This window comes from Microtus pennsylvanicus, chromosome 1 (genome assembly GCF_037038515.1).
Source record: "Microtus pennsylvanicus isolate mMicPen1 chromosome 1, mMicPen1.hap1, whole genome shotgun sequence".
Taxonomy (NCBI): Eukaryota; Metazoa; Chordata; class Mammalia; order Rodentia; family Cricetidae; genus Microtus; species Microtus pennsylvanicus.
The window spans coordinates 194728908-194791706 of NC_134579.1; the positions used below are offsets into that span (position 1 = coordinate 194728908).

General features: G+C 39.6%; 1 protein-coding gene across 1 annotated transcript; it reads left to right on the forward strand.

The window, feature by feature from the left end:
• Positions 1-476: 476 nt before the first annotated feature.
• On the forward strand, positions 477-44591 carry Heca (hdc homolog, cell cycle regulator). The gene is made up of 4 exons (XM_075948458.1): positions 477-895; positions 28911-29951; positions 37459-37613; positions 40572-44591. The coding sequence occupies exons 1-4, from the start codon at positions 628-630 to the stop codon at positions 40734-40736; spliced, it is 1629 nt and encodes a 542-aa protein (XP_075804573.1). The 5' UTR covers positions 477-627; the 3' UTR covers positions 40737-44591.
• Positions 44592-62799: the final 18208 nt, after the last annotated feature.

Sequence of the window (62799 nt, forward strand, 5' to 3'; positions counted from 1 at the left end):
TCCTTTCCTTTCTGGTCACCTATTTATTTTCCCAGACCGTGTGGTCACCCCGAGTTCCAGGAAGGTCACAAGGTCACCCGACCACTTCACCAGCACTCCACCAGGCACGTCTCAGACACGGCCGTGGGCACACTCGGGGAGCAGGGGAGCTCCCCTCCACGCCCCCTGCGCCAAGGCGCTTGGATGACGTCACCGGGCGGCGGGCAGTGATCGGGTCGTGACGTCACGGGGGCGGACCGACCGGCCGTGAGATCACCCGGTGGGCGGGGCCGGGCCTGAGCCCCAGTGTCGTCACGGGCGGGGGCGGGCCCCGAGCGTGTCAGCGCAGCCGAATCAAAACAAGCCCGAGACCCGCCTTTTCCCTCAGGCTCCCGAGCGTCTCGCTCCGCTCGCGGGCCCGTTGCGCTCGCGCGGCTGCGAGCCTCGGGTGGCCGCGCGTGGCCGCCCGCGCCGGCTCCAGGAAGCCGGGGAGGGCGCGGCGGCCGGGATGGCGCGGCTCGGGCCGCACGGCGGGGCGGGTGCCTGAGGAGAGCGGCCGGCCCCGTGCTCTCCACAGCCGCCCCGGCGCCGCGGGGAGCAGCCTCCGTGGGCGCCGGCCACAGGGACCCCCTCGAGCGGGCCAGGGAGATGCCCAACCCCAAGAACAGCAAAGGCGGCCGCAAAAACAAGCGCGCCAACAGCAGCGGGGACGAGCAGGAAAATGGAGCCGGGGCCTTGGCGGCGGCGGGTGCGACAGGCGCGGCGGCCGGAGGGGCCCTGGCGGCGGCAGCGGCGGGCTGCGGGGCGGTGTCACCGGGCGCGGTGGGCACCGGCGGCGCGGCGGGCCCGGGAGGTGCGGGCGCCGCCAACGCCGCCAGCGCTGCGGGGGCTGCAGGCGCGGGAGACGCCAAGAACGGTAAGACGACAGCGGCGGGGCGAGCGCCAACTTCCTCCCCGACGGGCGGGCGCGGCGGCGGGGCCCTGGGTGGCGCGGGCGGCGCGTGGACAATGCGAGTCAGGAAGTGCTTGCCCCGCCCCTCCGCCCCTCCGTGGCTGTCCCTTCGCTTTTCCCCACGCGAAGCGGCGTGGGGCCGGGCTGGGGACCCCGCCCGGATCGGGGTTCGGAGGGGCGCCCGGGGCTCTGCTGCCGAGTTCCAGTTAGTGGCTGTTCCCCGTGGTGTTTGCGCAGGCTGAGTCCGGGAGTGTCCCCGGCTAGTGCGAGCCGGCGGGCGGGCAAGTTAAGGTGCCCAAGTTAGAGTGATCGGATCGCAAACTTCCCTGCTCACCCCTGACCCAGCTGCCTTTGCTCCCAATGAGGAAAAAGCCTTAATTCCCGATAGATCTAGGCCTGCCGACTTGATTGCCACAGGTGGAGAGGCCAGGGCTTGGCTGCAAGAAGTGTGCTGTGCTCTCTCTCTCTCTCCTCTCTCTCTCTCTCTCTCTCTCTCTCTCTCTCTCTCTCTCTCTCTCTCTCTCTGTCTCTGTCTCTCATCTCTCTATGTCTCTCTGTCTCTCTCTCGGAGGAGAGTGTTCTTTTAATTCTCAGTCTCGCTCGAGGAAGGAAGAGAATCTGAACTTGACTTCCGTTCCCAGCCTGGAGTTTAAAAAAAAAAAGTCCCCTGTATAATTGTTTCACATTTGTTTTTCGAAAGAAGCCTGACAGTCCTCTGAGCACCTGAATGATCCTTGACATGGGAGCATGTAGGTGATAGCTAAGACGCCGCAGGATTTTCTCTTAGGGAGGCACGGTTTTCGTGACTAGGTGCTTGACGTTTATTTGGACGGTTTTTAAACTTTTTCTTGTCGGGCAGTTTTCCAGGGAAGAGAATGGACACCTTAACACGAGTAGATGAGAATCTTTGCGGTAGTTCCGCAGTTGTCAGTCTCGGAAGCCGTCCTGGAGATGGTCTCTCTTTAAACTGGGTCCAGCCCTTAGAACTCCACAGTGCTTCCATATAGGAGGCGACAGGCCGTTTGGAAAGGAGCCCCACTGGCCGTGCCTCTGCAGTCTTGAAATAGGAGGTTTTATTTATTTACCACCAGGCGCAAAGTTCCATGTGAATGTTTGATAATACTCTTGGCTAGCCTGTGCCTGTTCTTGCTTTCCTAGCTCTAGCCTTTTGATACCAATGTACAGAGAGGAAGGTATTTAGACTCTGGATAGTATCGTCTCTGCTTTTAACCATTTAGATCTTTGATATCTGGAGAAAGGGCAGATTTTTTTGAACCTCAGTTTACTTTGATGGTGGGGTAGAGTGTTAAATCTGAGGGAACCATAAAGAGACCCTTGACTATCAAGTTCCGGGTCCTTATTACTTTAAAGACTTACTACGTAAAGGACAGCAAAGCTCATTGCAAATAATAGATGATTGATGAATAATAGCTATTAGTTATTCAGTTAGAACTTTTAATCATTTGTAGTGTTAATAGTACTGCATATTAAATGGGGACGATGAGGGTGATAACAAGTTAGGACATCTTTGATTCTCATGAAGCCTTCATTTCTGTACTTCGTTTCAGAGTTTGCCACACTCTGAAAGATTTGAGTGTTTTAAAGTGCTTGAGGAAGTTTTCCTTTGACAGGTGGTGCCTCCTTGAAAACATTAAGCCAGTTAGGATGCTCGGTATTCATTTGAAGGAGCGCAATGGTAGATTTAGCATTGCTGTGCATAACTGTGTAAAGCTGTGTGTTTCTGACTAGGACGTTATTCTATTAGACGGAAAAAGGACGAAACGGGCTCCCACATTTCCATAACCAGAATCTCAGAAGCTGCGGATGAAGAGCAGTGAGCTGAGTTTTATGGCACACATTGTTGGTTCTGACATGGGTGATGCCTTGGTGAATAGTTCACCTTAACTTGAAGAACCATCTCCATGCTTCTGAAGACAGTGTTAACATAGGGTCTGAAGCCTATACAAAAATGAATAAGGAAATTGTAAATGCTTTTGAAATTATATACATATGTATGTAATTGTATGTATAATTTATATATATATGTACATGACCTGTTAAAACTAATAGTTGTTTCAAATGTATAGAGTGGTTTTATATCCTGTAGGTATAGGGCATACTCCCTATGTATATATATACACTATACATGTATGTATATATATACACACACATATATAAGACTTAACTATTTTAAATTTTGAAATTACATTAGTTAGACCACTTTAGTATTTCTTTTTTTAAAATATTTATTTATTATGTATACAATATTTTGTCTGTGTGTATGTCTGCAGGCCAGAAGAGGGTACCAAACCTCATTACAGATGGTTGTGAGCCACCATGTGGTTGCTGGGAATTGAACTCAGAACCTTTGGAAGAGCAGGCAATGCTCTTAACCACTGAGCCATCTCTCCAGCCCCCCACTTTAGTATTTCTATTTCAAGTTTTTACTTGTATTACTAGGTTTCATCATTATAAAATTTTCAAAGCACTCACAAGCTATTTACAGTCTTTTGATGAGACAAACTCTTAGCTATATACAGCTTTCAGGCTGGCCTTGAACAGGTTTCATATCTTAAAATTTTAGATGGTTTGTTTTGATCAAGTCAGTTTTTAATCTATATTTGCATGTAAACTTAATGACCAGTTAAAACTAGTAGTTGTTTCAAATTTATAGAGTGATTTTATGTCCTGTAGGTGTAGGGCATTGTAGTTACCAGAGCAGGGTAATATTAGCTCTTAACTGTCCATTCTATGTATAAATAACTCATCGTTCTATAGAGAAGATTGCTAGCCAGGGGATGTTTAGGGAAACTCTAGTATGGTTGGAGTGGAGGCATTGAACTGGTTGCTGTTGTGCATTTGAATAAGAATGCAAAGGATATTGCATTCCACTTTTTAGATACTAATTTTGGACCTTTTGCAAGGATTGGAAGAAACAAGCTACTGTGAAGAAATGCCATCATCTTCCTACATAGTAAACATCTGTGTGCACATACTGGAACATTATTATGTTTGTAGGTGGACAAGATTTGTCATCACTATTTTTAGAATCTAGTAATCAAGCAGTAGATTACAACTGGTTTCATTCTGAAATTTCGACTCCATTAGGCCTCAGCCTTTTTTCTTCAGCTCTAAAAATATTTGAAACCTTGATCATGGTATATCCAATTTTCAGTGAGCCTGAATTGTACATACTTTTTATAAATTCCTGTTTCTTGACTGAACAAGGTTCACCAGACAATTCATTTTGAACACAACCTTTGAACTAATTCTACCTTAAGTCTCTTAACAGCTCTGTGTAAATGTAGATAGTGTTTGCTTTGCGTTTTTGGACCCATTTTATATCAGTTCCTCAGATTTCTTTGAGCAAGTTATTTAAATTCTCTTTAATTTCTGCATATGTAAAATGAGATTATAATACCTACTATAAATACGAAGCAAGATAGCTATTATATGTTAAAGAGAGTGTATTAGAACAGTTCCAAGGAGATTATAGTGTTGGTTATTTGTCTTAGACACTGGAAAATAGTCTCTGGAAAGAAATTTATGGGCAAGAGTTTTCTTGTGGAGTGCTCTTCGTGGGAGAGGGAAGGAGGCAGGATTTGTCAGAGGGGAGAGTTGACCTGTGTTTGTAGGTGCACCTGAGATGAAAGGCTTTTCAGTGTGTTTAAACCTTGAGCTGTGAGGACAGGGCCTTGTCTCTGTCTCTCTCTGTCTGTCTGCCTGTCTGTCTCGCCTGCTCACTCACTCATTCACTCACTCAGGTATTGTTGGGTATTTGGACTTAAGTTGCTCCCCTAGAGATGGTAGACCTTGGGGTGGCCTCTCTGCTGGAAAACTTGGAGAGGACCTTGTTTTCCTGGCATTTACCAGGCTCTTCCTTTAGACTACCAGTGTCATTCACAGAGGGTAGAGTGGGATAAATAAACTTGTCTCACTAACTGCTAAATAGGTTTTGTGGGCCAGACTGAGGGATTACCACTGTATAACATTATTTTGATGGGAAGATAGGTTTTGAGTCATGCATCAGTTTATAAGTACACTTATTTTTGAGTACCACCTATTTCCTATGAACAGCATTTTTATTTTGCTTTATTTTTGGATCAATAAATAAACATACCTTATAGCCAGGTTTGTAGTATATTTTAAATTGGTTGTTCCTTTTAGACATTTATTTTATTCATACATTTATTCATACAGTCATACATCATAAATTACTTGTATGAATCAGAAGGAAAATAAGAAATATTTGCTTGTTTTTCTTTTGTTTTCCTCCCACCCACCACTTTTATTTTATTTTTTTCTGAGACAGTTTTGCTTTGTAGCCCAGGCTTTCTTTCCTCAGTTCTGATTTCCTTGTTTCTGCCTCCTGAGTTCCTGATGTCTGAGTAACAGGCACAACCTGAGCACCTGGTTGACATTGTCTTTCCATGTTCGCCTTTTCAGTGGGAATGGGGGATACTGCTTCACACATCCAGTGTTGCTCCTCTCTGTGCTTCTCCCAGGATCAGTGATTAGATTATAGAAATTCAACGTTGTCAGATTTCCTGTAAGTCTAAGAATATAAAATGTTCCTCAGAGAAATGGAGACAGACGACAAGACGTGTATGTGCCACCAGTCCTAGCGCAAAGGAGGCCGGAGAATTCTAGCCAGCTGAGCTACACGAGAATCTGCCTCAAAACCATAAACCAAACCATAACCAGGAGACAAAACGGGCAGTTACCGTGTAGCTTAGTCTTCTTATAAATTTACTTCAAGCTTTTAGCTGTGTGCAGTTAATTGAATTAATTTAAGAACATGAAGGTAACTGAAGGATATCTTAAGAGAGGGGAGAAAATATGTCCTGAGGATTATGGTGACCATTTGCTATACATTCTGAAGAGATTTATTTAAAATAGTAGATCTCAAAAAAAAATAGTAGTTCTCAAACCTTCTTAATGCTATGGCCCTTTAATACAGTTCCTTATGTTTTGGTGACCTCAAACCATATATATATATATATATATATATTTTTTGCTACTTCATAACTGTTATGAATTGTGGGCCAGGCGGTGGTGGCGCACACCTTTAATCTCAGCACTGGGGAGGCTCTCTATGAGTTCAAGACCAGCTTGGCCTACGAGAGCTACAGAGAAACCCTGTCTCGAAAAAACAAACAAACAAACAAACAAAACATAGCTGTTATGAAGTGTAATTATATGTAGAATATTTGATATGCGACCCCTGTGAAAGGGTCGTTTGACCCTTACCCCGCAAAGGGGTTGAGACACACAGGTTGAGAACTGCTGATTTAAAACACTGTGTTAGCTTGGGGATGTAGCTCAGTTTTAGAATGCCTGCGGAAGGGGCAGGGGTGAAAGAAAGAAAAGAGAATTTGGAGAGAAGGCTTAGTGGTTAAGTTGTTCTTGCAAAGGCTTTGTCTTTGATTCTCAGCAGGCATATGGTGGCTCACAACTAATTGTCTGTAACTCTAGTTCCAGAGATCTGACACCCTCTTCTGGTTTCTGTAGACACTGTATAGATGTGGTACACAGATGTACATACCAGCAAAACACCCATATACGAAACCTAAAAATATATAAATATAAAAAACTTTAAGAAAAAAAGAGTTGTAATATTCCAAATTCTTTTCACATTTTTAGACAAACATATAACCCCACCACTGAGCGATCACAAGTGTTAGTATTCTCACATACCTTGCAAGCTTAAGATTTTTTTTTATAAGACTTTTCCCTGGGAAGAGCTATTTAAGTTTTTGCTTAAAGATTTTTAAAAAACACATTTTAATCCTGTATCTGAATTATAAAAATAACATTAGAATTAAAAGAACCAGGAAGATTAAAGCATAAATTAAATATATGGGAAAGAAAAATACAGTAATAAAATATTCAGGTTTATACGTTCATTTTAAAAGTAAGTCTATGTTCAACTGTAATCCTCTCCCCAAGTTTTTATCATAATTCTTTTATTTTTAATTTAAATTTTATTTTACATATATGGACGTTTTGTTTACATTATGTTTGTGTACCACTTGCATGCCTGATGCCTGCAGAAGCCAAAAAAGTCATTGCACTGGAGTTAAGAACAGTTGTGAGCTGCCATGTGGGTGCTGGGAATCAAATCTGGGTCCTCTGGAAGAGCAGCTGGTGCTCTTAACTGCTGAGCCATTTCTCCATCCCCCACATTTTTTTTTTAATTTGTGAATCAAAATACGTTTGTGATGGCATGAAGTGCTTAATTCATGAGAAAATATATTACAGGATTAAGAACTATTAAGGAGTAGTTGGTGACGGTCATTAAGTGCACAGTACTGTTGGTCAGGGCTACTATTCTGCTTTCTTTTTTATTTCACCCAAGGAAAATTATTAAATTTTACAGTGTCTTTATTGATTAACCAATGAAAGCAACATGGAAGCTAGCTGGGCCGACAGGACGGAACAAGGGGCCCTGCTCCCTACAACATTTTACCTTCAGCAGAGTAACCCTTATTTGTTCCTGTAAGCAAAATAAGAGCTTTTGTGTATATAGTTTATTTACTGTTCCTAATTTTATTCTGAAAGCCAGATTTACCCGGACTGTAATTACCGTATTAACTTTGTGCTGCATAGTTGTGTATTCTTCAAAGTAGTAGTACACCATCAGGTTCTAGTCACTTGGAGCTTAGTAAAAATGCTCATTTATTAACAAATATATGATATTGGCCAATGTAATAAAGTCTAAGTTCTAACAATGTAGTATATGAAAACAATACGTAATTAAAATAAACCAGTACTAATAAATAATAATAGGGTATAATATAAATTTATACAGACATGCACATATATCTCTTTTCTTTTTGGTCAGATGGAGCTCTTAACACCTTAACTTTACCTGGCTAAAGCTGAAGACTGAGTAAGTTCATTGCAAGGCCATATTGTCAGTGATTTGTAGTTTGCTCTGAGCAAAGGCTTACTGAGGGTATATTTTATATATCATCAAAGTCAACAAATAGGAGTCAGTGATGACAGTTGTATAGTTGGCCTTTTTGAGTTAGGAGGCACTGATCTTGCCTTGACATTCTTCTTTAATCTCTTATATGGGGATTATACTATAATTACATCATTTCCCTTTTCCTCCATGTTCTAAACCTTTCCAAACATCTTCCTTTGCCTTCTTTCAAATTCATGGATGCTTTTTTCATTAATTGTTGCATTTATATATGTGTATACATATATATTCCTAAATAGAACCTTCTCAGTCACATACACACACCTGCAAAGAGCAGTTACAGAGTAAAAGATAACCCACATGTCATAATTCAGAATTTCTATTTCTTTCACTTCATTGACAATTCACTAGGTGCAGAATGCCTTAAATAAGCCTGTATAAAACTAATCAAGAGGATGCATTCTGGCTCAAGTTAACAGGACATAAGATTACTATTGTAAATTAAGGCAGTTGTACTTTAATGTGTGTTTTTCCCTAGAAGTGAGTGTAGGTTTGGTTATACTTTAGATCATATCCCTTCAAGTTGTAAGAACATATCAGGAGGGCCTTTCTCGTGTTGAGATGGAATCACAAGCTCTGTTTGACATTACTTAGTGAGCATTTCTGAGTGTGAAGATCATTTGGTGTGATATTTCATAGAATTCGATTATAACAAAACTTACTACTTGTTATGACTAACACAGTGTCTGGACAGAAATGGAAACTGGGCAGTTTACAGAATTAAGTTGTAGCTGTTTTGTATTGGCAGCAGCTGTGGCTGTAATCTGAGACACAGCCTGGGAGAGTTGGCGGCCGTTGTTAATGAGCAAATATGGTGCGTCTAGAGCAGTTAACCAGGAGTCACGGAGGGAGCTTGGCGCTGAGAAGCACAAGTGTCCTTCAGTGGTTGAAGTAGAAATGTGCATATCTAACACATGGGCAGCTCAATTCTTCTTCCGTCTATGTGTTCTTACCCTGCAGCGCTTATGGTAAAGTGCCAGTAATGGCCCCTTAAGGAGAAGCTTCTGGTCAAGAGAAGTCTCTTGTCTTTTCTCCTCTTCTCTACTCTCCTTTCTCTCCTCCCCTACTGGGGATTAAACCCAATTCCTCCTCATACTTTCAAGGTAATCATACACCACTGAGCTGTTCTCTAGCCTGTGGAATATTTATTTCTTTGTATTGTCTGGTGTGAATTTTGAAAATATTTTTTAAAAAATTTCAACACTTTTCAGCATTGACATGGAATTCCAGCCCCTTTGAGAAAGAACAGTCATCCAAATTGGGAAGGAAGGGAAAATGATCCCTGAACATTGATAACAGGACCTTGTTTATGAAAAAATCCTAATGACTATACACCAAAAATTAAAATTAGTTAATGAACTCAGCAAAGTTACCGGATATAAGATAAACACATAGAGTACTAGCATTTTTACACACCAGCAATGAACAAACTAAAAAGGAAATTAAGGGAAAAAAATTCATTCGTAATACCATAAGAGGATTTCAGTATTTAGAAATAAGTTTAATCAAGGAGAATAGATAAAGGCACTTGAACTGAAATGGCATGTGTATGTTAATAAAATAAGAGCATGTGCGCAGTTGAATCAAGAATTTATTCATACACTGCATGATCCAGGCAGCCCTACACCTTCTTAAAGCCTGAAAGTCACAAAATATTGCTACAAAAGGGTAAAGAAGATAAGTAAATGGAATGGCATTCCATAGTCATAGATTGGGAAATTTAATAGCAAGATTTGAACACTATTTTTATCTTTGGCAGTCACATAAATGAAAGAAAAACCACATCTCATTTGCATTTGTAGGATTGTAATATATTGTCTGTATATTGGTCATTTCTGTTTTCCTGTTTGTCTTTACAAATTGTTGTGTTTTATTGATTTTCACAGTCTATATATTCAGAATTTTATTTTGCATCTGTTTGTTCCATTTTACTATTTGTCTTTCAGTTTTAAGTTGGTCTGTACTAGCTAAACATGTTTTGTATGATTATGTACTATCTATATAGAGACAAAGCAGGGGAAATTTTAAAAGTTTGTGCATGGCATAAAGTTAATGATACTTGAGACCTCTGGATACTGGTTGCACTAATGCCTTTAAGTTCACCAACTTTTTAAATACTTTGGGTTTGTCAACTCTGCTGATGTGACTGCCATTCCTACTGCTGTCTTCTGTTACTCTCTTCATTCCTGGCCGCTACAGTCTATTGGACTGCCGAGCTCAGTGCTCACATTCTTTACAGTTTTACGCCATCTGAGTAGCATGTTGCAGCTGGTAGATAAGGCTCCTATTCCCTCTTCTCATGAACCAGGTTGCAAACTGAGGCCTCTTAAGGCCAAATTGCGTGCTCTTGGTATGATAACAAACTTAAATTCACAGTCAGAAGAAAGATTTCATTTTTCTCATTCAGGCACTTGAACTGAAATGGCATGTGTATGTTAATAAAATAAGAGCATGTGCTCAGTTTATTCATACACTGTGCATGATCCAGGCAGCCCTACACTTTCTTAAATGTCAGTGATTTGGAAAAGAGTCCCAGAGTCCATGTATTCTAAAGAGTGTGAGATTGACAGTACAGGTTAGAGCTGTACATTGGCCTTACCATTTTGCAAGATTACTGAATCTTTCCAATCTTACTATTTTTTTTAAAGTTGTGAATACTTCTCTCTCTCTCTCTCTCTCTCTCTCTCTCTCTCTCTCTCTCTCTCTCTCTCTCTCTCTCACACACACACACACACACACACACACACACTCTGTATATGTGTGCACACGAATGAGAGAGAGAGAGAGAGAGAGAGAGAGAGAGAGAGAGAGAGAGAGAGAGAGAGAGAGAGAATGTGTCTTTTGATGTGGCGCTGTGTGTTGCACATTGTTCTATAGTAAGCATAGGTCAGGGGACAACTCTGTGGAGTGGGTTCTCTCTTACCTTTGTATGGTAAGGCTTGCATCATTGGGTGGCAATCTCTTGTACCCACAGAGCCATCTTACTGGCCCTAAACCTGAATTTTATGTAGAGAAAGTGAGGGTAACATGATACTGCTTGTGATGAGCCCTCTGCAAACCATAAAGCTGTTTAAAAAAGCAATTTGTCGTGCCATGATCTGGGGGTTTTAGTGCTTCTAGATGGTTTTTTCCTTCTTAGTTTGTGAAGGAGGGTGGCTGCTTTCCAACTCATGATGAATGCATACTCTGATTTGTTGGAAGGATCCAGGATAGACCTTGGCCTTCCTCCAGGGAGTTCATGGTGAATGCTAATCTTCCAAAATTCATGTGTTGCCTTTGTAGGAGGGGACTGTTGTTTCTCTACAGATTTGGGTATGAGAGCTCTCACTGTAGATTTCCCTAGAGAACCTTCCGGTTGGTCTTAGGCAAAACCAGGTTGCTTGAGAGACTGTTCTGCAAAAGCTCTGCAAAAGGCTTGGCTTTATGGTATAATTTAATTTCTAGATTTTTTTGTTAGTTTATAAATGATACTTCATTTTCCCCTTATTTTGAAATGAATAATTTTGAATGTTGGAGAATGATCATAATACCAAACTCTACCTGATCCACAGAAGTTAGAAAATGAATGTTTAGTTATTGTGGCCTCCCTAGGTTAAAAAAATCAATGAGAGTCTGTAAGCTGGCACTTTTAGTTTTCCTTAGAACATTTTATGACTGTCCTTACAGGGTTATATCATAGCAGGCCGTATTGAGTGTATATGTGTGTGGTAAACTGCTAGGCCAAGAAAACATCATGACTGATTCTGGGGTTGTTTTCACACTCACCGAAGTATGTATATGACTTAGACACACCCTCTCCATCTACAAGCCTTTCCTTGTTGTAACAGATTCCTCAGTCCTTTTGGTTGCTGATGGAGCATTCGAGAACTGTTCTATTCAGTTTGGCTCTAGGCAAAGGCTTGTCTTCCCTGTAATAGAATGACTCTTAGGATGATAGCTAGAAAGTGTCTTACCAGATTATTTTGAAGGGAAAATGGAAGAAGAAAGTATATTATTTTGGCGCTTTCAGCTCAGCAAAATAAGTAAATAAATAAAATTGTTTATTTTAGAATATGGGTAAAGTGTAGAGGAAGGAAATTAGCTATTTTGTTCTAAGATTGTATCGGTTTAAATTCAAATCATCTTTACAGTTGTTGTGCTAACTCAACCAGATACACCTTAAAGAGGCTGAACTTAGTCTCTATTGAGGAAAATTGCTTTTTTCTCTATTGAATGACAAGTGAGCCATTGTTTGTGACTTTTTCACTTGTCTTGAGGTTAACAGCTTTATTAACTGAAGTAGATTTACCTTTTTGTCTTTTTTGCTTATATGAATTGAAAGATTAGAGTCAAGGAGCATTTATGCTTTAATTTGGTTTAAGTATTTAATGTTCGTTAGCTTAGAAGTTAAGTGAGTTTGGGTGTTAAGTATGAGGAGTGAACATTTTGAATAGACTATTTTTAGTTACAGAACTTTAAGTACCATAGTCTATCTGGTTACATAATATTATTGGTCACTGTCTCTGTGCTCTTTATTTTAAGTGGTGCTGAAGAGTTCAAACCAGGGCCGAGAGCATGGCAGGAAAGTATTTTACCACTGAGCCACATCCCCAGCCCAGCTCTTTATTAACCTGTGTGCTGATGTGTGCGGTTGGAAGAAGGAAGGCCACCGAGAAGTTGAATGCCCTCGAATATGTGACAAAAGAACCCTGTCTGTGTTCAGGAATTGGTTGTAGACTCTGCACAAAGGGATCTCCTTGTTTCTATTCTTTGGAACTATGTTATTTTTAAAGAAACATTCAGAAAAAAAGCATGGATCATGTTCTCTATTCTGAAGTTAGACTAAAGCAGCCATATTTTGGGTCTCTGTCCATTAGGGTCTTGACATGACTTCTATTAGAAAACGAAAATAGGGATTTCCCACCTTAGGGAGATTATTGATATGTCTTTTTTTTTTTTAACTGATGTCAGCATGTTGGAACCCAAATGGAAATTTCAAAATGGGTAAAATACCTTTCTGTGTTTAGTTTGAATTTGAAACTAGGTTGACTTTTAGGTTTTAATTGAATTTAAGAGAAGAGTAGGCCTGTACCTAGAATAGAATAGAATGAATATAGCGAGATAACATTAAAAGTCTGTGGTGTTAGATACAGTGAAAATGTGCTTGGCCTTGGGTTTCTTGTTTCTGCTTGTTTGGTAGGTGAAGCCTCCATGTTTATTTGTGTAGAGTTGGTTGCTTGAGTACTAACCTTGTATAAATCTAAGCAGAAAACATGGTTATCAGAACATAATTTTATCTATTCATTTTGCTGCCAACTTAGTAGCAGTCCCAATAGCATGAGAGGTTAAACTTAACCAGAAGCTAACACAAATTATTTAAGTAGTCTTATTGTAGCCTCTGAACTAATTGAAACTTAACAAAATATTTTTAAATACTAGTTTTCCTTTATGTGTAAAGTTTAGTATTTTACTTTTAAGTGAAGAAAAATTACTCACTTATTTTGAAAAAAATTAAATATTTTTAAGCTTTCATTTTTAAAAAGCACACCAGTTAATAAAGAAATAGTCCTTAAACACTCAGTAAGTTTGAGGTATGCATGGGTACTAGTGGGCTTCAGTGAGCTCCTGTTTGCAGTGTCTGTGTTTATCTAGTTGCTACTGTCAGTCACAGTGCGCCAAGCCAGAAGCAGAGCTTTGCATATTACCTGGTTGGTGGGAACCTCCTTCAGCCAATGGTCTTTGAGAGGCTGGTGCGTTCCCTTTCACCTGGTAGGTGATCTGACAAATGGAAAACAGAGGTAGATGCCTAGTTGTAGAGTTCTTTGCATATAATCTAAGGACATCTGGTTTTAGTCTGAGCTTCTTGGATTTCCAAATGTGTGTGACATGCTTATAGCCAAATTTGAGAATGCTAATATGAAAACAATAATCAAAGTTTAGTTGTGTATCTCTCTTTTTGTGCATTTTAAGTTGTCATACCTGGTTTTTGAGAGGTTTAAATAGATGACAGTTTATAGTTTAAACATTGTCATTTTCATGTATTTAAGCAGAATCTAAATGACAGTAATTTGATAACTAGCTATTAAAAATAATGAATGGCGATTAATACAGTAACTGAGAACTGGTGGAAGTGCAGAGAATAAGTGATTGTGGGGTGCTCAGCCACAAATGGGGCATCTGTATCATACCTCTTACCCGAGGCTCTGCGACGACCACAGAAGAGGGGGTAGAAAGAGGTCATGGAGGATTGGAACAAAACAGTGTCTCCTGGACATGACAGGGCCCCATGCAGCAGCTGTGGTCGTTTACACAACAAACCCAGACAACAATCAGGCTTGGAGTGGAGACCTTTCATGAAGCCTTTCTCCTGACTGAGTTAATCCCAGCTCTTGGTAGGCTAAGGATTTTATGTTCAAGGACAACCTGTGCTACATGTGAGACACTGTCTCAAACTGCACTTCCCTTCTCCCAAAAAAGCATTTGGAAGTAAAGTTCTGTGGTAGAGACCACATCTAGCTGTGCCACACCCTAAGCTTCCCCAGCACAGAAGTAAATAAAAGGAAGGGAAAAAGGGAAAGGAAAAAAGAAGAAAACAAAAAGGGGGAAAGTGGGAAGCTCTAAGGTCAGTATATTAGCATACACTGTGCTATCAATATTTCCAAATACTCATTTGTGTTTGTTTTTCTGTTTTCCATACAATTTTGCTTCAATACAAAAATATAAAGTAAATTTACTGGACTGGCAGGGTTTGAAGTCATATGTTACTGCGAAGGAAAGTATGCTCACTGAGTTTATATTGAGGTTAACAGGTCGCACCCTTCTCTGGCTGACTTTGAAAAATGAGAGCTAGAATTTTGGTACCTATCAAGGACAGACATTAATTCATTCATATTTGAGTAAACTGAATTGCAAGTTATGAAAGCAAGTGTTGAAGAGACTTTTGTTTTAGTTATATGCTCCTTTTCCATAATTAATTTAAATTGGCCTTCAAAAATAACATAGTGTAAGGTAAATAATTATAGAGAGAACGAGTAATAGGGACATACTTAATAGTAGGTAAGGTAGTGTTTTTCATAAGCCAGTATGATGTGGGATTCCCCTCTATATGCTGTGAATATCATTGGTTAATAAAGGAACTGCTTTGGGCCTATAGCAGAGCTATAGGGGAACAGAGCTAGGCTGGGAAAACTAAACTGAAAGCTGGGAGGAAGAAGGCAGAGTAAGAGACAAACAGTGTAGCCCCACCCGAGACAGAAGCTGCCAGAGTAGGCCACAAACCTCATGGTGAAATATAAAATAATGGAGATGGGTTAATTCTAGTTGTAAGAGCTACCTAGCAATACGCTTAAGCTATTGGCCAATCAGTATTGCAAATAATATAGTTTCTGTGTGATTATTTCAGGACTGAGCATCCGGGAACCAACAAGCGACCCTCCTCCAACAAATTGATGCCAATGTGGCTGTTAAACCGGAGAAAGCCTAAAAAGGAATCCTAGACACAAAAGAATGGTTTGTTATTGGCATTTTCTTTGCTGGTCTCTGTTTACTAGAAGCAAGCAGAGGCATGGCTCCTTTAAGAGAGGTTTTCCTGATTCAGCAGTAGCAGAAAAAAAGTTGCTGTTTTGAAATGCTGGCTTTCTTGGCTGTGCTGCCAGCTCATACTCTGACAGGGTCTGGCTATCGAGCATTTAAATGGTGTTTGTAAGCAGCATGTTACAAACTGCTTAATGGCTCAACATAGACCAGCTGCATACTTGGAACTGGGGCAATGTGCACAGCTCGCAGAGGCAGTTAACTGACTTCCACCATGTTGGACAGCAAGCAGAAGTGTGCTGTATATACCCTAGTAATGCTGCAGCTTAGGTTTTTAAGAAGTGCTTAATATTTTAAGAAGTACTCCTGGACAGTAAAGAATTACAATTATACAATAGGACATATTCAGACACAAAAGACCTCTATGGGTCACAGTGTTAGATAAATGTATGTAGGCTTGGGAGAGAGAAGAAAAATAATATAGAAAGTTATAAAAATAAGTAAATGGTATTTAAAAAGGTAAAGTCTTTAAAGAGACAGTACAGACAGTCATAGATTAAAGGAGTAAAAAAATAATAAGCCACATAAAAATGGAATATTATGCAGGAAGTCTGGGTTATGTATATTACTGTATTTTCTTTGAATGTTTTGACTGTGAAGGAACTAAGTAACCAACATATATACTTTAAAGGTGTTTTATGTTCAAAATTTGAGCCTAAGGATATGTTGCTTTGGAAAAGAGGTTCTTCTAACAGAGAATGAGAACCTGTGGATTCATTACAGGCTAATGTGGTTTGATGGACCAAGAGCCCCTGAAAGGTCACCTTGAACACCCCCCAAAATTACTTTGCTCAATAAACAACAGGAAGCAGTTTGGAGAAGAACTATGCCCATAATCCCTAAGCATTTATAAACAATATTTGGGATATGCCATAGAAATTTGCATTGGTTTATTGATACAAATTTAAGGTCAGTTTTGTTATGTATATATTTCTGCTCTTGATTAAGGTATTGTGTTTGTGCAGCTCATTTAAAAATGTAATGTATAATTAAAAAATACAGGTTAGTCAAGCTTGTAGTCATGTTAGATTTTCTTGATATATAGAGACATAGTTCAGTTAGATAGGTATTCTTCAATCTTTCTTTGAATCTTTCAAAGACTACAGAATATGGCATTTAAGATTTTTTAAGAATTTAGGACTTTTAATGACAATGAGACACATCTGCACCTGGCAGCACCAATCTACTTCAAGAGGAAGATGGGCTCCTTATGGAGTTTGTTAGTCATTTGGGCAAGAAACTGCTCTTGCCTGGACTGCGGTATGAACTGGATATGCAGGACCCACAGAGAAATGTCTGCTGAACTTGTCTAAAGGTGACACTGTCCTTTGGGGTTCATGCTTCATGAAAGAGTCTGCTAGACATTCTGCAGGACACAGAAAAATGTGATTGACGAACTGCCAATATAAGCTGAGCTGTCTTTGAAATTTCCTGCTTCATGGAAAAGTCTGCTGGACGCCATGGGCCCGTAGGCTGAAGATAGATGCCCCAATGATACAGAAGAACTTTGGATGACTGTCCAGGCAGGGAGATGTCTCTGTCAACTCTAGAGTTTTGGAAATTGCTTACAATGAACTTCCTGTTTCCTTAGGTAATATTGTATCCTTCTGGCATCTCTGATGGAATTGAAGAATAGATAGAAAGTAGATATAAATATTGTAACTGTAATTCTTTCTTGATACCTGTTTTGTTATGTGTAATTTTGCTATATTAAAGTTAAAACCTTCCTTTTCATTTAAACAGAAAAGGGGAGGTGATGTGGGATTCCCTCTGTATGCTGTGAATATCATTAGTTAATAAAGGAACTGCTTTGGGCCTATAGCGGAGCTATAGGGGAACAGAGCTAGGCTGGGAAAACTAAACTGAAAGCTGGGAGGAAGAAGGCAGAATAAGAGAGAAACAATGTAGCCCTGCCCAACACAGATGTTGGAACTTTGCTGGTAGTCCACAAACCTTATGGTGAAATATAAAATAATGGAGATGGGTTAATTCTAGATTTAAGAGCTACCTAGCAATACGCTTAAGCTATTGGCCAATCAGTATTGCAAATAATATAGTTTCTGTGTGATTATTTTTGGCCTCCTCCAACACCATTAGAAGAGGTAAATCACAAATTTAGTGTTCATATTTCTAGCGCAAGGGGAGGAGGCAAACAAGTAGTAGTAATAAGTTCTAGTCTTTATTAGATTAAAAAACAAAAACCAGTCACTTAACTATAAGGCCTTTTAAAACAATAAACAATATTAAGGACAATATCTTGTTTTTAAATAAACCACATTTATTTTTTTCTGCTCTCATTATTAAAATCACGTTGTCCAAGGGTGGAACTGTATGGCCCCTAAACCAACTCTTAGCCATTGGCTTGAGAGGTCTATTTTATTTTGCATAGAAGTCCTACACTATGATTTCTCCAGTGTCCACATCCCATAAGAAAAACTCAGGACTGATTTAAGATGACACACTGTAAAGAAGACTGCCTATTGAATAAATCTGAAGGATTTTTATTCATTTGTCTATGACAGACTTGTTAAGAAAGCTTACTTAGAGCTCTCTGAAGTCATTTCCTATGTGAAGTTTACAATTTGAATTTTAAAGCACTATACTTGTTAGTTTTTTTGTCAACTTGGCACAAGCTGTAGTCATCTGGGAAGAGAAACCTCAGATGAAAAAATGCCTCCAACAGATTGGCTTGTAGGCAAGCCTGTAGGGCAGTTTTTTGATTAGTGATTGTTATGGGAGGGCCTAGCTCACTGTGGGTGATGCCAACTCTGGGCAGGTGGGTCTAAGTTGATAACAAATCAGGCTGAGCAAGCCTTGGATGAGTAAGCCAGTAAGCAGTATTTCTCTGTGACCTCAGCTTCAGTTTCTGTCTTCAGGTTCCTGCCTTGAATTCTTGTCTTCAAGAATTCAACATGTGACAGAGTGTTAATTGAGAGCTGTGAGCTGAAATAAACCTTTTGCTCCTGAAGTTGCTTTTGGTCATGGTGTTTTTACATCACAGCAATAGGAACCCTAAGACAAGCATTTGGGGAATATAATATAGTATGCTTTTTTCCATATGTCCTTGTTTTAGTACTGTGATTATCATATCTATGAAATATGACTTAAATTGCTTCTCAGTTAAGCTTTTAGAAAGTATTGAACAGTAGTGAAAATTAGTTGTATTTTCGGATATGAAGCTGGTCTTTACTGCTCACATTGCCAGATAATCAGATAATCATACTCTATCTGTTGAACAGCCTAGAGAAGTGGTAGAAACCTCTGCATCTTCAGCCATAAGAATTCCAGAGGTGGGGTAGGGCAGGAGTCCTAATTTGGGTTTTGTCCTTTAGACACCATGTGGGGACTCATCAAGAGAGAAATACATTTTGAGGTGCTGAACTATAATTTACATGGTAAATGGGAATCTGTAAAGCAAAGGCATTTGATTTTGGCCAAATTTTGACCGTTACTGACTACAGAGAATATTGACAAAGATCATCGAAACCAAGCCTGTTTTTTTAACAACAAAAAAGGTTTTAACAGTGGAGTACAGTGCTAAGAAATGGTATGAAGTCTGTACAAATGAGCTACAACATTTAACAACAGTCTCTGCAGATAATCTACATGTATGCACATGCATATGAACATTTGGTTTCATAATGTAATGCAGTTTAGAGAACTTGTCCCACCTTTCCTTCAGAGGAGTACTAGTAGTGCACTGAGATGCTAGAGTACCACGTAGTTTCTAGTGTCCTTAAGCTCACAATCTGAGCCAAAGAAAAAGTAGACTGAAAATTTATTGTTTACAACACTGTGACCCTGTTATATAAATCTCACTGTACAAATTTTGAATAATGACATAAACAATTTAATAAAAGCTTTTTATTTTGCATAGAGTTTTAGTGAACACATTCCTCCAATTTATACATTAAACCATCTCATATTTCTAAAGCTGATAGGTCATTGAGTTCTAAAATTTGTTACTTGGTGGTCCTGCTTTATCTTAGAACTTTTGGCATTGCTGTTATGTGAATTCTTAACCTAAATAAAATATCTTCAAAGATCTGGGTTATTTTGATGTTCACTGTTATAATTTAAAATTCTGTACCCTTTAAAGTATTAGGGCGAATTGATACTAGTATTTAAATCATTGTGAAAGTTCGTAACTATGAAAGAGAAATGAAATGAGGTGGAAAATACCATGATGTATCACACTGTTAATTTATGAGATAAACTGAGTAGTACAGATAAAGCTTAACTTGGGAGGCAGAGACAGGCGGATCTCTGTGAGTTCGGGACCAGCCTGGTCTACCAAGGGAGTTCCAGGACAGGCTCCAAAGCCACAGAGAAACCCTGTCTCAAAAAACAAAAAAAAAAAATTTAATACACCTATGAATTCAAATACAACACAGTGATTGCATATTTATGTGTTTGAACATGTTTCCCCCATATTGATCCCAGACTTAGATGGTTGTTTTTTGTTGGGACAAGTCTTTAGGACCATTTTCATGAATAAAATTTAGTTTTGTGCTTTATGAATCCCTGCTAACCAAGTTTGGAATAAGAGGGTTTAGGTTGGACAAAATATATAGCAAAGTACTTATTTTTTTCTGATCTCGAGAACATCTTTAAGGTGTTAAAAACAAGTCAGTTAGTGAAATGTTTGGAGTACGCCACCCTGTTTTGTTTATTGTAAGGAAAAATACAACACTACCACTTTATAACTTAAAACACGTGAGAAGTCATGATCAATAAAGAATTACATTGAGAATAGTGCAGGCAAGATAATGGTAGCATTTTGACAGGGAACTTTTAATGTGTGCTTGGAGGCTCACTGTAAAGAGAGATGATGTGGGATGGAGAGAGGAGCTTCTTTGGTCTAGGAGTTTGTGGAAAGAATTTGAGGTGAAGAGAAAGCTGAGCGGACCCAGGTGAGAAAGGAGGTGTGTACTTGTGTGTAGTGAAGGGATAAGTGAGAAGGGCTAATGTACACTGCTTGAAGTGTGTGCTATACTCCCCATGTGTCTAGGCAGGCTGCCTGTGTGGAAGGAAGGTTGGTCACTTGTGTAGCTGTGTTACAAACTCAGTTTATTGAATTTTTTTTTTAGCTTTTTAGCAGTAATTGTTTATAGTTTAATGAATAAATGCTAAGCTCTATCTGAGCTACTTCAGTAACTCTTCTATTACTCCTAATGACCCTTTGAGGTAGGTACTGTTATTTTACCAATTTACAGGTAAGAATACAGTAGCATGGGGCACTTCAGTGTCTTGGTCAAGGCCTGAAAACTAATGAGTTGAGAGCTGAGTGTCGTAGCTACATAGGCTGACCAGAAAATGAAAACAGTTACCAGGAGTTTCATGTTGTGAGAGAAACTACTTTGACATGGAGATGTTCAGAAATCCTGAAAGTCACATTTGGTGTCCTGAGTACATAGTTGTGGTTTGAGGAAGTGAGGTGACAAAAAAGGTCTGGGTGTACATTTACATACCTGTTCTCACCTTTCTGTCTCTGTTCACCAGGGCCTCAACTGCTCCCTCCCAAGTACTGCATCTGCTTGGTCCATTCCTGTCATTAGCAAAACTTTAATTACATAGCAACTACAGTTTCCTAGTCACAGGTATACAAGGTTATGTAAGACCTTGTCTCCACTATAGACTTTAAAGTTCTAGAATGCGTTTATGACTTCAGATGATCTTCCTGACCCAACCCCACCTACCTCTCTGTCTGCTTAGGGTGCTTGAAATTGTTTTCAGAGTGGTGGAGTGAACTCAGTTTTATAGGTATACCCTGAAAGCAGCAGTACCTTATTTGTGGCACAGTTACTGGGAATGGGAGCATTAAGGCTTTGTCAGATGTTGTTTATAAGTGAGCAGTAAATGACTACTACTTACTGCGTTAATTTTAAATTTGTTTTTACTTTGGAAAGTTTCATATATAAATAGTATATCTTTTCTACCCTGGTCTCTCTCCCCTCCAGCCCCTTCTGTGTGCCTCCTACTCTCTCTCAAATTCTTAACCACCTCTTTAATTATTGTTTTATATAGATGAGTGTGTTTATGTGTGTCCATTTAGTGTTACTCCTGTGTATATGTATTTAGGGCTGACCATTTGGGATTTGATAAATCTATCAGGAGGCTTGTGCCTGGAGAAGACTGATTCTCTCTTAACAGCCATTGGTTGCCTGTAGTCCTTCATTTAAGGGTGGGGTCTTATGAAATTTCTCCCACCCATATTGAAATGTCAGCTAGTGTTGCCATTATGCAAGTTTTGTTTAGATGATCATAGTGTTGAGATTTCATGGATGCAGCTTTTCTGTAAAGAGTAGAAGACACTATCTCACATCAGACGTCCTGGTTCATTAGCTCTTCTGCCCCTATTCTTTATAGTACTCCTAACCTTTAGATGTGGGAGTTGTGTTGTAGATGTATTAATTGGGGGTGGGCATTACACAGTCAGTCTTTCTCTGCATTTTGACTAGTTTACCAGACCTTTTTAAAGGTTGCTAGGCCTGGAGTAGGGGCAGTGTTTAGGGAGAGAAGACAGAGTAGCCCTGTTACTATTGTAGAGACTTTGAAACTTCTTGAGGGTTTTGCCCAGAATGACCTGACCTTTGCATGTTTTCTGTTGAGCAGGGAGAAATAGAAACTGGGTCCTGAATACTTGATGATAAACCTGTGAAAACAGACCCTGGAAGGTTATATATGTGTTTTTGGTGTGTGTATGGGGAGAGGTATATGTGGTGTGTGGTTATGTTTGTGATATGTGTGTATACAAGTTTGTCTGTATGTGCCTGTGTGCATGTGGAAATCAGAAATTGACTTTGGGAGCCTTTATCAGATTCCACTTTATTTTTTAAGATAGTGTTCCATTAAGCACGGAGCTCTCTGATTGGTTAGACTGGCTAGCCAGCAAGCTCTAAGGATCTGCCTGTCTACCTCCTTCCTCCAATACTGGGGTTACAAATGAGAACCACAGCACCTGGTTAGTATGATGGTTCTGGGGATTTGAACTCATGCACTCATGAGTGGCGGTAAGCACTTTACTAGCTGTGCTGTTTCCTTAGCTCTATAGATGTACATATTTTTCCTTAACATTACTGATCACGTAAAAGGACATTGTCAGTATCATTTGTTAGGTTATTATGATTTATGTCCCAAGAGATGGTGGTGACACATGCTCTTACTTGGATGTAGGGTCACTCTTCTTTACTAAAGATTTTTTAGCTGTGTCTGGTTAATTCATCCCATTTATATCTTTGTGGGACTGCTATTCTTAAGAATTAGGAATTTTACAGATTGATAACTACATTGTCATCATAGAACTTTCATCTAGCAACTGAAGGAAGCAGATGAAGAGATTCATAACTAAACTCTGGGCTGAGCTCCCAGAGTCCAGTCGAAGAGAGGGAGGAGCAATAATATGAGCAAAGAGGTCAAGATCATGATGGGGAAATCCACAAAACACCTGACCTGAGCTAGCTGGAGCTCACTGACTTTGGACTGACAGCAGGGCAACCTGCATAGGACCAAACTAGGCCCTCTGAATGTGGTGACAGTTGTGTGGCTTGGGCACACTAGTAGCATTGAGACCAGGACTTACCCTAGTGTTTGAACTGGCTTTTCGAAGCCTATTCTCTGTGGAGGGATACCTTGTTCAGCCTAGATACAGTGGAGAGGGCCTTGGTTCTGCCTCAAAGTTTTGTGACAGACTTTGTTGACTCCCCATGGGAAGCCTTATCCACTCTGAGGAGTGAATGGGTGGTGGGGTAGAGGAAGGTGGGGGGAGCAGGAGGAGAGGAGGGAGTGGTAATTGGAGTTGGTATGTAAAATGAGAAAAGAATGTTTTAAAATAAAAAAAAAGAATTAGGGGTTTTAAGTGACACACGTCTTTAATGTCAGCACCTATAGACGCAGGCTTATCTCTTAAGTTTGAGGCCTGCCTTGGTCTATGTATCAGGTTCCTAGATAACTAGGGCTACATAGTGAGCCCCTATCTCAAGACAACAAAAGAGTTAGGGATTTTATAATGTAACTAATTTATTGTAGATATGATTTAGGATGCTATTAGTGCTATTTTCTTAGAGTCACAGAATCTTTTTCCTAGATGTTTTTGTTAGGAAATAGTGTGGCATAACCCACTTACTTAATTTCTAAGAATTTACTCTATAGTAAATCCAAAAAAGAAAAAGTAGGAAATACAGTGTGACAGTTTGCATTTAGTTGGGGAACTAGCCACACATGTATAAAGTTATGGTAGAAATAATAGAAAACAATACACAGTATAATGGAACTTCACAGTTTATAAAGTCTACATACATCTGAGTTGAATAGGCAGATATTTTTATATTCACAGATGAAAAATGGCTTGCTGTAGGCTCAGCAGAATTACCACATGTGTTTATCTTTAATACTTTTTTCTGTTGCCCGTCTGGGGGGAACAGGGGAAGAGGAGACCACATGAGAGGTGAGGGCACAAACGGAAGTCTCTGGGCTGTTCCTGATGTGTTCTTCCTTTTACTATTTCTAGTCATCTTATTGCTTAATCTCCTGCCTTCCTTCTGTCTTCACTCTGAATTTGGAGGTATGTCATAGAGTGAGGTGTCTGCTGAATGTATTACTCAATGTCAAGCAGGCTCTTGACTTTGTTTTTGTGGCCTAGCTACAAGGCCACATTTCAGTGGTGTGCAGACATGCAGGACTGACAAGGGGGAGTGGTGACTATATTAGTCACTTCTCATTGCCCTAGTGAAATACCTAAGGCAGGCTACTTAGGAAGATTTTGCTTATTTAACTTACATATTTGGGGGTTCCAGGCACGGTATCTGCATGGGCCTAGTTCTGTGCAGGGTCCTTATGGCTATATCATGTTATAGTATATGATAGTGGTACAAATAGTACAGGAACAGGTCATCACTCACTTAGGTTACTATAATTAACATTTCAGAATTATTCCTAACTTAAGACAACATCAAGAAAGAGAGCAACCCAGTGACCATACTCTTGCGCCAGAGACCAGAGTTTCTTCCTAGGACATAGTTCCCATTAGGCCCCACCTCTTATTGATACCATATTCTCTCATGTTTCTGTAATGGGAACCAAGCACCCAGCTATGTCCACACTATAGCAGGGACTTTCAGTGTAGAAACTTGAAGGTAGAAAGCAGGTGAGACTAACTGTAATGAGTGATGGTGTCAGAGAGACAGGGATGTGTAGGCAGAGCTATGGACTTCAATCTCTTTGTGTTGAGCTCTTAGTACAAGTTTCTGACTCTTCCGACTTCAAAGATCTGTTATGTAGGAGGTGCTTGATGCTCAGATTTAAGTATATCTATCTGCTGTTTTTGAAAATGATATAAATACAATTGCCCCTTATTAGTCCATCTTAGTCTGTTTTTAAGGGAGCATTCTGAATATTGTGAATGAAGAAATCAATAGCCATCCTTAATTAATTCTGAGTACATATATCTAGGTTAGTACTATTCTGTTTCAGAGATATGAAGAATTAAAGTTTAAACCAACTGAATTTTGTTTAGTTGACTAACATTTTTAAGGACACAGCCCAGGTGACTTAGATTACTCAATAGGAACCATTCTTGTAATTTTTTCAGTGTGCTCTAGTATATTTGGCTCTTTTTCCATGACAGCTCTTCTGCTTTTGTCATGTGTGAGCGTACATGCCATTTTCCTTTAATGAAACTTTATTCAGTCCCTGATTATAAATGAGTAGCAAAATTGCAGTTATGAAGTAGCAATGAAAATGATTTTATGGTTGGGGGGTCACCACAGCTTGAGGAACTGAATTAAAGGGTCATAGTATTAGGAAGGTTGAGAACCACTGTTAGAAATGCTACTGGCATTTAGAGATGCAGGCATTCTGGTGGCAGAATTAACACTATGACTTTCTCTCTTGTACAAAATGAGATTTAGACAAATGAAGATTAAGAGTTAGAGTCCTCGGAGGCAGCTGGAGAAACCACGGTAGTCATTTAGGGCTATTTTTCTGAGGCCCTGCCATCCCACTCTGAAGGAGATAATTGGAATGCAGGAGTCATAGCTAGTATTTGCACAGGCTTTAAGGGTCTATCCACCTGTGTGCTGGATTTTGTGGGATGGTGTATTGGTTACTCAATGGGCAGTGGTGAACTTGCAAAGGTTTCTGAGGAGGTACAAGTTCTCATTGTTCCCTGTGCTATGTTTTCAAGCTGCAGAGCCCTGAGTTCCTGGAAATGCTCTGTCCTCAGCCTTCACTGTCCTCTGTTCCATTCTCATTCTCTTTTCTTCCCCTTGTGTCTACATACAAATTTCTTGGAGAGTTATGTGCATGTAGTTGCTTCACTTTTGTCTTGCCCACCATTTTTCTCTTACACTAGACACTACAAGGGTAGTTATCTCAGGGATGGCAGTGCTTGGTTCCCTACTCCTTCTGTGAGCTTCTGGCTTTACCTTACCTTTTCTCAACCAGCCATTTTTTCCCTCCAGGGACTATCTGTAAATGTTTGAAGACATTCTCAGCCTTAAAACTGAGGGAAGGAATGTTACTGGTAACAATGAGGTGAGAGGCAAGAATGTAGCTAAATACCTTATAGCACAGGGTAGCTCCTACCACAGGAATTACCTAGTTCCCAAATTGTCAATAGTGCAGATGCTCTGAAACTGGTCTTGTTCAAGGATATAACACTAATCTCCATTCTTAAGTATTTCCCATGACTGATTTGGCATAATTTTCTCTTGACTTGTCTTAGAGTAAATTCTCTTTCTGCTTTACTGTTCTCTGTAGCAGACTTGCTAGTCACAATTCTCTTCCCAATCCATTTTTTATGTTTATGTTTCATATTCTCTTTCCATGTTTCTTGGGTCCCAGGAATTTAACCTGCATCTCTGAATGTGTAATTCCATCTGTACTCTATTTTTGAACTCAGTTGAGCTCTGGTCATACCCATCACACAGGTACTTCCTGCTCATCAGGTCCCAAATAGGGAAGTCAGTCAGATCATTGCTCTTCTGTGTCTCCTGCACTGACTGATATGTGACATTGCTCCCTAAGTTCAGGCTCTTACATTCGATCAACACACTTCTTTCTGTCTGTCCCAACTTTCACAGTACCACCACTGAAGGTATGTAATCTAAAACAACTTTTAAGTCTCATAATGCTTCCTTAGCATCACATTTACGCAGATGTGTTTTAAATACCTCTGTGTAGCACTTGGAACTGTTTGGATCAAGCCCAATGATTTCTAGTTGGGTAGACCTGGGGGTGCAGCACACTGGTAGAACACGTTCCTAGCATGGGGCAAGGCCTGGAATCCAGCCCCGGTAGACCACCTCCAGATCATAGGAAGTTGAAGTGGGTGGGGTTATACAGGTCAAATGCTTAGGACACATAATGTACTCTATAAAGAAGTATCCAGATGCCAGTAGTGCTCTTGTTAAGGAATAGTAAATTTTGCTTTTGGTTTTACTTAGGGAGAGAAATGCAGAGTACTAATCCTGGCAGGAGTCTAAAGAGGAACAGCATGGAAATACGGACTGGAACTTAAGGGGAATTAATAAATTATGTTAAAAACTGTAGAAGTGCAAAGAGACCAGTTGGGGCTAGCCTGTTGCTTTGTTGTTTGGTGTGCTAGTCTTTTCTGGGCAGGTAGTCACACTTAGTCTCTGCACACATAACTGGCAGCTGCTAGTGTGGGCCTGTGCCATCATGTCTTCTTCCTTGGCATGGCCAGAACTGTGTCTACTCAGTTCTTGCCCTGCTAGATTCTTAATTTCCCACTTTGGATACACGTTTTGCTAATTTTACTACCTCTTTCTTAGAGCTTCAGCTAACACCTTACAAAGCTTCTTTGACAAATAAAAATGCCATAACTGTATAGTAAGATTTCCATTCATGGTAGTAACAACAGTAGTAAGCTTTATATGCTAGGTACTGTCAACTCTCTAAGCATTAGTGCTCACTAAAAATTATAGCCTTGCTATATAAATTTAAATACACACACATTATACACATTTTTAAAAGTAAAATACCATCCCACTTTCTTGGGGCTAGTATTCCTTGGAATTGGTACTTACCCGTTTGCCTTTTCCCCCACTTTAAAAAGTAAATATTATTTTTTAGGGCAGATTGAAACAAAATTGAAAATACAGTTAATGTGTTTGTACTCTCTATTATCACATGGAGCCTCTCACCCCACTGTCAGCAGGTTCTGCACACAAACTGGGTCCTGAGCCTCTGTTGATACATAGCAGCACTGAATTCTAAAGCTAACTTTTAGGGTTCACTGCTGGCGTTTATGTGCTGTGGATTTTGATAAGGGTACAATGATATGCAGTTTCTGTCGTGGTATATCATAACAGAGTAGCTGCACTGACCTAGAAACACTTTCATTCCTCTCCTCTTCTCTGGTGACAACTGATTTTGTTAGCGTCTCTATCACAGGTGGTCTTGATGGTTTTAAAAGGCATAGTCTAAGTCCAGGTACTAGGTGGTCGTTGAGAATTTGTAAGAATCTGTCAGTCTCTATGCAAACAAATACCTCTTAAGAAATGGACCTGCTTTGTTACTATGTTTTCTTCACTTCTGGGAACCTGCTAGCTGTTTGAACTCTGCATGGGTAACATGTGTAAGACTGCAGAAGTACTTCTTTGTTGCTTTCTGGCTGAATACTTTAAGAGAATGGTTGTTTTCAGCCAGGTGGTGGTGGTGCATGCCTTAATCCTAGGACCCGGGAAGTAGAGGCAGGTGGATCTCTGAGTTCCAGGCCAACCTGATTTACAAGAGCTAGTTCCAGGACAGGTTCCAAAGCTACAGAGAAACCCTGCCTCAAGTATCAAAAAGAGAGGTGGGGGGAGAGGAGGACAGAGAGGAGAGAGAGAAAATATGGTTGTTTTTTTCACATCTGGACAGTGGAGTTCTGTGTAGGCCAATAGTTAGTTTGATCAGACATCCTGGCCATTAGTATCTGATGACTCTAGAAGAAAAGTTGAGATGAGACTGGTCTATTTTCTCAATGCTATTTGCTGTTCAGGACAATCTAAAACCCCTGATAAAACATTCACAGACACCACCAGAACTGGTTGGTTTAGTAGCTTCATATTAATTCCTAGCTGCACTTCAGTGACTCATTTTTAAAGGAACTCTGGAACTGCCTGTTATTATACCCACATCTTGAGAAACCTTTATACTGCACTGTCAGAAGGCCTGGAACACAGTTGATCTATGAAGGATTTGGGTTTCTTGAAACTTGCCAGTATGTTTTTCAGCAGATATTTAATAATAGAAAATAAATTCTTTTGGGACAGCATCATATTGGAAGAAAATGATGAATGTTTCTAAATCCGCCTGGTATTTGTTCCAGTGGTTATAACTGACATGTACTGGCCAACGGTGATAGATTGGAGTCCTCGTGTCCTATGTACTGACTCTCTTTTATTCTTCTTTTAGAAGCTCCTTGTGCCACGCCCCTGATCTGCAGCTTTGGGAGGCCAGTGGACCTGGAAAAGGATGACTACCAGAAGGTGGTGTGCAACAACGAGCACTGCCCGTGCAGCACCTGGATGCACCTGCAGTGCTTCTATGAGTGGGAGAGCAGCATCCTGGTGCAGTTCAACTGCATTGGCCGGGCCCGCAGCTGGAACGAGAAGCAGTGCCGCCAGAACATGTGGACCAAGAAGGGCTACGACCTGGCTTTCCGCTTCTGCTCCTGCCGCTGTGGGCAGGGCCACTTAAAAAAGGACACAGACTGGTACCAGGTAAAGCGGATGCAAGATGAAAAAAAGAAGAAGTCTGGGTCAGAGAAGAACTCAGCAAGGCCTCCAGGGGAGGCTGGGGAAGAGGCGAAAAAATGCAGGCCCTTGAACAAGTCCCAGAAAGGCCTGAACCATGACCTTCCCCGGCGGCATTCCATGGACAGGCAGAACTCCCAGGAAAAGACAGTTAATGCTGCAGCCTATGGGGCCCGCTCCCCCTGTGGCTCCCCTGGCCAGTCCCCACCCTCTGGTTACTCTATCCTCTCCCCAGCCCACTTTAGTGGTCCCCGCTCCTCCAGATACCTTGGGGAATTTTTAAAGAATGCCATTCATCTTGAGCCTCACAAAAAGGCCATGCCTGGGGGCCATGTGTTCAGAAATGCCCACTTTGATTACAGTTCAGCTGGGCTGTCTGTACACAGGGGAGGACACTTTGACACCCCTGTACAGTTCCTGCGGCGATTGGACCTCTCTGAACTCCTCGCTCACATCCCCAGGCATAAGCTGAACACTTTCCATGTTCGGATGGAAGACGACGCCCAAGTGGGCCAAGGCGAGGATCTACGGAAGTTCATTCTTGCAGCCCTCAGTGCCAGCCACAGAAATGTTGTAAACTGTGCTTTGTGCCACCGGGCACTTCCTGTGTTTGAACAGTTCCCACTAGTGGATGGAACTCTGTTCTTAAGCCCCTCAAGACATGATGAGATTGAATATGATGTTCCTTGTCACCTTCAAGGTATAGGTGTTGATTCACCTTGCCTGCTTTCTGTTTGTTAACACCCAAAAAGCAAACAAGATGGAATTGCATTTTTTAAAATTTTATTACAACTGACATGTTTTTGTTCTAGCCAAGGGCTAGGTAACATGAGTATTTGAGCTTCACCCAGTGGGCTGGTGGTTTTTGTATTCTGATGTCACTGTACTGGGTATAGGTGGTCTGGTGGGTAATTTTATGTCTTTATTCTGTGCTAATTTGAAGAAAGGACCACTGATATTTAGCTTTTCACAACAGAGTAAAAATTTAGAGAAGGAATTACATTATTCTCTTTGCTGTGAAATAGTTTGAATCCTTTAATGTGCCTAGCAGGCTGTGATCCTTGTAAACTGGGAAAGTGGGAAACAAGAAGGCCCCATATGACTTCTTGAATTAATTTAAAAATTGTGAAAGATAAGACTATTGATAGCATCAAAAGGAAAATGGGGGATGATTGAAAGCCCAGGCTTGACCTTGGTTGAGGGAGTGTAGTGGTTAGCTTATATGTTTGACAAAGACTTGGGCACATTTTAGTTATAAATTGAAAGGCAAAGAATTGGTTAGTGTAGGTGTGAGATTAAAACTGTTGTTGTCCAAAAGGAAGAAATGCATGATATATGAGTTTAACAAAAATGCTAGAGAATCAGATAAAAATGACTCCTGTCTTCTTCCCACTAAACCCTGCTGTCTCCGCCCCCAGAGCCAAACACTTAGAAATGCTAACTGATTCTTCAAGGTTTTTGACATCAGGGTTTTAAATAGTTATTTTCATTCTCCAGTTTTAGATACTGTCTTCTGCCTGTACTGGTGTTTAAGGCGGATGACTACTTATCTCCTTCTGGGGATAAATCCCTAGTGTTTCTGCTGTTAGTGCTGTTGAACCAAGATATATATTCCCATTATAGAAACAGTCTTGTCAAGGACACTGTTTTAAATGAGAGCTCTTTTCTTCATGTTTTCATTGCCTTAGATTTTTTATTTTGTTTTGGGAGGCAAAGATCTTGCTGTGTAGCCCAGGATGGCTGCAGAATCACAGTTCCCTGAGAACTGATGCATTAAGAGCTAACTGTTGGTGTAGAATCTGAAGGGTCAAGTGCCTGAGAGTGATGGTTTTATTTTTTGTATTTTAACTTTGGAAGGTTACTCTCCTTCAGCAGCTTTGTAAACCACTTCTACACACTTAACATAGTTTTTGAAGTTTTTCTATTCTGTAAACATCTCTTAAGGCTTTCATCCCCATTATCTCCATTCTGCCTGGAGCACTCAGGACCCTAGTGTTCTAAAATCCCACCATGATGTGCTCCTCAGCCCCTGTCCCCTTCATTTACTGTGGACTATCTTGGATTGTTGAATACATAGACTTAGATCCTCACTCTGGAGATTCCTTACTTTTGGTTTATTTCTTTTTACACTTATATTTATTCTTCTTTTTACACTTACAGTACTGGAACTCCTGTTGATGTGACACCATACCTCCTAGATTGACATTCCCGACTCCCCTTTGATGGGAAAGGAAATCCTTGGGTTTATCTTTACTTGTCTCTAATCTGTTATACTTTCTGGAAACAGAACATTTTCTTGGATTTGTCTTCTACTATTTTTAATTTCCAGAGGCTTATTTGTTTTTGTTTTATTTCTTGAGACACTCATTATGTAGATCAGACTGACCTTACAGAGATCTGCCTGCCTCTGCCTCCCAAATACTGGGTTACAGGTGTGCACCAGCAAGCCTAGTTTCAAGGACTTTTCAATAGTACCACATTCTTGTTTCTCAGGCATACTTTCTTTTATTATCTTTCAGAGGAAGAAAAAGGAGCTAGGAGTAGTTAGGATTAGTCTTGTTTGTGTGTTTTGCATGATTCTCTGGAGTCCTTTAGCCTTTGTTATGAGGTGGGATAGATAGCACAAAGCCTTGTGGCCTGTTGGGATTTAAAGCCCTCCTATAGTTCCATGGCAGGGTTGGTTGGTTGGCTTCTACATATCCAACAGGTAACAGGCTGGTTGGCTTCTGTTGCCCCAGCTGGGATGGGTTCTATGTCTGCTTTCATATTTCACTAGGCTAGTTTGGGATTTTTTGTAAAGTTGTGTTTTTAATTAAGACCGTTGTACATATTTATTGTTTATAGTGTAATGTTTTAATGCCTGTTTATATTGTGTAATGATAAATTAGGGTAATGAAGATACCATTCACCTCATATTTATAATCTCTGGCAAGACATTCAAAACCCTAGTTATTTTGAAAAACACTACATCATTCTGTGACTATAGTTGCACCAGTACAGTGAGACATTAGAACTTTTACTTCTAACTGTAAGTAGTTGTGTGTCCTTTAACCAGCTTCTTCCCACCCATCTCATCCTCCCTCCCTTTCCTAGCCTTAGGTAGCCATTGTTCTTACTTCTGTACTCCTATCAGTACCTTTACATGCCACAACTATGTGAATCATATGATATTAGTCTGACCTTGGCATATTTTTATTACTTAATGTAATGTTCAGATTTATCCATTTTATGGCAGTATGATTTGTTGTGCTACCTTTTATTCTTGTGGTGGGGTTTACCACCCAACTCAAATCACATGGAGTCTTATTCTTAGTTTTGAATTCCTGGCCTTAGCTTGGCTTCTTCTTATTTATTTATTTGTTTGTTTGTTTGTTTTTGCCAGCTTTTCTTAACAATTATCCTGACTACCTTTTGCCTCTGGGCTTTTATCTTTCTTCATTTGGTATATCTTACTTTGCTTCTTTCTCCATGACTTGCTGTGTAGCTAGGTGGTTGGCTCCTGGTGTCCTCCTTTTCTGGTTCTCTCGTTGCTCTTTTTCAGTTCTCCTATTTATACTCTGTGCTTGCTAGCCCTGCCTAGCCTTGCTCCTGCCTCGCTAGTGACCGTTCATCTCTTTATTAGGATGATCAAGTGATTTAGACAGGCACAGTAACACAGCTTCACAGAATTAAACAAATGCAGCATAAACAAAAATCACACACCTGAAAACAATATTCCCGACAATGATTAAATTTCTTTTATGGCTAAATATGTGTGTATATGTATATATACAAAAGTATTTTCTCTGCTCATTTGGTGGACTCTTGGTTTGAGTCCATCGCTGTTAAGAGTATTGCTGCAGTGACTGTGGGAGTACAAGCACTTTTGACATACTGATTTCATTTCCTTTGGCTGCATACCCATGGTGTGATTTCTGGATCATACGGTATTCTAATTAAGTTTCTTTTTTTACATATTCTATTGTTATTCTTAGGTAATTCATATTTTTGTTTGTGTATTTATTTTTGAAAGATGATCTTTGTAGCCTTGGCTGGCTGGAACTGGCTATATAGATCAGGCTCATCTCGACCTCAGAGATATTAACCTAGCTCTGCCTCGAGAATGCTGGAATTAAAGATGTGAGCTACCGTGCCTGGCTCAAATTTTAATTTTTTGGGAGAACTCTGCTGTTTTCTGTCACGATTGTACTACATCCTACTGATAGTGGGTGAGGATTCACCTTGAACTTACTCAAATGGATAAAGCTGGAGAACATAATTAAATGAAATAAGCCAAGCACAGAAAGACAAAACCATATGATCCATATGATCTCATTCAGCTATAAACTCAAAAACAACTGATTTCAAAAGTATAGAATTGAATAGTGCTCGGCTAAGACTGGAAAGGGTAGGGGCCACCATTCCCAGGGTGGGAAAGAGAATGGTCAGTGACAGAAACACAGTTATATGGGAGTTAGATTTCTTCCTGTTTTATAGAAGTGGAATTTGTGTTTTTGTTTTTATTGAGCACAACTGCTAGTAATTTTAGAGAGAAGTGGGTAGAAACACCTTTATTTTATTTTTATACCTTAAAACTCGGACCATACTTTATAAAAATGAATTAGGGTACTTATGATGGACATATTTATTTTTATGTCCACCAAGTATATGTTTGTCAGTCCAACTTAGCAGATGTGCTAGATGAAGTCATCAGTGTATAATCTTGGTATATAAAATGATTTTATAAAATGTAACTGACCGTCCTAAACCCGAGGCTGTGACTAATAGCGTCACACATGGAATTAGTAAATAGCATCACACATTATGTAATCCTGTACATTGAGTATTCTGAGATTTCCAAGGAAGAGAGGGCCACTTGGGTTTGGATCTTCAGGAGGCAGTATGAAGGCAGTATGAGGGATGGTGGCTAAAAGAAAACCAGTGAGGTTATGATGAGGAGATGAAGAGAACTGTTTGGTTGGAAATGTTGCAGAGTGGAAAATGAGTAGGAGATGTGGAGAGCAGGCTGGGGTGAGGCAGGGCGTTCCTTTCAAGCCATTGTAGAAACCCTTTGCCATGTGATTATGACTTGAGAGCTTTTTCAGCATTTAAAAAACAAACCTATAATAATATACCCCCAAAACATTGCTTGGAAGGTTTGGGACCTAGAGTCGGGGTTGAAACGTTGTCATATCTATATGCATGAAGATGAGAAGCTACTGTCTGAGATAGTGAGAATTAGAAAGAAGAGATAGCTGCAGGAGGCTTTTTAAAGAAATTGCCCATTTGGAGTATCTTGACTATACAAAAGGGTCTTCTTTAGTTCACCTTGATTCCAGACCAGATAAATGATGCTTTCACAGGCAAGCGTAGGTAAGGTTGGGAAAAGGCCCATTTTAACGGGAAAGAAGGGGAGAGCATTTGAATATGTTTAGTTCATTTTCTGTGGAGATATCTAGCAAGCACTGTTAGAAACAAGCATTTGGGGTGAACACGTGGGAGCTTATTTTTAACATCGGTGGCTAAATCTTGGCAATAAAAGTCTTCAGTGACAAGAAAAGAGGAAATGACTGTGATAAAGCTCAAGACTAAATTCTGAGGGCGTTGATCAGGGAGGGGACGGAGAAAGGCAAAAATTAGATAGGCCTGCCTGTCAGTATGCACACTGGTATGTAAGCATACACAGAGATAATATAAGGTGGTGGTCAATGCACTCTACAGGGTACTGACAAACTTCTGGTTTTCAAATCTGTAGTCGGAGTTTAATGAATACTAAAGTCCAGTACCACAAAAAAATATATTAGTCATGGGTCAGTGATTCTATTGCTGCACCTCAGAAGTCTGGGTGATCTTATTTATAGCAAGCTCTTATCCCAACCACGCTTTTAAAGCGTTTTCAGTTCCAACAGAATGACCACATTCTTGGGCATGGAATTCCTCCGTTCAGTTAATTATATGTTGCTGAGATGTTTATTGTGTTTTGTTATTCCCTTGCTTTGCCCCTTACTCCTTCTGATCCTCCCAGCTCTGCTTCCAGCCCCTTCTCTGTGATTCAGGAAATGGTTTTGTTTGGTCTTCATGAGTAAGACGGTCTAGTTTTTGTATTATATGTCATTGTCCCAAAAGGACTCTGCTTACATAATCTTTCCTATGGCTCAGAAATTCTCTGGATAGGACTTGGTGGAATGATAATGTAAAATAAATCCAGAAACTAAGTTTTGACTCAGGTTTCCCAAAAGTTGGCTCCTTATTTTCGAGACAGGGTTTCTCTGTAGCTTTGGTGCCTGTCCCGGAACTAGCTCTTATAGACCAGGCTGGCCACAAACTCCCAGAGATCCGCTTGCCTCTGTCTCCTGAGTGCTGGGATTAAAGGCGTGCGCCACCACTGCCCGGCCTCCTTATTTTCATTGTAAGCTTTCACAAGCTACCCAGGCTCTTTAATCTTCTGTCTCTCCTGTTTGAAATGGGAATAACAATCATGAGTCCTTTGTATAGCACTGCAGTGAGAGTTAAATGAAGTAATTGATAGAGGACTCACAGCCCAGAGCAGACCCTTGGTAAGTGCACAGGGAATGTTCTTGTCTTCACCATCACAGCCATTGTTACTAACATCTTCCGTGTCTGGTGTTCACTTCTATTAGCAGCATAGATGCCTCTCAGGTAGGACCAAGGAGGAGACTGGAAACAAAGTGTTCTAGTGGCTCACAGATAATTGAATTGACTTTTGGATATGATCCCAGGTGCTCAGTGGGTTTGGCATGTGAAACCTTGTTTTCACTGTTTAAGAACAGGGGTGGGTGGCATTGTAAGAAGCTCGCTCTTCCTGGTTTTAGCCTAGGCATCCCCCACTTTATAGTGTCATGCCCCATCTATTATTCATTCAGCACACAGAGCTTTTCACATTGCTGACATTATGCTGGACACTCAGGTTGACAAGGATCGATAAGGCATGGGTCCTGCTCTCAAGGAAAAAAGGTCCATGGAAGCAAATGCAATGGAAAGCTTCCCTCTATGAACCACTAGGTGCCCTTGCGGTTAAAAACGAAGAGAGCTGGTCTTTGCAAGTAACTGGTAAAAACCCTTAGTCTGACTTTTGGTAGTGAACAGCACATTCTGAATAAGATCCACTGTGCAGCATTCTGGGGGGCTGTTCCCTGTTCTCAGCCGTGTTCTAGAGTTTTCTCTGTTCTCAGCCGTGTTCTAGAGTGCTCCATGTTCTCAGCCATGTTCTAGAGTGCTCCCTGTTCTCAGCCGTGTTCTAGAGTGCTCCCTGATCTCAGCCACGTTCTAGAGTTCTCTCTGTTACCAGCCGTGTTCTAGAGTGCTCCCTGATCTCAGCCACGTTCTAGAGTTCTCTCTGTTCCCAGCCGGGTTCTAGAGTGCTTCCTGTTCTCAGCAGTGTTCTAGAGTGCTCCCTGATCTCAGCCGGGTTCTAGAGTGCTCTCTGTTCTCAGCAGTGTTGCTGTTACATATTGCCCAAGGAAGATCCTGGACATGCTGACTAATTATTTGAACCTTTACCTTTTTCATATAATTGGCTGGCCTGTTCCCTTTATAAACATTAAGTCCTAGTGAAGGAATGAAGCTGTGACTTTAAAAAACCCAGTAAATAATATTTTGGACTTCAGGTCCTTGATGAACAGTGAAGGAATGAAGTTGTGACTTTAAGAATCCAGTACACAATACTTTGGACTTGTAATGTATCACAAGTAACATGTAATTCTAGTTCCTAAATTAGCTGCGGTGCTAGCCGGGCCGTTTTGGAAATGAGGACAGTTAACATAGTAATTGTGGCTATGGTAAAATTCTGGGCTGACAATACAGAGTCAGATGTTTTTCGATGAATATTTTGTGGCTTGCAACTCATCAGGCCAGTGGTGTTGGTTCCTGTTGGTTCATTGTATGCTGCACTTAGACTCTGGAGAAGCCTGGTGATTCCAGGCTGGTTATAAGCATGTGAATTTATTGTTTGGATTTGGATGGGCACACAATGTAAGCACATTTTAGAAAAGTAAATTAAAGCAAGTGTCTATTTTCAATAAGTTTGAATTTGTGATCTTGATAGCAATAATTCACTGTTATCCTAACAGGACTGCTTAAGGATATATGATGGAATCTGCCTTGCTTTTCATATTTATTCAACTGATAAAATGTTTGCTTTTTGTTGTTTATGAGGGCATTTGTATTGCCACCATAGCCACCCTCAGCCTTGTGCTTTCTGTGCGCAGGGAGACTCATGCACCTGTATGCAGTGTGTGTGGACTGTCTGGAAGGGGTTCACAAGATCATCTGCATCAAGTGCAAGTCCCGGTGGGATGGCAGCTGGCACCAGCTGGGCACCATGTACACCTACGACATCCTGGCTGCCTCTCCCTGCTGTCAGGTTGGTATCCACTGAAGTGAGGGTGCAGTAGGTGACACTGGACTTCTGCCACCAAGGTACCTTAGAGAGTTAAAGGCTGCCTGGTGGTTACCTTGAGGGAGCTGTGAGGGCTTGGAGAAGGTGCTTCTAAGGGTGCAGAATAATTCAAGTGCCTTAGTTGTTATCTTGTAGAAGAATATTATGTAGTCAGAGAGAGATATGTACAGTAATAGACAGAGTATTTTCCATCTGTTATGTCAGAAAAAAATGTTACAAAACTTACCTTGCTTCTAGTTTTTTAATTCTTACTTATTTTTTAAAACAATCTTGTCTCACTTTTCATATTAATCCCACTTCCCTCCCCTCCTGTCCCCATACCCTCCACCCGTGCACTCCTCAGAGAGTGTAAGACTTCCCATGGGGACTCAACAAAGTCTGTCCCATAACTTTGAGGCAGGGCCAAGGCCCTCACCCCTATATCTAGACTGAGTGTGGTATCTCTCCAAAGAGAATGGACTCCAAAAAGCCAGTTCAAGCACTAGGGATAAATTTTGGTCCCACTGCCAGTGGCCCTACAGACTGCCCAAGCCACACAACTGTCACTCATATTCAGAGGGCTTAGTTTGGTCCTATGCAAGTTGCCTCGCTGTCTGTCTGGAGTCAGGGAGCTCTCTCTAGCTCAGGTCAGTGTTTCTGTGAGTATCACCATCATGGTCTTGACCCCTTTGCTTGTATTATTGGTTCTCCATCTCTTTGAGTGAACTCTAGGAGATCAGCCCAGTTCTAGCTGTGGATCTTGCTTCCATTTCTAACTAAGCATTAAAAGTCTCTGCTGAGCTCTGCAGCTGGTCAGGTGGCCTGGGGATTAGATTTCTGTGCATGGTTTCTTTAGTTTTCATTTTGTTTGCTTGTAATTTTCTCATTTTGTATAAGTAATTTGTATTACATTTGTATCAAAAGGTTAAAAAAAAAGGTTATAATTTACACTGAAAAGGAAAGTTTTACTTTCTACAACAGACCAAATTTTCCTCTTGCTTACTTTCTGTGAGAGCTGGCAAAACCCAAACCTCTCACTTTTGAGTTGTGTGAGATTGCCAGAAAAATTCCTAATTCTTTTTTTTTGTTTTTCGAGACAAAATTCCTAATTCTTAAAGTGCTAGAAGAGCAGCATTCTTCTCTGACTCTAGGAGCACCTGAGGAATAACTGCCAGAAGGAAAGGAGGAAGGGGTTGATACAAACCCTATTAGATAAGAAACTAAAAAGACAAAAATCCCCAGGAATACCTGAATTTATTATCCTCATGCTTGAGGAAGAACTTATTACCTAATTCCCTGCTAGGCGTTCCTGGGTAGCAGGAACATTTTCTCCTCCTGTTGCCACTTTTTTCAGTAGATACCAGTTTCTGTTGAGTTCAAAGGCTGGCAGAGATCAGCTGTTTGTTTGTTTGTTTTGGATAAGGCTGACTAGTTTTCTGCTCTTGTGGTATACGGACTGCATTTTCAGACTCAAGGTTATCTTTGAAAATGAGTTACCACAATCTTGTAGTTAATCACTGTCATGTTTTATGGTTACTGCTGTGCCTTAGTGTCCACCCCTAAGATGAGAGAAACTAAAGGAAGTGGCACCGTTCTCTACACATATGTGATGTAGCAGGAGGGACGTGAACAAAACTCATGGCACCTTAGTGTTGCGTGGGACCTTGCAGAGCTCACTCAGCCTTCTGAGTTGTTGCTTAAAATGGATGACTCAAATTTTTGATTGTTTTGCCCAGGTCTACATAAATTGTGTCATAGCTGTGACTAAAACCTGTGATTCCTATTCTGAACTTTTCTACTACATGTTGAAAGGCCGTGGGATTTTCATATCTTCAAATAGAAATATGCAATGGCATCCCGCCCCCCAGTCCTCTAGTATATACTGCATATTCACTCACTAAATATAAACTGATATATGCCCAGACTATATTTTCTGGTCCCCCCAACTGAAATGGAAATGGAAAACCTGTTTGATTACTCTTTATTATTAATCATTTGAAAGTATTCATTGTGAGGATATAGTAGGAGGCACTACAAAGGATTCCAGGTAAGTCTGAGGCAAAAATAAGAATAATTGGTTAAAGAGAACATTAAACTCAAGACTCAGAGAGGGATGACGTAGTTAAAGGGAGTTCATTTTAGGTTGCAGAAAGATAGTCCGTGTATTGCTGAAATGTGCACTCTGGAACACATTTAGTTTAAATCCCAGCTGTTCTGCTTTCTGTTTTCTTGGGCATGGTATTTATCACTGTGTGCCCCTTTTCATCATCTCCCTCACAGGAATGCTTTCAGGACAAATTTGTTAGCACATTTTTAGGAAGGATCTAAATTAAGACTGTTTAATCTGTAATTTCTGCCTATCCACTTCACTCCCAGATCTATTATGAAGGGCTCCAGGATTGTGCTGTTAGAGGCCCAGGCCCAGGTGAAGATGTCACATGCTAGTGAGTTCCAGCAGTCTCAAGATATACATAACACTCCTGCCTAGATTGCCAATTTTGATTGGATATTTTTGAGAAATTTTATTTTTATATAAAAGAAAGCAATGTTATGTGGAATCAAATGAAAGTGTATATGAGCTTTTGAAATAAACCTGAACTCTTCAGGAAAGTTTTTCATTGTAGGTTTGGGTGCAGGGAGCCAGTTTCAGCCATTTGCCTAAAATCCAGGGGATTGGTGGTCGCTGTTAGGTAACTGGTGGAGATGATCAGGTAGTTTCTCGTTGATAGGCACCTCATATTAATAGAGAACCTGGGAGACTGTCATCTTTAGAAGAATGATAATAAACACCAGAATGTGTATCTTAGATGTGCATACCCTGATTCTGTTAATAATGGAGATGCTTCTCTGAATTTTAGTCAGTTCCCAGCACTTTGATCAGATGGCTTTGGATGAGTATTGTGAAGCCAGTGACACTGTGGTTCATGATGTCTGTTTCCCCAGGCCCGTCTGAACTGCAAGCACTGTGGCAAGCCTGTGATCGACGTACGGATCGGAATGCAGTACTTCTCTGAGTACAGCAATGTCCAGCAGTGTCCACACTGTGGGAACCTGGACTACCATTTTGTGAAGCCATTCTCCTCCTTCAAAGTTCTTGAAGCTTATTGATGAAAGCTTTGCTTTAGTAATAGCTATTTTATTGATATTATTACTTTACTACATATCTTTTATAGGGGAGCATTCTGTGACATTAATTTCTTTTCTAATTTAAAACAGAGTTTACTTTGTATATTTGTGCCACTAAAATGAGGGCTGCCCCTTGCCCTTTCTTAATTCCCAAATGTTGGTGTGTGGTTAAGACTGGAGTGCAAATGGGAAATTGGACAGATTTTGGTTGGTAGGGTTTCAGTCTCATGCAGAATCTCTGATGCAGTACTGAGGTAGCAGGAAGGATGGGTGCCATTTAGGTGTGGGATTCTGTGGTGAAGCTAAAGGTGTGGTAGGAGTTGGGAGGAAGCTTTTTCTAATGTTAGCTCTCTTGAGAGACCCACTGTTAGATGTTTGGGCCTTGGGAAAAATAAGTGACAAATGAATGTAAGTCTAAACCTGGAGAGCCAGTACTGCATTAGGCTGCCTGGACTCTGTTCTTCAGTTCAGGGTGAGGTCAGCTTACTCCCACTGATAGATAGGTGATTTGAGAATAGTTCTGAGTGTTTTCTCTGACAGTTTGTATAATTTAACAGTTTTCATACCGGAAATAATAGCCAAATTATCTGACACTTGAAAACTGTTGCTGTTGTAAATGTTTTAGGTGAGCTGAATATAACAGGTCTTGTGAAGTGAAATTGGAAATGATGAATACTGAATCAAGAGGGCAGAAAGCAGAACGTGGTTATTTGGATCGTGTCTCTAGAACCTACAGAAAATTTGCACATGCTGTAGGTTTGGTGGGCATCGTTTACAGATTGCATTGCTGAAGCAGTTGCTTGGTATCCAGATCTTCTGAGGCAAACCTCTAGCCTAACTGCTGTGCTCCAGAACCAGTCATGCTACACTTCTCATTGTCTACTGCCACATTAGCCCATTTAATACTGAGTTCCCCAAATCAGAGTTGGCCTAGGAAGGAAGGGGAAATTGGTTAGAATGATGAAGAACAGTTTTTATTCTTTTAAAAGTATGTTTCATTTTGGTAGCAGTAATGCAAAGAGCATATCTGAAAATAGATCATCCTAAAGATTTCCATGATTCCTCACTGTTTCTTAAAAAAAAAAAGTTGCTTACAGAACACCAGGTATTCCAAAGTTCACTAGGACTTGGATACTTGAATGTGCTGAAGATATCCCTTATAGAATTAGAATTAGAGAATTACTTCTCATGAAGGAATTTGGTAATTTCAAGTATGATACAGAAATATACATTAAAAGACTACTAAAAATAACCGTTTTATGAATAGGCAAATTTGGGGTTCATGTAAATATTTTATATCACTTGGTTTATGCCATCCTAGGGGGCTTTTCTTTTCATAATTGTCTAAACATTATTGCCAATGAGTTTTACGTTCTACAGAAGTCTTGGTGTTTAATTTGAAACAACAGCATTTAAGAACCTATGCTAAACTAAAACTTTTTGTCAGTTGGTTTGTTACTTCTGGTTTTGTGTTTGATGATCTGAAAAGTTTCATAATCTGCAAGAAATGCTGAAGTTGCATAGGACAAACAATAATCATTATTGATCAGATGGTGTTTAATACAACTACGTTAGATCTACAGGATATAATATTTGCAAATTTGTCTTTGATGCACAAAGCTATAATTATGAGTTAGCTGTTTTCCTATGAATCTGTTGTACACTCAAGTTTAAAATTTTGGTAAGTTTCTATTCAGATTCCATATTTGTCTTCATGTTTGTTCCTTATTTTTTAGAATAAGTAAAATACTTGTAATGCTGTTCTTTAACCTATTGACATTTTCTAGTAAAACTATGTTATTGTTCTGAAGTCAACCTATCTTTTGCACCCAGTGAGTTCTTTAGATTGAAAAAACCAAACAAGAACCCAAAACAGTGTGGAACTGTAAGTCACATTTTATTCTTGTTCCTTAGTTTGTTCTCTGACCCCCACATGAAGAAGTTTCACTATAATTGGATATTTGATTTTGATGTTATATGGATGATAAAATGAGGACTATAGATGTGTGTAGTTATATACAAAGAGAAACATGAGCCACATACTCTAATACTTATCATTTGCTATATTGTTGATTTGAATTTTGTCTAAAAAGGAAAATTTGGCTTATTTAAAGAGTAAAATAAAATTGTACAATACTTGCTTTATAGGTAAATATTACTTTGGAAATCTGCTGACCTTAATGTTTTCACCACACTTTGCCAGAACGCATTGGTTAGAATTTAAATGTTTCGAGAAAGATCACCACCGTTTTTGTTGTAGTTGCAATATTAAAGGGCTTCAGTTGTTTGAGGTTTCTGTCCTGCCTGGTTCTGCAGTTATTCATTCCCAAAGAATCACACAGAGGTCTACATCAATTATAAACTTATTGGCCCAGAATCTCAGGCTCTACTTATTAACTAATTCTTTTTTTTTTTTGATTTTTCGAGACATGGTTTCTCCGTAGCTTTTTTGGTTCCTGTCCTGAAACTAGCTCTTGTAGACCAGGCTGGCCTCGAACTCACAGAGATCCTCCTGCCTCTGCCTCCTGAGTGCTGGGATTAAAGGCGTGCGCCACCACCGCCCGGCTTAACTAATTCTTATAACTAATATTAGCCCATAATTCTTGTCTATGTGGGCCACATGCCTTGGTACCTTTTTTGCGAGGCAGTCACATCTTGCTTTCTCTGCAGCTGGGTCATGACTGGAGACTGAGCATCCCTCTTCCCAGAATTCTCCTGTTCTCATTGTCCCACCTCTGTTTCCTGCCTGGTCGTCCTGCCTATACTCCATGCCTGGCTACCGGCCAATCAGCATTTTATTAAAAATAATACAAGTGACAGGATAAATGACCATTGTCCCACAGCATTCATTCATCCAGGAGATCTAACTTCTGTTTTTCTCATGAGTAGTGTCCAGTAATTTGTAGTTTTGAGGTTGACTAATAATCTAAAGTGATTTTTATCTAATTAAACACTTTGAGTCATTTATTTTTAAAGAGTTCCATACTTTGAGCAAGTAAAACTTGTCTGCTTCCGTTTTGAGAGAAGCTAATTTCTGATCATTTTCTCTTCAGGCCTTCTCAACTCTCCTTTTTCATCTGATCACCCAGGCACATGGAAAACACTTGGTAACAGTGGTCTTATACCTTTAAAGGTAGACTTTATTCCATGAAATGGAGGGATGAGTGAATTGTTTTCTAGTGTACAAAGGACTTTTTCCAGCCTTCTTTAATTTCCAATTTTTGTAAAAAGGGGTTCATTTTTCTAAGTAAAGGAAATTTTCATACATTTTTGGGAAAAATTAACTTATGACAGAAGAATATTATGTGTTTAAATGCTAAAACTTAACATTGATTCATAACTTGCTAGACTACCTTCCTGAGTATTTCATATTATCTTACAGTACCAGTGCTAACTGTGCAGTCTGCACTGTGCCTGTTTTCTAACTTGTTTTATTTTCTTTTTAATCTCTTGAAGCACTTATTGAGTAGTTTCAGTTGGAGGATCAGGGAAGAGGTGAGGAGAAAGCACTTTTGTTTAGGGTGTGATTCCCATAGCAGAATGCTGCCTAGCTCAGTTCATCGTCATACTTTGTTGACTTTATTATTTTTCCAGGTAATGGAAAGACAATATAATGAATGGACACCGTGAAAACCAGCTCAAAAATATGTTGTCTATAAAGACTTTTTTGTCAAAATGTTTGGATTGCACTTTTGTTGAGGGAAGCCAGTGTAAATACTTAAAGAATGTTGATAAAATTGAAGCATTTGGGTTATGGAATCGTGTGGTGTTAGAGGGTTTCTGTATGTGAAAGGTATGTATTAAGAATAATAAAATTTTAGAAATGTTGAACTTTAATGTGTTACTAGATTTTGTTGGAATTTTTGAAAAATGATAAGAAAAGATAGTAGAGAAGTAGGGATAGTCTCAAGATTAGAAAAAAAATATATATCCAGAAAGCCATTCCAAAGTTACTACTGCAACTAATAAAAACTATATATTCTGGGCTAGTGAGATGGCTCAGCAGATCAGTGTAGGAGGGGGGCCCGCTTGTTAGTCCCAGCCACCTGGCTAGCTTAACCCCGAAATAACCACAGAAATGTATTCATTAAAACATTGCTTGGCCCATTAGCTCTATCTTCTTACTGGCTAACTCTTATATTTAACCAATTTCTATTAATCTGTATATTGCCTTGTTGTAGTGGCTTACTGGCAAAGATTAGGCAAATCGGACTCTGGCGGCTCCATGGTGTCTCCCTCTTCCTTCTTTCTGCCAGCATTCAGTTCTGTCTTCGCTGCCTACCCAAGTTCTGCCCTATCAACAGGCCAAGGCAGTTTCTTTACTCATTAATGATAATGACAGCACAGAGGGGGCTCCCACATCAAGTAAAGGTACCCACTACCAAATTTAATAACCTGAGTTTTATCCCCAGAACCCACATGGTGGAAGGAGAGATGAACTCCAAAAAGTTGTCCTCTTACCAGAACATGTATGTTGTTGTGCATGCACACATGTGATAGATAAATGTAAAAAAAGGGGGGGGGAGGAACTACAATTACAAATTCTTCACCGCTTACAAGTGTATCTCACATGTAAATTTCCTTTACAACACAATAATAGCAAATCAGCCTTCCCTTTGTTTCATGTGGGTAGTATAAAATTATTGTTATGTTTATAAAGGATTTTGTGGTATAGAGAGTGTTAAAAATTGAAAGAGTGTGGTTTTGATGCACTCTAGACCCATAGATACTGTCTTAGTGTTCTGTTGCTGTGAAGAGGAATCATGACCAAGGCAACTTTTATAAAGGAAAGTATTTAACTGGGGCTGGTTTACAGCTTCAGAGATTTAGTCCATTATCATCATGGGGAGGGGCATAACTGCAGGCAGCAGGCACTAGAGCTGCAGCTGAGAGCTTTACATCCTGATCTGCCTGCAGGCAGGGAGAAAGAAAGAGCTGAGACCGGGCCTGACATGGACTTTTGAAACTTCAGAGTTCACCCCCAGTGACACTGTTTTCCTCCAACAGGGCCACACTTCTAATCCTTCTGTTTCTTCCAAACAGGTCTACTCTCTGATGACTAATCATTTAAATATATGAGCCTGTGGGTACCATTCTTTTTCAAATCACCACAGATATGTAATCAAAACTTAAAGTTCTCTTGGTTTTTCCAGAATGCTAGTTATAACCACAAAACATGCTTTATGGCTTCATCATCATGATTTGGTGAGATAAACTCAACAGTCTCAGAAAGAATGTATAACAGCCAGTAATACAAGAGGGCAAAATCCTTATGCTCTGCAAAAGATGCTGTTGATGGCTTTGAATAGCTTCCCTACACTTCCCCTTTGAGCTGTTATAGGTTTCAGGTGCTGTTTTTCTACTGTGTGTAACTACTGTCAGCAAAGTACCAATGTGGGAAGGTGGCAGTTGAGATTAGTGGTAGAAAACTCTTTCTTGCCCTCAGTGGTTTCCAGTTTAAATCTTGCCTGCTGTTTTGATTTAGATTTGACAAATTCTACAAGTAATTAGATTGCTCGTTATATGGGTGGTTTAATAAATTTTGGAAGGAAAAAGAACTTCCCTTAAACATTCGTTCTTTTCCTGTTCTCTCAGCTTTTCACACTGGGGGTAGGGGATGCTCATGAATGTGAAATGTGCATACAGATAGTAATATATAGATGGAATATTTGAAATTATTTTAATGTATACTTGTGCTAATTTTATAGACTTGACCTGGTTTTGCCAAGCCATGAGTATAACAAAAAAGAAAAAAAAATAAAAGACTTTGATTCATGGAGTTCAGTAGAAAACTGGTCACACTAATGGAATTAGCGTTTATGGCCCCATTTCTTTATGAGTTTCATGTTAAGTGTTGTGATAATACTGGCTTAAAATGTTGACAATACTTTATAATACTGTAAAATAAAGTTTAGAACTATCTAATTATATTTGTAAGCCCAATTACTACTGATGTGGAAAAGTCAATAACTGTAGAAATGATAGAATTTAGCGATGTGTGAGTTTATAACAAGGGCTGTGTTTTTCATTTTACTCATGTGGTTATTGATTATTAAATCATGTTGCCTGTGTTTGATTTTAAAGATGTGTGGAGGCCCAAAGAATTTTAAAGTTGATATAGGCTAGATGGCATATCCAGCTTATAGGGTTTTTTTCTATTTTGCGTCTTGTTTTCTGTAACCACTTATAAGCTACCTTCAGTATAGTATTGACATCTACTGCCTGACAAAAGATTTTGTAGAATGGGAACTTTCTTTGTTTTGGTTCTGATTTGTATTGCCTTTATATCTTTGTGGATTAGGTTATTTTCTGATGACAAGGTTAACAAATCTGGGACCCAGATGAATGACAGTATCCTATTACTGTGAAGATACACCCTGACCATGGCAACTCCTATAAAAGAAAAAAATGAATCAGGGCTTGCATACAGTTTCAGAGGTCCAATGTCATCATGGTGGAGAACCTGGCAGCAAGTAGGAAGACATAGTAATGGAGAAGTTAAGATTTCTATAACTGGATCCACAGGCAGCAGGAAGAGACAGTGAGCCTGGCTTGAGCTTTGGAAACCCCAAAGCCCAAACCCAGTGACACATTTCCTTCAACAAGGCCACATCTCCTAATATCTGTCAAGTAGTTCCACTTCCTCATGATCAAGCATTCAAATAAATATATGAGCCATGAGGTCATTTCTGTTCAAACCACCATAATCCACTCCTTGGTTCCCATAGACTTGTAGCCATACCATAATGCAAAAATGTATTCAGTCTAACTTCAAAAGTTCCCATGATCTATAACAGTCTCAACACTATTTGAAAGTCCAAAGTCTCTTCTGAGACTCATGGCAATCTCTTAACTGTATTTCCCTGGGAGAAAAAGCAGATCACATACTTCCAGCATACAATGGTACAGGATTCCAAAGGGGAGGAAAGGGAACATAGAAAATACTGGACCAAAGCAAGACTGAAAACCAGCTTGGGAAACGCCAAACTGAAGAAAATGAGCCTACTGTGTGGAAAGCAGTGTTAATCCCATAAGTCTTCCCAATAGGGTTGTTTTGGTAAGTCCTACCTTCCAGGAGTGGTGCATGAGATGAAATATTTGACACAGAGATTTGGGTTGATGAAATCACAGAGCAAACATTTGAAAACATTCTATGGTGTAGTTTTAGGGGAAAAATTCTTGAGATGTATCTTTTACCTATTTTTCAATGATTAATTTGTTGGCATCTTTTTTCATCTCAAGATAAATTACTGCTGGAGGAAAACTGGTTAGAAGGTGACATTTTAACAGTCTACTCTTAAAACTATTTTATTCACTTTGGGATCTTTGAGCTATTTTTGGATTCATACATGTCGAGCTGTCAAGTTTGATATACCATTGATAATATCCAGTTTGGTCATGGTTTTGCTTCTTGATTAACTTTTTAGACAGTTTTTATATCTTACAATCCATTTTCAGTTTCTCGTGATCTTTTCTGAATTGCTAGTATCCCAGTTTGAGGGTTACTGTACTTGATCATTGTATTTGAATCTTTTTGAGTCTTATGAGAATAAAAGTACTGTTTTACACATTTTTTTTTAGCTAACATTTCTCATGTCTTGGGAACTATATCAGTTACTTTTCTGTTGCTGTAGTTAAAACATCATGACTGAAAAAAACTTAAGGAAGAAAGTTTATTTCTTGCTTATGATTCCAAAGGCCTAGCATCTATAATGGTACGGAAGACATGGCATGCTGACAGGAGCAGCAAGTAAGTAATGTTTTTGTCCACAGACAGGAAGCAGAGAACAATTAGGAAGTAGGATGAGGTATAAATCCTCAAAGCCTGCCCCTCCTGCGGTGATGCACTGCCCCACCATGTCTGCATCCCCTAAAGGTTCCATAAGCATTCAAATACATGTGCCTATGGTAGACATTTCTCATTCAAACCACTAGAGAATAATTAACGATAGTGTTAGTAACTGCAGAACTATAGGGTTGCAATCAATTTTATACATCTTGTTTAACCACATTAACTAGTCTAACTGTTCTGAAGCTCTGATATAGTAAGTTGATTAGGGAAATAAGGACAGAGGAAGGCCACGGGCAAGCATTTCTTTGATGCCTCAGAACCCCATGGCTTTAAAAAGAGTAATTTGGAAAGGAGTCTGAGATGCGCGAATATTTTAGAGACCTTAGTGGAAATGATAAGGTTATCACAAGCCTGCACAGGATGTCTGAAAGGTCATTTTTCTTTGTGCAAGGATTATAGCAACTATGACTGTCTCCAGTGGTAGAGAAACATTGGCAGAAGTTTGTGCTTTTGATGGATAATATATAAGAACATAAATTATTAATAATTAGTGTTAGTTTTGTAGACCTCTTTTCAAATTATGAGCATGATATATTGAGTGGGAGGATAGTTTTTGGTAATGGTAGAGTTGACAAATGCCATTAATATGTCCCCACTTTTTTCTAATTCTTTTATCAAAATGTTTATCATATGTTTTCCTTATCTACTGTTTTTCTTCTGTCTTTTCTCCTTACTTTCTTGTTGCATCAAGTTTCCTAATCATCAAGCTATGATAAAAAGCTCCCAGATAAGCTGTTTTGTGACAATTCCTGGAGAGACATGATTAAACAACTACTCACCCCAGATGGGGAACTAGTGACTACCAAAGTGCAGATACCACTTCAGTCCATCTTAGCAAATCCATGAGCGATGTGGGAGTCCCCTCTGTGTGTGTTCTTTAAATGTTTTTTACTGTAAAGGAGCTAAACATTGTATGGGATGCTAAGCCAAACCAACTTGTATGTATATTATAAAGGGATCTTGACTTTAGAATTTGGGTCTAAGAACATGTTGTTTGGGAAAAGAGGTTTTTCTTTGGTTTCCACAGAAGATGAGAACTTGTGGAATACTTACAAATATGGCTTGATAGACCATGCCCCACTGAAAGGTCACTGTGAATACCCTAAAAAAATTACTTCACCCAACTGCTGACTGAGATGAACCTAGCACACAAGATACACCATAAAAGACCTGATTAACAGTGCCCCCAAACAGCAGGAAAAAGTATGGACAAATCTACACTCATATTCCCAAATATTGTCTATCATTGTTTACATTTAAAGAGGAATATGATATAGATATGAATAATTTGCATTGGTGTGGATTTTGGTTTATTGATACAAATTTAAGGTAAATTTTGTTATACTGTATATGTATATTTCTGCCCTTGATTAAGGTATTGTGTTTGTGTAGCTCATTTAAAAATGTATAATTAAAAAATAGAGGTTAATAGAGAGTCATCTATAATAGTCAAGTTTGTAGTCATGTCAGATTTTCTAGATGTACAGAGAAGTATTTCAGATGAATTGGGATTCTTCAAATCTTGCAGAGACTTTCAGAATATGGCATTTAAAATGTTTAAGATCTTAAGACTTTTTATAACAATGAGACACATCTCCTGGCAGCACCAAGCTACTTCAAAAAGATGATGGGCATTTGAAGAGGCTCCTTATGGAGCTGGTTAGCCATTTGGGGGAAAAAAATTGCTCTTGCTTGGACTGCTTCACTGGACATGCAGGACCCACAGAAAAATGACTGCTAAACTTGCCCAAAGGTAGATGATCCTTCAGGGTTTTTGCTTCATGAAAAAGTCTGTGAGACCTTCTGCAGGACAGAAAAGATAGTGACTGGCAAACTGCCAATATAGGCAGAACTGTCTTTGAAATTTCCTGCTTTGTGGAAAAGTCTGCTGGATACTATGGGCCTGTAGGCTGAAGCTGGATGCCCCAATGATACAGAAGAACTTTCGGTGACTGTCCAGGCAGTGAGATGTCTCTGTCAATTCTAGAGTTTTGGAAGTTGCTTACAGTGCACTTCCTGTTTACTTAGGTAATACTATATCCTTCTAGAGTCTTTGATGGAGTTAAAAGATATAGTTTTCCTTAGTTATGATAAAATATAAATAGAAATATTGCAGCTAATTCTTGCTTAATACCTGTTATATGTAATTTTACTATGCTAAAGTTAAAACCTTCCTTTTTGTTTAAACAGAAAAGGGGAGGTGATGTGGGAGTCCCCTTCTGTGTGTTGCTTGTATTAGTTAATGAATAAAGAAACTACCTTGGCTGATAGAACAAATCTTAGATAGGTGGAGAAGACAGAACTTAATTCTGGGAGGAAGAAAGCAGAGTAGGATAGAAGCCATGGATCTGCTGCCAGAGTAAGACATGCTGCCAAAACTTAGCCAGTAAACCACTGCCATGTGGTGATACACAGATTAATAGAAATGGATTAAACTAAGATGCAAGAGTTAGCCAATAAGAAGTTAGAGCTAATGGGCCAAGCAGTGACTTAATACAGTTTCTGTGTGATTATTTCAGGACTAAGCTAGCCGGGTGCCGGGACGAACAAGTGGGCCCTCTGACACCATGAGTGTTGTTATAGTTACAGGAGCAAAAGCAGAAAGCTCACCCCAGCATAGGTGAGCCAGCTCACAAAATCTGGGAACCTAGAGCACATGGCACAATAGGCAGTCAGTTCAACATGTTGAAGAGTATCTGCCCCAAGTGGTTGAGTTGATCTGTGTCCCTTTCGGACAGCTCAGCTGGTTTCTGTTCCTTCTAAACAACTTGTCTGAGAGTGTCCTTACTTGTATATGCCTGGGGATGGAAGGGCTTAGGTAACCTGTGTTAGGAGGTTTTTGCTTACTGGTAGAGGTTGCCATCTCCTCATGGCCTGACAGCTTATCTCAATAGTTCTGCAAAGTTGGGCGCCCTCCCTCCTGCAAATCTTCCTGCCTCTACCTGCCCTTATTTGGAGAATGTACCTGGGCCTGGCTGGAGGACTGACCTTATCTGAAAGCCTTCTCTAAGCCAGATGCTTGATTTATCTTTAGCTTGAACCCTGGTATAGATTCCTGTGAGAGGCCTTTTTTTTTCTGCACACACTAAGAACCTAATGGTAGGAGTGTGCTACGTAATGCAAATTAGGGTTTGTCCCCAGGCTCCCCAATCTTATATATTCCTTATACTCTAATAAAGCTGAGCTGCTTTGTGGAAGTCTGTCTCCTGGATGACTATCTCTGCTCATGGACCACAAACAAGCTTTCTGTCATCACTTCTGCCTCTCACCCTCTTGACATGACAGCCAACAAGCCAGGAGAAGAAGAAGACCCTCACAAATCTGGGTCAGTTTCAGGAACTTCCTGAAGCTTTTAAGTTTGCCTTCTGATCTCAAGAAACTTCTCTACAGGATAGAATGTTTCACCTCCCCTTTAATGCTGTGACCCTTTAATACAATTCCTTATGTTGTGGTAACTTCCAGCCATAAAATTACTACATTGCTACTTCATATTCTCTTGTTTACCTCTGTAAATATCACATATCTTACGACACTTCATCCTAAGGATGTTTTACCTCCGTTTTAACATACTATCTTAAAATACCCTATTCATCTCCCCCTTAACATCCTTGTTTTAAGAAGCTTCTTTCCAAAATGGAAGGATTTAATCTCAAAGAAACCTGCTGTACAAAATACAAGGCCAAATGTAAGTTGGACAGAAAAATTTAAGGAATTAGTAAAAACTTAAAAGTAGATAAATATAACCTACTCAAAATAAAACTGATGAATGGAATAAGAGGGTACAAAAATCTACCCACACATGTTCACTTGTCAAGGGGTCTTGAAAACCAAAAGGGTTCTCTTAACACAAGTGGAGGGATTGCAGGTTACCTGGCGCCTCATAAGGCAGCTGCTTCTGTGGGCAGCCTTGTCTGAAATGAGTGGGTAGGTGAATGGAGTTCAAATCTCATTTCCATGGAGAACTCCATAAGTGGGTGAAAAAGGTTGTAGGACTCACAGACTGATAAAATCTAAGTCTGAAAGAAATTCTGTGAAAGTTCTACTTGTTTTGCTCCATTTGGATAATTGTCAGACTAACACTGGGTAGTTCAGTGCTAAAGTCCTTGCCTAGAATATTAAAGGCCCTAGGTTACAGCCCCAGTGTTGTGAAACAAAATCCATGATTTATCACAGAACTAGCTTTTGACTTAGAAAACAATCCATTTCTTTTCCAAGGTGTGAAAGCAAACACTTCCCCTCAGCTGAACTACTAGTGATTTTTTTCATCTGAGTCGTGGCTTAAGGATGTCATTATATTCTGACTTAATATAGTGAAAGTCCTTTGTGAATTTAAAGCCTTGGAATATGATGGAAGCAGATTATGGCCAGGGAGGGATCCATTAGTACTCAGCTTGCCTCTACTTACATATATGGCTTTGGTCCTCAGAGACTCACGTGTTGAACTTCTAACCTCCAAGGTCATGTTATTAAGAAGTAGAGCTCTTTAGGAAGTTACTGGATCATGAAGACAAAACTCTCAGTAGGATTAATGTTTTTATAAAAGAGGTTCAAAGAGAGCCTGATTGTCCCTTTTACCATGTGAAGAAACAGCTAAGCATGCACCATGTGAGAGAAAGTGTCATCGCTAGATATCAAATCTGCTTGCCTTGAATTTTGAAACCTTTAGAACTGTGACCAATAAGTTTCTGTTGCGTATAAGTTATCCATTCTAAGATATTTTTTATATCAGTGTGAATGGCTAAGAACAGTTTCATGATACCTGATAAAATGCCGACTCAAGTTTTTCAACCCTTGATCATTATCTGAATTTTCTTAGTGAGTCAGAACCAATGTGATGCTCTGTAACAGTGCTGGTGTCAGAGCCACGTTACAGCCTTTTGGATCATGTTCTGAAACTACAAATAACCATCTGTCCAATATTCTTACCATATGGATTTAATGAATAAAGGGGCTGTTTTATAGCTATTTCCTCAAAATTGAAGTATCCTTTTTTTAAGGAGGAGGAGGAAGGTTCTTTAAGACTCAAAAAATAAGACAGCAAGGTTCAGGAAGCTCCTGAAACAATAGGTTGACAAGGTCCTTCTCCAAGATTATGAAATACAGTTGCTGAAAAGAGGAAATGTTAAGACCAGCTAAGCTATCTGCAGGTGATACAAGGAGGCCCAAAGATGCAGCTTCAAGGATGCAACTCTCATGGGTTGCCACCCGTGCTATTTCAGTGATGCATCTGCTTTTGAATCACTCATGTCATCTCTAATGAATTCCTCACTAGTACTCCTGAAAGTGTCAATAAAAAAAACTCTCTAGTTCAATAAGCTAGGCTTGGGTAGAATTGTTTCTTTGGTAAGTTGTTGCTACCCTATCTTGAGATGAATAGATATTTGCTTATGTCTTCCTAGGTAGAGTCATAAAACATGGACAAAAATAATTAACTTGTTATGAGAAATAGACCTGTGGATTTATAAAAAACAAATAATTTAGTTGCTCCCCTTATTTCTCTTTTAGTAGCATATGGCTCAGATACCTCTGGTCTTTGCATTTAGATAACTGTGATTTTCTTTCCAATTATTCTTTTCACATGTCACACTCAGCAATCCAAATGGTGTTCAACTTAGCATTTCAATTTATTATATACATACTATTGCAGTTGTAAGACTTAAAATACATCATTATGACTTTTTTCAGAAAGTTTGTCATTTTCAATGTCTTTAAAAACATTTCCTGAATGTTCGTTGGATTTTAGTCTTGACATGGCTGAATTCTTTTAAAAAAAAAGATGTCAAGGTTCCCAGAGGTATTTAGATGGAGTTAACATATTTATTGCTGTCAATTGCTGTGCTCATGTGTGATTTTTCCATGCTGAAAGAAAATTTTCATTAGAACCATTAAAAAAAACTATTTGAAATCTCACCAAAATTTCACTTATAAGATTTGTACTTCTAGGTTAAGAATTTTCTTAGAAGAAAAAAATTCTGAAAAATATTTTGTTTCTGACATGTCTCTAAATTACCTTATGTTAGGTTTGTTGTTGCATGTATAATGCTTTCTGTGCAGCGAAGTAAGAGCTTTGTGAAGAGTGATGCTGGAATCTCAGTTATTTTCCAGATGTCTTTAATCTGGTCTTCTATGTCGGTGGAACATAAGCCATGAAGAATATATAAATACTCTTCTGAAATTGAGGTTTGAACATTAAGCATTCATGTGATATTTCATGTAAGAAATGTTAATGTTTTACTTTAGGTTTCACAGTGAAAATGTTGCAGTGGTGGTGATAGACATATTATGTTGCTAAAACCTATCATCTATTTTAAACCTAATATGTTTAATGTGCATTTGAGTTGCATTGATTAAAAGTTTTAAGTAAATAACACTAACAAGTTATCTTATGCTGTGAGAATGTATATTCAAAATTGCTTAGCATTAAAACTCAAAAGTGACTACTTTTCTCTAAGAAGAATAATGCTTAAGATAGTCAAATTGATTTTTTTTATTAACATTGCTTCTATTTTAAAGTTGGAGCAAGTACTTTAGCAACAAGTTTTGGTTTATATACAATTTTTAAATAAAATAAATTTGAATATTTTGGAACTTTTCTTTTAGACATCAAAGAAAGGAAATCAGAAAAGTCTTGAAGGAAATGTAATTCTCAGCTTGTTTAGAGTTGCCTCTGGAAAGTACAGACTTCTAGATCAAATTTCTTCTTAGCTCAAAGAAGTATATTTCACTGCTGCAAAGACAATACCATTTTTCTTCTGTATCATTGTGAATTGGCTCCAGAACTCCTTGTGAATACCCAAACCCACAGAAGCTCAAGTTCTTATTAAACCACATAGTATGTGCCTGTGATCCACATGCTCCTTCTGCTTGCTTTACATATTTATTATGTAAATTATGTGTTAGTGTATGAGTATGTGTTGTCTGAGATTTTCTGTCCTGCCCAGTTCCCGCAGTCATTAAGTCCCCAAAAAATCACACAGAGTTCTACATTAGTTATAAACTGATTGGCCCATTAGCTCAGGCTTCTTATTAACTCTTTTTTTTTTTGGTTTTTCGAGACAGGGTTTCTCTGTGGTTTTGGAGCCTGTCCTGGAACTAGCTCTTGTAGACCAGGCTGGTCTCGAACTCACAGAGATCCGCCTGCCTCTGCCTCCCAAGTGCTGGGATTAAACTCTTATAACATATATTAGTCCATTATTCTTGTCTATGTTAGCCACATGGCTTGGTACCTTTTTCAGTAAGGCAGTCACATCTTGCTTCCTCTGTGGCTGGGCCAGGACTCCAGGGGAATGGACTTCCTTCTTCTCAGAATTCTCCTGTTCTCATTGACCCACCTCTACTTCTTGTATGGTTGTCCCAACTATACTTCCTGCCTGGATACTGACCAATCAACATTTATTTAAAATATAATTTACAGAATACAGACCATTCTCCCACACCAAGTATGCAGTGTTTAACATGGCTTGGTCATGGAACTGGACTGGAGTGATGAAGAAATGAAGAAAGGATAGATACACAGTCATGTACAGAAAAGCTGGAATTCGGTGGACTTTATGTGCTCTTACATAGACATACCAGCATGCAACCTGGAAACAGCATGTTTATTACTTACATGCAAGAAGGAATTAGCTAGACCCATAGGAAATCTGTGGGAGGAGCAATCTTAGGTTATAGTCATTTTGGAGGAAGGATCTGTAGTTGCTAGCTTTTATATATGCTGTCAATATTCACACACCAATAACAATGCATCTCAGGGATTGGTGTCATTGCAATACACATTTGCTCAGGGCTTTGATTGCCTGTCAAGGCCAGAACAGGGCATAAGATCCTATGTAGCTGGAGTTGAAGGGTTTTGTGAACATCTGGAAACTAACTGGTCCTCTGAAGGAGCAACAAGCACTCAACTGCTGAGCATATTTTAAACTATTTCTTGGTTACTTAGCATGCTCAATACAACTGCTGTGAAAATAGAAGTCATTCTTTATTACTGAGGTAATAATAACAAGGGACAAATATATATGGGTTTAGTACAGAACATTTTTGTCCTGAATATATTCAATATGTGATTGGTCAAATCCATGGATGTAAAATGTATGGATATAGATGGCTAACTGTACTGTCTTTGCAGTTTTGTGGGGGATGAGGCCACTTACATGTAGCATGCAGACTATTTGCTACACTGCTGCATCCAAATTCATGCATTCTTTGTGAATTCTTTCAATCTGGCTTGGATAGGCCTTTATTCACCTTGTCTCATTGAAGTACCTGAGGCTTAAATGGTTATATGCAATTGATTGAAGGGGATCCACCAGGACACTTTCAGCAGCCCCAGTCTTCAACCACAACTATTACTAGAGGCAAGGCCCATTCTACCTTCAGGGGGTGGAGCATCCTTTCTAGGAGTGGTTTGACTCTTCTGGAGTCAAATTGTTCCACTGAGGGCAATTCTTTCCCACAGTCTTTCTCACAGCTGTGGGAAACAGTGCCTTTAGAATCTCCTTTCAAGATCTCTTTTAGAAAACCCAGTGTCATTGGCAAGAGACTTGACTCTAGAGGGGCTCGCAGGTGTCCAGGGAGATGTCCCCAGCTAGTACCTTGGGCAACTGAGGAGAGGGAACCTGAATTGACCCTATCCTATAGCCATACTGAAGAATATCTTGCATATCACCTTAGAACCTTCATCTGGCGAGGGATCGAGGTAGAGACAGAGACCCAAATTGGAGCACCAGACTGAGCTCTGAAGATCCAAATGAGGAGCAAAAGGAGGGAGAACATGAGCAAGGAAATCAGGACCACGAGGGGTGCACCCACCCACTGTGACAGTGGAATTGATCTATTGGGAGCTCACCAAGGCCAGCGGGACTGGGACTGAATAAGCATGGGATGAAACCGAACTTTCTTAACATGGCGGACAATGAAGGCTGATGAGAAGCCAAGGACAATGGCACTAGGTTTCAATCCTAATAAAACTGGCTTTGTGGGAGCCTAGCCTGTTCAGATGCTCACCTTCCTGGACCTGGATAGAAGTGGGAGGACCTTGGACTTCCCGCAGGGCAGGGAATATGGAGTGCTCTTCATTCTCGAGAGGGAGGGGGAATGGAGTGGGGGAGAGGGAGAGGGGGAGGGGAGTGGCGGGGAGGGGGCGATGTGTGGGAGGAGGGGGAGGGAAATGGGAAACGGGGAGGAGGCGGAAATTTTTTTCAACAACTAAAAAAAAATAAAATAAAATACAGATTTAATAAAAGAATGTGCCTTTGGGAAAAAAAAAAGAAAACCCAGTGTCAAAATGTTACAAACAGGAAAGAAAATATCTGAATAATAATAAAATAAGTACTATTCTTGGAGATTGATAAAAATCCTTTCATCTCTTACCCAGTTAAAATGGGTGATTATCTTGGTATTAGACAAAGTACTTGCTGCGGGAACTCTTTTCATTCCTTCAGCCAATAGCCGCTGAGATACCACCCCACTGGGGCCTGGTCTCTTTCTCTTTAAAAAGCAGCAGCAGCCCTCCACTCGCTCTCTTGCTCCAGTGACTAGACTCCTTTCCTGGCTGTCATGTAGGGTGGTGTTCTGTAAGTTTTTCCCCTCAAATAAATAACCCTTTGAATCCAAACTGGTGTGGGATTGTTTCACGCATTATCTGGTGCCCAGCGTTTGGTTTTAGAACCACCCTGCACCATCCCCCGGCTTGGCTGCCTGCTGCCAGCTAGGCTTGGCACGAGCCCTCCCTCAGCCCGTGGAAATTCCACGCCTCCAGGGATCCATATGCCTGGACAGTCTAGAGGACGACATCCCCTCTCCCAGTAAAGTTTGTCCTCGGGTTTAGGGACACCATCTAGGGGTCGGGTATAATTAGTATATGGTTGAGGGTTGGGGGAGGAATTTTATAAGCACAGAGATCTTTTTGGAAAAAAAAAGAGGGAAAATTGGATGATGGGATAATAGATTGGTATTTGTGAGTTATTGTTCATAGATAGTTACATTGGCATAGATTTTTGTATATGGATACAAAATTAAATTATATTGAATATTGTATGCATGCATGCTTCTACCTCTGTTTAAAACATTTTTATGTATTGATATATATTGTACTGATATATATTTACCATATTTCAGTGTACATTTCTACCTCTGATTAAGATACTTATATTGTTTATGTATTGATATATGTATTTTCCATATTGCAATGTATACTTGTACATTGTTTACATTTGGAGATCATTGTCCTCATTTATTGCACAGTTGTTTATTGTTTAAGCTGTATCGGTATTAAAAATTGTAGATTAATAGTCATCTGTGTTTGTGTTTGTCATATTTATAGTTAGACTAATCAGGTTCTTTAGATACATAGAGATTATATTCTGTATAAATAATCTTCAACCTCTTCAAAGAGCTATAGAAAATGGCATTTAATCTAACTTAGAATTCTGTGGTAGTGAGACACAATCACTCCTGCCAACACCGATCTATTCCTGAGAGATTGTTGAGCACCAAAGACACTCCACTTGGAGCTTGTCTTCTTCTTGGCAAAACCGACCTCTAGGCAAGAAATTGCTCATACCTCAGCTACTGACAAAATACATAGTATCTGGAAATGGATAAGCAGAACTGTCAAATCTTGCCAAGACAAGGTAAGATGGTTTTGAAAATTTTCTTGCCTGTTAAAAATAATCTGTCAGTTATTCTAGGCCTTAGCCAAAGTTGGTTGCTTCAATGCTACATACGTGACTTTGGGTGATTGCCCAGGTAGCCAGTTGTCTCTGTGATTTGTTGCATGTTTTGGCACTTGTTTGATTGCACTTCCTAATTGCTCAGGTAACATTATTTCCCTTCTCAGATCTTCAATGGGGTTGAAGACTAGATAAATGTAGTTACTTTCCACTCATGACTTGGCCAAGTTATTTATTATACAAGACTTAAGCTAGTTAGGATAGGATATTTATTCTTATTGTAAATAATTTTGTAGTAGGTTTAGAACTCTCTTACTTAAACAAAAGGGGGAGGTGCTGCGGGAGCTCCTTCTGCTCCTTCAGGCATTAGCTGCTGAGATACCAGCCCACTGGGGCCTGGTCTCTTTCTCTTTAAAAAGCAGCAGCAGCCCTTCACTTGCTCTCTTGCTCCAGTGACTCTTTTCCTGGCTGCCGTGTAGGGCGGTGTTCTGTAAGTTTTTCCCCCCAAATAAATAACCCTTTGAATCCAAACTGGTGTGGGATTGTTTTGTGCATTAAGTACTAGACAAGATCTTTTGTAATTTTAATAGTTTATTGTTTTATCTGTAAGAGTGCTTGCCTGTATGTATATATGTGCACTTTGGACATGCCTGATGCTCATGAAGCCAGAAGAGGGTGTCAGAGTCCCTAGAATTGGAGTTACAGATAGTTGTATGTTGCTGTGTGGCTGCTGGGTACTGAACATGGCTCTTCTGGAATGACAGTAAATGCTTTCCACTGCTGTTGTTTTTTTTTTTTTTTAACTGCCAAGCCATCTCTCCATACTCGGATTGTGTGATCTATAAGCAAAAGTTACTGCTTACATTCTAGAGCTTAAATCTAGGATCAGGTTGCCATCAAATGTGATGTTTGGTAGGAACCATTTCTTCACAGATGGCAGAAGTACACAAGTTTCCATCAACCTTATTATGAAGGCCCTAATTCCAGTCTTTTCTGCCTCTGTTTTCTAACATTCTATTCTGAAGGTCTCTTAATACCATCACCATGAGTTCAGATTCCAAAATATGAATCTGAGGAGCACACAATCATCTAAATTCTGTATAGGGTTATCTTGTGTTGGAGGAGGCCGCTTATTTGTCCTGGCTGCCCAGAACCAAAATAATCATGCAGAAACAGTATTATTTAAATCACTGTTTGGCCCATCAACTCTAGCTTCTTATTGGATAACTCTTACATAGTAATTTAACCCATCTCCATTAATTTGTGTATCGCCATGTGGCAGTGGCTTACCAGCAAAGTTTCAGCATGTCTAACTCCGGCAGCAGATCCATGGCTTCTCTCTGACTCGGCTCTTCTTTTTCCCAGCATTCAGCCTAGCTTTCCCTGCCTACCTAAGTTCTGCCTTGCTATAGGTCCAAAGCAGTTTCTTTATTCATTAATGGTAATCACAGCACACAGAGGGAACTCCCATATCAATCTTGGTTAAGATTAAAGGAACTATGGGATATCAGAAAACACCTTTGTCAATTCTATTACTATACTATAGAGAAAGCAAACACACACAGATCATGGTTGTCCTAGAACACTTATAAAGGTGTCTAGTTGTTTCAGACATTAATGACCTTAAGTGAGCAAGAATAATACTAAATTATTCTTAGAAAATGAGAAAGAACTTATCAACCTTATGAGAAATGCAAAGTTAATTTCAGATCTGTGATAGCAAAAGTAACTCATGCTATATAGTATTTTTTTTTTTTGAGACAGGATTTCTCTGTAGTTTTATAGCCTGTCCTGGAACTAACTTTGTAGACCAAGTTGGACTCAAACTCACAGAAATCTGCCTACCTCTGCCTCCTGAGTGCTGGGATTAAAGGCATGTGTCACCATCGCCTAGTGCTATATGGTATTTTAAACATAACTGCTCAATCTGTCTTCTACAAAGATTTGAGTGTACCATTAATCCGACTTTTAATAATATAATGTTATTGTCTTTTTAAAATTTTCTTTTTTGAACCTTTCTTAATCCAAGGTCATTTTTTCTTGTTGAGTGATTCTGATAGATTAAAATGCTAATTGGATCATTCTCAATATAACAATCAAATAAATGAAGACTTACTCTTGATGTTTGTTTGCTTCTCATTTATCTAAGTAGCACCTGGGGAAGCCTTTTTGGTGAGGAGATATCTCTGTTTGTGTCAGTAACTTTCACATATGCTAGGGTTAAGGCATAGTAACCTTTGTGTGTGTGTAAAGGGAATATTCTGTCTTTTATACTGTTTCAGAACACTTACCCTAGCTCTTTGCAAGGACCACCCTTCCTCAGTCATTTCTATAGTAAATAATTCAAGCTTTATACTCAAAGACTTCAATAAGGAGAAAGATCTAATTTCTATTTAAAGTCACAACTACTAACTTACTATTCCAGTTTTCTCCTTCCTTCCTTCCTTCCTTCCTTCCTTCCTTCCTTCCTTCCTTCCTTCCTTCTTTTTCCTTTCTTTGAGAAAGGGCTGGCCTCAAGCTTGTGGTGATGTTGAGGATGGCCCCAAATTTTTGATTCTCCAGCCTTTACCTCTACTTCTGGGATTACAGGTATATGCCATCATGCCTAGTTAATGTCATGCTTGGGATCAAACCCAGGGCCTCATTCATGATAGGCAATTACTCTGCCAACTCAGCCACCTCTGCAGAACCCCAGGCTTTCTCAAGGCTCTTGGGACCAACTACCATACAATATGTTGTATTTATATGTAATGTTACTGTTTTCTCTACTAAAGTGCAAGTTATCTACAATCTTTTAAAATCACTTTTGTGTGACTTGCCATACTTGCCACAAAGGAAGTGCTCAGTTTGTATCTGTGATGAATATTAATCATTTTCATCAGTTGAAGATAATTAACCCAAGAAATTAACCCAAGAAAGCAGTTAATCTTGATTGGCAGTTCTTCATTGAAAAGTACGTATCTAAGAATAAAAAGCAAGTGGATTGTTGGAGGTTAAGAAGGCCTCCCAAAGGCATCACAGGAACCTGTGCAATATAAATAAATACTAGGTTATAATAGCAATATTTTGGTCCATTTGCTCTGTTATAATAGAATACATGATGCTGGGTAACTTATAACAAATAGAAATTAGTTCTTAGTTGTGGGCCAGAAAATCTAAAGTGAATATACCAGGTGTTTTTTATCTGGTGAATGAGACATCTATGATGTGTAACTTTGAAGCATCTTGCTGGCACTCAGAGTCAGTTTTTAAGGAGTTAGACATTCCAATTATGCAGTTGGTGTATGATAAAAACAAAATTTCCCTGGGAAAAATGTATGTCATTTTTCATTGAGGCCCTCACTTTTCATATTTCATTAAGCTTTTGTTTCAGGAAGGCCCACTCACTATACATTCTAAACTTTGTTTACAAAATAAACAAAACCCATCTCTATATGATTTGATTCTGGGAAGCATCATACTCATGAAAATAGCATAAAGAAAGCCCTTTTCTGACTTGCAGCTCTTGGGAACTAGTCAAGTA

Excerpts from the sequence above, each read along its gene's own strand:
- Heca (XM_075948458.1), top strand. The coding sequence starts at position 628 with ATGCCCAACCCCAAGAACAGCAAAGGCGGCCGCAAAAACAAGCGCGCC. Across the intron at positions 896-28,910 it reads CGCGGGAGACGCCAAGAACG|AAGCTCCTTGTGCCACGCCC; the intron begins GTAAGACGACAG and ends TTCTTCTTTTAG. Across the intron at positions 29,952-37,458 it reads TGTTCCTTGTCACCTTCAAG|GGAGACTCATGCACCTGTAT; the intron begins GTATAGGTGTTG and ends TTCTGTGCGCAG.